At 32.8% G+C, this 60,106-nt stretch overlaps 3 protein-coding genes across 5 annotated transcripts; 1 reads left to right on the forward strand and 2 right to left on the reverse strand.

Moving 5' to 3' along the window:
* Nucleotides 1-1,735: 1,735 nt before the first annotated feature.
* On the reverse strand, nt 1,736-7,674 carry LOC126738974 (ubiquitin-conjugating enzyme E2 variant 1). Its single transcript, XM_050444486.1, has 3 exons — nt 7,434-7,674; nt 6,947-7,215; nt 1,736-2,376 (listed from the first exon to the last, which is right to left on the reverse strand). Exons 1-3 carry the CDS (start codon nt 7,456-7,458, stop codon nt 2,236-2,238), a joined length of 435 nt encoding a protein of 144 aa, XP_050300443.1. The 5' UTR covers nt 7,459-7,674; the 3' UTR covers nt 1,736-2,235.
* Nucleotides 7,675-11,062: 3,388 nt separating this feature from the next.
* On the forward strand, nt 11,063-39,559 carry LOC126738971 (calcium-binding mitochondrial carrier protein Aralar1). Of its 3 annotated transcripts, none has more exons than XM_050444480.1 (12): nt 11,063-11,357; nt 24,103-24,418; nt 26,190-26,476; nt 26,538-26,773; nt 26,949-27,039; nt 27,228-27,303; nt 32,698-32,906; nt 32,966-33,046; nt 33,117-33,334; nt 36,325-36,545; nt 36,604-36,694; nt 39,044-39,559. In XM_050444480.1, exons 1-12 carry the CDS (start codon nt 11,310-11,312, stop codon nt 39,210-39,212), a joined length of 2,043 nt encoding a protein of 680 aa, XP_050300437.1. In that variant the 5' UTR covers nt 11,063-11,309; the 3' UTR covers nt 39,213-39,559. The 3 variants fall into 3 exon arrangements, with proteins under 3 accessions (XP_050300437.1, XP_050300440.1, XP_050300438.1); XM_050444483.1 differs by lacking the exon at nt 11,063-11,357 and adding an exon at nt 15,642-15,803; XM_050444481.1 differs by lacking the exon at nt 11,063-11,357 and adding an exon at nt 15,888-16,113.
* Nucleotides 39,560-48,298: 8,739 nt separating this feature from the next.
* LOC126738871 (zinc finger protein 271-like) lies at nt 48,299-58,929 on the reverse strand. Its single transcript, XM_050444333.1, has 9 exons — nt 58,386-58,929; nt 54,348-54,563; nt 54,131-54,265; nt 52,373-52,580; nt 52,120-52,303; nt 49,322-49,502; nt 49,162-49,266; nt 48,947-49,106; nt 48,299-48,708 (listed from the first exon to the last, which is right to left on the reverse strand). The coding sequence occupies exons 1-9, from the start codon at nt 58,524-58,526 to the stop codon at nt 48,440-48,442; spliced, it is 1,599 nt and encodes a 532-aa protein (XP_050300290.1). The 5' UTR covers nt 58,527-58,929; the 3' UTR covers nt 48,299-48,439.
* Nucleotides 58,930-60,106: the final 1,177 nt, after the last annotated feature.

Consider the following 60,106-nt stretch of genomic DNA (forward strand, 5'->3'; position numbering starts at 1 on the left):
CTCGCAATTTTATTAGGGAATTAAGCAAGATGATTCTACTTGATATATTACGGAAGTATGATGTCTAATAATCTTTGCATCACTTGTAGATTAAGTTAAGATCGTTCTGGAGAAGCAAGCAGTCTTCCCAAATAGTTCCAATGCGAAATAGCTTTAGGTCATCAGCAAACAGAAGTCAATTCCTTAAAATATTAACAGAACATATTAAATTAAATTACGAGACAGTTTTTTTAAACTACTACTTAGTAGTTTTAGTTTAGTTTTAATCTTCTCCCGAAGATGCTGATGCTAACATCGTTAGCGAAACACGTGTCGAGAGTAAAAATACAGAGTTTTGGTTAGTGGTAAAACTGTCTCGTTCCAACCATAGGACTATGTTTTTGTTATGTTTAGTATCGGTGCATACCTACTATGGAATTTTTACGGTATGGGAGTAACTTTTTTTAGATCGGATCGGAAGTAATATTTTGGCAGAAGATAGAGATCCCATACCCAATTGAAAATAATGTTGTCAAGGGGATAACATGAACAAGAGAAAAAATGAGTGACAGTAATCAAAATACAGATTTATCGAATAGTTGCAAGGCGGCGTCCAGTAAGGGATGCTATAGAAGATGAAATTATGGCACATATTTAAACTGAGCCAAGCCATAAACTTCATCCGTTTAAACTGCAAAACGTGCAGCATCTTGTTCCTGGAGACGCTCCTCGTCGTCTTGAGTTCTGCGAATGGTTTCTCCGTCAAACAGAACAAAACACTAATTTTCCAGGTTTAATCCTTACAAATGACGAAAAAATATTTTCGCACGAGGGATCATTTAATCCTCGCAATAACCAGGAGTGAAGCTATCAAAACCCTCACCCTAAACACAGCACAGGATATCAGCAGAAATTTCACATTAATGTTTAGGCAGGTGCTCTTGACGACCACTTAATAGAAGATGCGCCTCTCCAGTTGCGGGGAGAAGGTTCCAGCACGATGGAAGTCCAGCGCACTTTGCTCGTAACTAGAGGTGGTCCAGTCCCTTGGCCAGCAAGGTCACCTGATCTGACACCTAGACTTTTTTTGTCTGAGGCGTCATAGAACAGCTTATCTACGCAACACGTGTAACCAACAGAGAAGACCTAGTTGCTAAAGTTCTGGTGGCTGCGGACTTTCTGAGACTGAAAAACGATTCAGGGGTCGTTGTTCGCATACGGGCATCTTGGATCAACAGGTGCAGAAAATATGTGGAAATGCGAGGACACCGAGCGTTTGCTTTGCATTGTTTTTTTTATTGTTTAATGATATTAAACTTTTCGTTGTAGCAAAAAATTTTTGTAAGATCCTTGTATGGATTTTATTTTTTTGCACCAAAACGGTGCGTCGGAGCGTAAAAATGCAAGGGATGTATTTTATTAAAAATAAAAATATTTCGAAAAAAAAATTCTTTTTCAAAAAAACAGTGGCAATCTTTTTTTTACAAAAAAATTAACATATATGTGTGGCAAGTTTGTCTCTGGAAAAGTCATATCACCTGCAATTGCTCAAGAAATCAAACTTCAAAACCTAAAAATTTCGTTCAATTTTTTAATAGAGGAAAAAAAAATTAAAAAAAAAATTCAACACCCTGTATGTAATGGAGCACTTCCGAACATCGGTGTCCTATTTCAAACTACTTCTACATAGCTCCTGTATAATATACTCTAGCATTTTTGACCATTTGAAAGGGGACTTTAATAAATACACTCCATATTATTCCCTACATGTAAAATTATATTTATTTCAGCAGGCGGTTTACACTTATCAATTAAATTCTTGAAACTTTACATAAAAAGAAAATGTTATTTTATTAATTCGCTAATAGAATCATACAGGGGTGTCGGCTCGCGACACTCCCCTGCAGTTATATTAATATTATCATTAGAGATAATTATCGTGTAAATTTAAAACTTAAACTTACAACCGCGCACGACAATGCTTTAAATACCCCAAGAAATAATAACAATAAATTATAATGTACAGGGCCTTGACGCTGGCAAACACCCTGCAAGGTGAGAACAACATTAACAAATTATTTGAGAAGCAGCAAAAAAAAAACACCAAGGGTGTGCATGTTGGTTTGATCACAACAGGCAACAGGAGGAGGAGGAGGAGGGTTGATGGTAGTGGCAACCGGCACGCGTGGCAGTCGTCGGTTGCTGCAACGTGGCGTTGGCAACGTCGCACTGTCGCGTTAACGTTGTGACGACGGGCTAGAAGCAGCTACCCTCTGGCGGCTGCGCCAGTTTCATGTTTTCTTTTAACGTCATCAAACGACGCAATTCTTGCAGGACCGTTTTGATCGTGTACTCGCGTTGCCACCTGGCCAACACCGGCACCATTCGGTTGTCCACCTGAGAACAAGATGTTGTAATTCAATACCATTATTATATTCTAATACAAATTATTTTGAAAACAATCAACTTTTAAGTCATTGTCAATTTGGATTTAGAAAGTCTCTTTCAACAACGGCCGTGAATGAATTAATAAAACTTTTAAATACAGGTTATAATAATGGTGGTTATAACAGGTAATACGAGGGCGGTGAAGATCTGATGGAGACAAAATATGCTGTAGATGGCGGGCATGTATGTTTTGAAGGTCGTGGCTCAAGTATGTGATAACTGGGTTCCTTAGTGTGTGGCCACACATAAGGCGGACAGCGGCGTTCAATTGCCTTAAATTAAATACGAATGGCCACACATACGGCAGAGCGCATAGCGGAAAGACGCGTACTTGCTAGCTAGTGGCGGAGCGTTCAAATTTGTTTCACATTTTCGCGCGTATTAGGTTTCTTCGTATTAAGTTTAGTAGAAGTACAATTAAAATAAGCTCCCAAACCAGCGAGATGTGTAGCCATATCCGAAGTACTCTCCGCCACTTTCTCCGCTACCAACTTTATGTGTGGCCGCACACTTAGCGTGTGACATAGTTTTCGTCAGAAGCACATGTATCACACGCGCGCTAACGACCATGAGTGAACCTCAAGTGCCGACCGCTGTTGCGCAACGTATTTTCATACGTTTTTGAGTGTGGAAAGGCAAAAAAAAAACAACGGAAAACAAACGGAAAATTAATTTAAAACATGGAATTTTTTTTCGAAATCAGTTCTGTAGTGACTGCCTGAGTAGGGCTAATGTGTTTAAATGGACCACAGCATTCAAGGATGGCAAAACCGTCGAGAGTAAAACTCATGACCGTCAACCGCGAACCATCATCACACCACACTTTCAACAACTTTCTGTGCACCCAACGTTGCATTCTACTTTACTCGTCTGCATGCTAACCATCTGAAAACACCATGTGAAACCTGCTTATTGCTCTTTATTCCAGCACGAAGTGTCATTCTTCTTCAGAACAACGCGCCCTCATACCGCGCGTCTCACGCTCGATACAATATCGAAATTGGGGTGAAACACGCCCTTTACAGTCCGGATTTATCACCTAGTGAGTACCACATGTTTGCACCACTGAAGGAAACCCTCAGAGGTCAAAAATTCAACACCTATGACGAGGTAGAGGAGTTTATGCGCACATGGCTGTCTGAGTTGCCCAAGAAATCCTTCAGTACTGGCATAAAAAACTCTTAAAAAGGTGAACAAAATATGTGAGAGTACCTAGAAAAACTGTTAATTTTCATACATTTTTTCCGATTTCTTCCGATTCAGATTATAGCAAATAAACCTGTCAGAGCAGAACCACCCTCGTACATTGGGGCTCTTTTTTGCAATCTTACAAAGGATTGTATCTCCCTACATATTCTTATTGAAAAACTAAAATTGTACAAGTTTGATAAAACCAGTATTAGCTTAATAGTCTCTTATTAACGCGGCAGGAAACAGCTTACATATTTTAACAATAAAAAATCTGAGTTACTGGAAAATGAGATCGGTGTTCCGCTCAGGGGTCAGTGCTGTGCGTGGTTCCTTATAATTTATATAAACGATCTGATCCAGATCAAAGTTTTGTAATTTTTGTGGTGACACTACAGTATTAAAGAGAGCCTTGTCAAAATACACATTGTGGATGCTATGGAGAAGACACAAATATTAGTTACTAAATGGTTTAGTTGTAACCAAATGACATTAAACGAGTCTAAAACAGAAAAACTTTATTTTTCAATAAGATTTGGAAGGTCTAAATAATTCTGAATATGTTTTTTTTCTTGGAGTGCATATATGTAGAAAGTAGACTAACTTGGACCAGTCACATAGCAAAGCTTTGTGTACAACTGGGCTCATGTGTATGCTCTACATGACCTGGTGGACTTTGTTTCTGACAGTGTCCTTTTAACTGTCTATTATTTATTTATTTATTTATTAATGATGGAATACCCCATTAAAAGTTACCAATATAATAACAGCATTCTACAAGCTAACTTAAAGTTATCCAAGATAAGCATCATAAGTACTAATCCTCTGTCCTATAACATAAACAAATCAAATTATAAAAATATGTAAAATATAAACTTAAAAGGTTCAAACATTAAAACTAAAGAACAGATTTGACCAATTGCTTCTTAAATAAATTCACTGACAGGCCAAATACTTTAATGTTGCAACTATCTATTAGTTTACAGTAACGATCTATGGAAGAATTTTGACCATAGTACAGTAAAATGGGATACAGAAAGATTGAAAGGCACCCCTTCTAATCCTAGCTGATAAATCTAAGTTTACGCACTCCAACAAGCTGCTACAATGTAACCATTAATTAGCTTATGTATGAACCTCATACCCGATATATTCCGCCTACGCTCCAACGTAATCAGATGTAAGCGACTCTCCCCGAAAAAAACCCATCCTAAATGAGCAAAATCTTAAAAATGTATGCTGAACTCTTTCCACTATCAAGTTGTGTACTGCCTGATAAGGTGATCAAATTATGGAGGCATCTTCAAGCTTAGAGCGAACAATGTCCCTCCTTTTAAGGTAATAAAATTTGCTTTAGACAAAAATAAACCTATTTTCACCCTGTGCTGACGACCCACAATAAAACTAGTGATTCAATCAAGAGTAGCCACACCAAAACCTAAATCAAACAACCTACTCAAAAAAACCCATGATCAACTTGATCGAACGCCTTTGAAAAATCTGTATAAATTGAGTCACCTGTTTAAAATCCTCCCTGGCTTTGATTAGCCTATTTTGATATAACAACAAATTTGTGTCTGTCGATTAACCAGAAAAAAAGCCAGGCTGATGCATATTGACTAAATTTCAGCACATCCACCTCAATTGATCACTTACCAAGGTATCAGAGTTTGGTAATAGAAAACTGAATGCTCTGTAGTTTCTGACTTTACTTCTTTCCCCACTTTTTAAAACAGGGATTATAAAACTATACTTCCATCTATCAGGAAATGCAGAAGTTTTCAAGAAGAGAAGCACATTTGGTATGTCATCAGGAAACAAAGTATATTTATTAGACAAGCAACAAATCCTATTGAAAATGTCCTGAACCAAAACTGCTGCAAAGTTTAGATTTTGAGAAAGATTACTTGTTGATGCATTGATATTCATTCCAAAATTCCCATTGCTGCTCCTTACATAGACAGTTTCAAAGTAACTTTTAAACAAGTTAACAATGGATTGTCCATCATCTGCAGGTTCTTCATTATAAAACAAGCAGTGAGGATGATTGTATGTAGATTTTAAGTCTGGAACATATTTCCAAAAATATTTAGGATTATTTTTAAACTGTAAATCAATGTTGAAGATAAATTGGGACCAGTCTCTCTTACACTTGAATCTCAACTCTTTTCTCTTTTTGCAAGACAAGTATCTCAATTCAGAAGATAACTAACATAATTACCATAAATAACATAATTAACACTACTCTGCCCATGCAAAGAAGTTACTTCAATTTTATTTTCATTAAACAAAGAAATAAATGTATCACTAAGGTTAAATCTGCCTGTAAGGTTTCTAATCTTTTTTTAGAATTCTCTTTTTTAATATACCTTAAAATAAACAATTAAACCAACAAACTAGTATACCTTGTAAAATTATACCTTTAATATCCTTAACAATGTAAGTAATCAGATGTTTTAACTATTTTAAAACAACACAAAACAGTAATTAGGGTATGCAATTGCAAAGCTGCCATACAATGGATCATGTAGAATGCACTTTAAAAACCTCCAAATAATTGCAGTTTTTATTTTTGAATGTATTAAAATTACATTTCTATGAAAATTTAGATTTCTATAAACCTAAGGCACATCTTTAGTAATTTTACTTCATAGTTACTTAACAAAACACAGAAAAGTTACAATAACAAAACAAAACAAATAAAAGTTTTTTGATAATCTCCTGTATATGCATATTTAATGTTCAATGTTATGCAACTTTTGTATATTGTGACTTTTTTTAATTGTAGTATAGTTTTATTTTATTTATTTATGACACAATAAGGCTCTGTTAATAACATTTTTTTGTTGAGAACAATAAAGCATATTTGAATTTGAATTATGTATCTGAATAAACTTATTGTAAGGCCTTACAAAAGTTAAAAACAAAATAAATGAATAGTCGAGATATGAGTTTAATTGGAGGTGGAGTATTAAATGTTTTAGTCTAACATTCTAAACATCTAAAGCTTCAAAGTTAATGCTTCCATCAGATGTTCTATCCTAAGCTAGAAACTGATTAAAATTAATATTAATGATTATGGAAATTTTCACTACATTCATTGAAGTAAACAAAAATTGTTAATAAATATCTCTAACTAACTAACCAATTGCATCAATGTGCTTTAAAAAAAAATAAGTGTAATGTGCTATATTAAAACACAATTTATTAATTTCTCTCACTTGCATTATAAGAAAATGATCTATGTAAACTTTCAAAGAACAAATTATAAAAGAAATTTTTTGACGAAAATAAGTTTTAGGTTTACTACTTAGTAAAAACATAAACTTACCACTCCTGTAGTACCATTAATACAATTCATGTTAATCCTAGAGATGAATTTGGCCAAGGGTGCCTCATCTGGGTACCCGGCACCACATTCAATTTTAACAGAATACATCCTATTTTCATAAGGACTCCTGGGGGGCCCAATGATCATGCCCATCCAATGAGTCAGGGTCATGTCATCATCATTTTCCAAGCCCCAACTGATTGTGCCATCTGAGACACCTTTTTGGCCTGCCTCCAGCTCTTCTAGCAGTCGGAAATTTCTCGGTACAACTATAAAAACGTTTTTTTCTTATATTACATTGAAGTATGATGGGAATGTCTGTAATGGTGGGGTGTTTATGGATCAAAGCTTTTGTCTACATGGTGACTTGCCTATATGTAACCACATAATTAAATTATGACCAAAAAGAGATAATAAGCATATTGTCTTAATCCTAGATTAGTTTAATATTTATTAATTTAATTTATACCCAAAAAAGTGTACTCACCCACACCGGCAGATGGAGTGGCCATGTTTGTATTAGCCTTTTTTTGACTTTATAACTTTACTTATGGTAAAATTCAAGTTTTACCATAGAAATTGAATCCCCTGACGCTCCTTAGCTGTAATTGATCTGCTGTTTTTTTAATTATTTTTACGCCCCAATACGAAACAAAACGAAAAATTCAAGAGTTTTCGTCACCCCCAATTATCTCTTCTAAACTCTGCTGTCTTCTCAACGTCAATGTTGTCAATATCAAAGCGTCAACAAACTGTCAAAAATTAAGGTACGTTCAGAAATCCCCAATGTCAGTAACGTCGTAAATACTAGAGCCAAAAAAAGTCTCTGAATTTATTAAGCCTGGTTTTTTGTCAGGTGATTGTAATCATAATTTTCAATAAAATGCTATGCTCAGTCAAGCGGATGTTAGAACATGTGCCTCAAGTGCGCAGTCAAACATGTCGTGATCACCGACATAATAAAATCGATTTCTTAAGGCTGAAACTTTATGAACTTTTGTTTTTTTATATGTACATCAAAATTATAATAGCCAGTCAACGTCCTATGAGGACACAGCGGGTCAGTCAGCTGTGATGAGCGTAGTGAGGGTTATAAGAGTGCAATTTGTTTATTAAGCTTGAATTTTTTTTAGCAACTACTACTGACCATATTATTAATAAATAAAACGGCCAGTCAACCATTCCCTAGAACAACGCCCGTCAGTCAGTGGGTAAGAAATTAAATTTTTTCGCTCTCTATAGACGTTTTCACGCGGCAACTCGTTTTTTTATATATATTATTAAAATTCAGCGCGATTATTTATTTTAACATGGCACTTTTTAAATAACATATTTCTTTATTTCATGAACTATACAAAAATGGAATAATTTAATAATTATTATCATCGAATAATTGCTCATCGGAATCTTCAAACTCATCACTATCGTGCACTGTAAACTGCTTACAGTGCTTAAACTGTAAGCAGTGTAAGCAGTTTACACTTGATAACGGTTGGAGATACTTACCAACCGAAACGTCGTGTTACATTAAATAAATAAGACAATGCAAGTCCGACAAGATGTTTTCATGAAATCTGGGGTCTTAATAAATATCCTATGATGGCATTTCTATGAACAGTAAAGGTAAAGTTTATTAATATTGCCAGATCACGAACAGAGGTACAATTTGGAAGTGTATCTTTGAACAAAGAAATAGACAACTTACATTTCTGAAGGTTTTATAGGAGTTTGTTGTTAACTTTACAATATTTATAAACCTTATCAAGATCTGCTTGTAGCTGCATGTAGTCATGACAATGCTTAAATAGACGAAAATCTTTCAAATCAACAGCAAGTAGTAGAAACTTACTACCAAAACTCGTATAAATGCCATTTTCGGCCATATAGGTAGATGATCTGAACCCAATAAATTCCACAAATTCAAATCTATCCAATAAGTTGCAAAAACTCTAGATAGACTCTCTACTAGATGTTTATGAAAGCCCATGTTATAAAGTTGTTTGGAAAGAATTCCATGATTCAACATTATCGAAGGCCTTACCAAAATCTGTGTAGATAACAAGAACCTTAGAAAAGCTGAATAAAATGGAGATTGGGCGCTAGTTCATCACCATATTTCTTTTTCCTGACATAAAGAGAGGACCAATTGTTTGCAAACCACCAAGAAAAGTGCTTGTGCGTAGTGAATAACTAAAAGTATACACAGAAATTTAGTGAATGCAGAATCACAATCAAGAAGGAGAAAAGAAAGAATACTGTCAAACCCAAAAGTCTCTTTGTTGGTTAGTTTTTTTAAAGATGTTAATACATTCTTATGATTTAATTCATAACTTTGCATATCTTGAGAAACAGATTGTACTTGACTAAAATCGGCAGACAGAGTGCAGTTGTTTATCATGCTACCAAAGAAATGTTTAAATATATTACACAACCTATAAGAAAATAGACCACCAATTGTTATTGTAATTTCAAATATTAGGCATTATAGATGTGTTTGTTTCTTTTTGCGGTATAAATTTTCAAAATTTCTTGGGGTCATAGTGCAAAATAGTTTTCAGTATTTGTTATATACAGCATATGTTATAGTATTTGTTATCTTATGCGCTGCATCAATATGGGACTTTATGGATGCTCACAAGGTTTTATAGGCTTTATAGTCAACTAACGGTTTAGTTCCTTTCCATATACTATGCAACCTTTTAAGCTCTTTTCTTCTATAAGAGCTACCACGATTTTATAATACATTTTGGAGTCAATAAGCAAATAAGTGATTGTTTTTATGTTAATGAGCACTGGCTCAACTCAAAGCAATTTGAGCTACTGAATCTTGAAAGCTATACTATCATTTTTATTTTTTGTAGGAGAGAAAAGATGCATGGTGAGGTTGAAATCTGCCTTCACTCCAACATAGAAGCAGTTCCTTTTAATCTTTACAAGTTCTGCCTTAAGCAGCATCTTTCAGATTTCTAAGTAACTTTGATTTGTACATCTCTTATGGATAATTTTGACCTATTTTTTGTCTTAAACTTAGTTCTTAGCAAGCTCAATTTATCAAAACTAACTCTAATATCAGGGTGTTTTAATATCTCATCAATGAGTTCATTACCTTGTCTAAAAAATCAGAAGCTAAAAAGTGTGAAGACTTTAGAATTTTAAGTCAGATGTGTCGGATATATATAGCATTCAAGTTTTATTTCAGCGATGCAGAGACATAAACTGTACTGTGCACGCATGTTTTTTTGACTGCCAGACTGCTTCTGATAGAGCAAAACGTTGAAAGACGGTAGAAATTTGGAAAAATGTAGGGTTGGTTAGAAAGGGGTATTCAGCTTTTGTCAGAATCAGAAATGAGACTACTGAGCAAATGAAGATCCTGAGGGGTGTAAGGCAAGGTTGCACTCTCTCCATTATTGTTCAATATTTATACTTGCCAAAGTGTTTCCGCACATTGTGAAGAATATCAGGCGTAACTCCTTCGAAATGTCATTCCGTACATCACTTAATTTTATGAATAAAACCTTGAAAGCTTTGCGAGATCACCCGATTTCTTTTTGTAGGAACATCTGAGCTCCTGTAGTTAAGGTGTAATCCATATCGTGCGCTGTGTTCATAGTTGAAAAATGGGTTTTGTAATGAATTAATAGAACGAGTGAGCAGTACTTATCTCGGAATTCTAGTGAACGAGAAATGGAAATATGAAGCAGAATTGGAACGAACAGGACTGCATTCAGTAAGATGAAATCACATAAAATTGCACACCAAGATCAAAAAAAATAAATAGCATTTTTTAAACTTGAGTGTAAATTGTGCCATTTTCACTTTCTTGATTCAGTTTGAATTTAGTTAGAAATTAATTTATAGTTTTTCAAATGGAATGTAAAAACTTGAATAGTGCAACGGAATACGAAAACTAGGTCTAGTTTCCACCAGTGCATCAAATGAAAAACGTTGTGAGATTTATAAGCATGTAAGATATCCAACATCCAACGTAAGAACGCACCCTTAATTAGGGCAGATGCGGACGATGTCGTCCAGGTGCGACGAAATAATTCCGCCTTTTTCATTGGTCCAAAAATAATTGTTATCTCACGTGTCATTCATCTGTCAGTTTCAGGGAGTGAATTCAAATAATTTAAAAGTGAGGTTGTGATTTCAGAGGGCCCCAAAAAGATCGAAAAAAGTTTCTTATTGCATTTATATTGTTATTGTTTATAATTATATACAAACCAGGCCTTTAATCCATTGAATTCTAATTGTGATATCCTGTATTTGACATAACACATTCCAATAAACCAAGAGATCAATAATTACCTAAGTTTAATTTTTGGTAACTAACAGTTTTTCTTATTTGTTTTAATTATTTATGATGATGGCAGGCCTGTTTTTGGGTTCTAAGGCTTCGTGCCAAGAGGTAAGTTGTACATCTTAATTTATTAAGTATTGTTACATTTTCATGCCAAAGGACACAAGCTGCTTGATTATCCAATTAATTAATATGCATTAATTATAGAGAAATATAAAATTTCAATTTTTAAATAATTGAAACTCTATCTAAACTCTGAAATGTTAATTAAAACTCCTATTTTAATTTAAATTAGATTGTTAATACTTTGAAAGTTTCATACTTTTTTATTTACTTATTTATTAGTGATCCTCCTGGTATCAGGGCCTACAAATTGACAATTTTACTGACTTGACAATTTGAAAATCCACATGTTGTTCTTATCAAAATTATTACTAAAATTATTTCAAAGAAAGAATCACAATAAGCTAATGAACATATCTTGATAGTCGAGATTTGGACATGTCTAGCACAACTATATATATTCAATCCTCTTTATGAATATACATACATGTGGGTAATAGACCTATTCTAATATTAATATTATAAATTTTAAAGTTTCGTGGCAAATTATTGTAATATTAAATTACCTAAGTCACAACATATATATGCTCCTAAAAATAAAGCAGTTCTCTATAAACCCACAACAAATCTATCATTATATATCTTGCCTTGAAATGAGGAGCAGACTTTCAATACACGAAAGAAAATATGTTTACTGTAACCAGTCTTTATTCTAATCTGATTAACCTACATATAATATAGTCTACAAAATATTAATTTAGCATTAAATATGCAATATACATAATTTTCCATATTAAATCAAATCAAATATACCTATTACTGATGTTGTTGATGTACCAATGACTGATGTTAAGCTTCTTCAGGAAGACATTGATAATTTTTATGGCTGGTGTCAAGCAAATCATATGGACCTTAACATAAAAAAATGCTATCAAATATCATTTTCAAGAGTAAAAAGTCCTATTTCTTACAATTATTCCATCAACCATACTAACTTAAAGGTTACCGATGAAATGAAGGATCTTGGTGTTGTATTGGACAGCAAATTATCATTTGATATTCATATATCGGGTATTATCTCTCGGGCTCATAGAATGTTAGGTTTCATCATACGGTCTAGTAAGGACTTTTCAATTTTTACGATAAAGAAACTATATCGCTCGCTAGTTAGAAGTGTTCTGGAATATTGCTCACCTATCTGGAACCCTTGTTATGTAACACATGTAACTGCAATTGAATGAGTGCAGAATAAGTTTCTTCGTTATATTGGTTACAGGTGTGGTTATATCAGAGATGATTATTCTTATAGTGAATTAAGATTGCTACTTAAAATTGATACTTTGCAAGGGAGGAGACTAAATCTTGAAATTCATTTATTTCACAAGATTATTAATGGTGTAATTGATTGTCAAGATCTTTTAAATCTAGTATGTCTGAATGTACCTATAAGAAGGAATCGGCATACTAATGTTTTTTATGTTCCTTACCTTTCTACAAATTATGGCAAAAATAACCCTATTACAAGAATGTTAAATAATGCAAACTCTATGCAACAATCTGTAGATTTTTTTGGAACTTCAGAGGCAAGATTTAGAGGATCTTTAAGGCATATATTGTGATATATACTTTCATGTTTTTTTTGTATGGCAATGTATATCTATACTGTATTTAGTAATTAGTTCTATTTATTGTAAAATGGCAAGTCCCTAAATAAATAAATAAATATTACATATAAGTTATAAATTACAATACAATAATACCTCAAAACTTCATAATTATAACTATAACTAATAAGAACAATATTTTGACCAATAATTATAGCTCATTAATTATAGCTCAATTAACATATAGTGAAATAGTTGGTAAAAATTTTTTATTAAGTTTAGCAATCATTCACAGTAGAAATACCCCATTATTAAGATTTATTGTCTGCTAATTTTTAAATATGAATATTTAGATTTTTTGTTGAATTTGCAAAGGCTTCATCATGCCAGCTTTCTTTCCAATATTAGAACAAAATGTTTTTCATGCTTTAAACAAAATCAATAATAATAAATACCCAGTGGTCTTATAATTATCTTAAAAGTTAAAATAATTATAGGACCACTTAAAACTTAATTTCTGTTATCATATCCACAGTGTGTTGTACAAAACAGAATATAGACAAGTAGTCAGCTGATAGTAACGCGATGGATTATACTATATTAGTGATTATTATGTCAGCCGACTTTCACAATGTTCGCGATCACGTTTGATATGTATAGCAGGCTCTCAGGCCAATAATTGAAAAATTATCATTCTTACATTTATAATATTTAGTAGATCTAATTTATCTTAGATAGTGATGATAATATTTGTTCAAGATTAATAAATAAAACTATTATATTCTTTTGTTTGTGCCAATTTTTATAATAATAAAAGGGCAAATATTTTTGAATTATAGTTTATCAAATTTAGGTCAGGACATAGTATAACGGCAATAATATTTACTAAAAAATAATATTAGTTGTTATTATATACCCGAAAAACGAAAAAACCCAAACTTTTAAGGCCGAATTCTCGGCTTCTATGGGAGCTATCGGGAAAATTCCAACGGTTTTCTCTTAGTTTCGTCCGTCTGAATTCAACGAGACGATCCGCAAGGTCGTAGCTTTTACGATCGCCGAGATATGGCATTTTTGATGCCCATTTTTGGCCTCAAGAACGGACGTCGAAAACGACTTTTCAGGATTTTTAAAGTGCTCTCATTCCCCTAGTTCTGCTCGGATCCTGTTATAACCCGGTGTTTTCGTAATCTAGGTGATCCAAATAAGACGCTGGTATACTTAGTTTGATTACGAAAAAAATCAATTTTTAGTGAAAAAATTTGATACGGGGGGGTATAGCAGAAAAATGAAAAATTCCAAAGTTTGAAGGCTGATATGTCGGCTTGTATGGGAGCTATTGGGAAAATTCCAACGGTTTTGTCTTAGTTTTGTTGTTCTGAATCCAACAAGACCATCCGCAAGGTCGTAACTCTTCTAATAGCTGAGATATGGCAATTTTGATGCCCATTTTTGGCCTCAAAAACGGACGTCGAAAACGACTTTTTCAGGATTTTCAAAGTGCTCTCATTCCCTTAGTTCTGCTCGGATCCTGTTATAACTCGGTGTTTTTCTAATCTAGGTGATCCAAATAAGACGCTGGTATACTTAGTTTGATTTCGAAAAATATCAATTTTTGGTGAAAAAATTCAATACGGGGGGTATACCCGAAAAATGAAAAATTCCAAAGTTTGAAGGCCGATATCTCGGCTTGTATAGGAGCTATCGGGAAAATTCCAACGGTTTTGTCTTAGTTTCGTTGTTTTGAATCCAACAAGACCATCCGCAAGGTCGTAACTCTTCTAATAGCTGAGATATGGCAATTTTGATGCCCATTTTTGGCCTCAAAAACGAGGTCGAAAAAATACACGATTTTTTAGTTCTGCTCGGATTCCCTTATAACCCGGTATTTTCGTGATCCACTTGATGAGAACAATCCGCTGGTATAGTTAGTTCGAATTCAAAAAAAATAATTTTTCTGAAAAAAATCCAAACGGGGGGGTATACCCGAAAAATGAAAAAACTCAAACTTTGAAGGCCGATATCTCGGCTTCTATGGGAGCTATCGGGAAAATCCAACGGTTTTGTCTTAGTTTCGTCATTTTGAATTCAACGAGACCATCCTCAAGGTCGTAGCTTTTATAATAGCCGAGATCTGGCATTTTTGATGCCCATTTTTGGCCTCAAAAACGAGGTCGAAAAAATACTCGATTTGTTTTGCTCGGATTCCCTTGTGACCCGGTATTTTCGTGATCTACTTGATGAGAACAATCCGCTGGTATAGTTATTTCGAATTCGAAAAAAATATATTTTTTTGAAAAAAATTGATACGTGGGGGTTTACCCGAAAAACGAAAAAACCGAAACTTTGAAGGCTGATATCTCGGCCTCTATGGGAGCTATCGGAAAAATTCCAACGGTTTTGTCTTAGTTTCGTCGTTTCGGATACGGCGGGGTAGTATGTCAACCACAAGTATTCTATCTATCTAAATTTCACTGCATTATCTCATATATCAGCTAAAACTTGGTAGCCTGTAGAAATTTTCTGGCAAAACTGTTTTATTTTGCAAACCTAATTTCATTTTTAATTAATCACGCAATGAACCATCTAAACAAACGTCATTGGGTAGTTAATCATATTCACAAATCTGACTTATGTTAAAAAATAAGACGCTTTATCAGTTAAATTATTACATCACTTGTAACGTCAATACTACCAAGATAAGTAATGTCAGTGTAACCTTATCAATTTCTTAAAAAAAAATTAAACTGCAGTAAAATTTGAAATGTCTGACTGGTTTTATTAGATTTATTTAAAAAAGTCTGGGGTTAAAAAATCATTGTGCATTGTTTTAGTTAATAACCGAAATTGACTCATTTGGGCGATAATGAGTTCTACTTCAATAACGGTGAGTGAGATGATTATTTATTAAACGAGTTTCTGTAATTTTGTTATAATTTCTGGGCAAGTAGTGACTCTAGTTGACAAAAAAAACAGGTTCAAATTATGAGGTAAAAATATAAGACATTGTATTAAAAAGTGCGCGTGAAACTGAAAAACGCAAACAAATCCGAAAACTATTTTTATCTAGAGTTGAAAAGCCATCACGTAACCTTGCAAATTTCGGATGGTTTGCGGCCGACGATAAATTTTTGTTATTTCGAGGGGTTAATTTGTGACATAATAGGATGGCCAGCAAGTCGGTGGTGATTTTGGAGGTTAGTCTTTTTTCACGTTTATTTATTCCACTAATATGCTTTATAAACACGTCGAACTAACAGCACATTAATATTTTGGTTCTTTTTTTAGTTTCCGCGCGACATCATTATTGTTATTAGTTCACCTATTGACCTTCAGTTTGCTTTCGATGATAAGTTCCAATTGACTGTTTGTTTAAATATCTTGGATGATTTGAACGTTCTATTAATGTTTTTTTATAATCCACAAATTGTAAAAATTTCGTATTAAATATAATTAAATTTGAGTGGGATCTCGTCTGTTTTTTTTTTTAAATAATATTTTACTTGTTTGGAGAGAACAGTACACCTTGATCTCTACCATATATATTTTTTAAATATACAATTTATAATTTATTATTATTTATTAAAAAAAAAACAATAAAAATAAACCCTCCTTGATAGACTTATAAGTTGCATAAGCTAGAAACATTACAATTAAAATTTACCTACTTTTCCAAAAATAAAAAACAATTAATAAGCTGCTAGTTATAGCCTAACTAACAATCTGTTTTATATTGATTAAATATATAGGGTGTTCCAAAAATCAACGAGAAGTCGAAAATGGGCAATAGACCAGGGATTCAAGAAATATATTTAGAAAAATCTATCTTGGGTATTCATAGATAACCGAAAAAAATTGACAACTCCTGTTGATTTTTTTAGTCCTGTGGTTACAAATTTTTGAATTTCTTAACAATTTTTTTTAATGTAACCCTGAATAACCCTTCGATAAATTACAAAATCACTAATTATCAGATTTTTGATATTGTGTCCTTTGACCATCATTTCCCAACTTTAACTAACTGTCCTGGAAAACAAAATTACTTTTCTGTTTGGCAAGTGATCTTAAAAGTTGGCGTATCTAATCTAGAATTCAAAATGGTAAGATACTTGGATTCTCCATAGATGAGATTATAATACGCGCAGTATAATGATCTGGCATGGTTTCATTTACTAACTAAACAATCACACGGTTCTCGATTGTCTCGAGAAGAGCCAAAATCCAAATCAAGTCCAATAAACCAAGCCAAATTATTATAATAATAATCTTTATTTAGCAAAAAGCTACATAGATAAAATAGTACAAAAAAATTAATACATTATATGATAATTGTTAATCGTGCTTCCATTGCATTTCCAAAGAACGACAATGGGTGGTATTAATTGTGTTTCATAATAAGATCGGCTCGTTATGGTGGTTCAAGCAAGTTGCGACACATGTTTCTAGGTCGGGTTTTTATGATGACTCGAACAAACAGGGCATCTCGGTTACTTTTCCTGGGAGACAGGCACCGTCCTGATATCACAGTCTAACAGTTGAAATCTATATACTTTGCTGATATTTCCAATGGACAATCACCGCCTCCCGGTAGTCCAGAAATATCCTACCTATGGAAGCAAGTCGAATAACTGAATACAATAAAGAGAAAAGAAGAAAAGAAAAACAATAAGTTAACAATAGGCCCTTAAATTTACTTAATACATGCGGTCTCAATAGCCTCTTAAGCTGATTAACATTTGTACAAGTTCTTACATCATTTGGTAATTTGTTGAATTTAGTTAGTCCTCTATATAAAACATGATTATGCGTTTCACTGGTACTACATCTATTAACCGAAATAAAATTCTCACAATTTATGGTTTTATAATTGTGGACATCACGAAAAATTGTTAATTTATCACAGATTTATTTAGGTAAAATGCCTCTTTTTAATTTGAATATAAATAATTTAACATTAAAAACTATTTTTGCTGAACGGATAACAAACTTAGAACATCTAACATAGTCTTGATAGGTGTGTAGCGGTTACACTTTAGGATTAACGAAAAAATCCAAAAAAGCCAAAATAAATAAAACACGATATCAACACGAATACAGAAAGATGCGTAGTAAACGGAGGATAGCAAAGTACTGCAGTAGCAAAGCTCTTAATTAATGTCCTAAGTTGCCTCACTACCTGTCTCACTTACCCTGTAGAATTATTTCTGAACAGGGAATACCCGTACAGGTACATAGATTAGCCTGGCGCCATTTCCACCCAACTGACATAAATTATTTAAATTTTCCTACTTTACGGGGAACAATAATTAATAAAAAGTGAGAAATTAAAATTAAGAAAAAGTGTACACTAATGATGGCAAATTTGAACATTAGTTGCGACTTAAGTAAAGTTTTATTTCATTTATTTTGACTGTACAATAATTATTATCTTAGCTTAGAGTAGCGGCGTACATTTGACTATGTACTAAAAAAAATACACCCCTATTGAACCAATAATCCAGCAGGTATCTTACTATTTTGAATTCTACATTAGATACGCCAACTTTTGAAATCACTTTTATTTATTGTTTATTGTTCAGCAGTAAAAACCAATTACAAACAATTTGATTTGACGTTATACATGCAAAATTGTACCAGTTTTTCAATTATCTTTGACAAGGTAGAAAGAAGAGAAATAGGATGAAAGATTGATGGATCACCAAGATTGTCATCCTTATGAATTGGAGTCTCTTTGACTGACTTTAAACAACGCGGAAAAGTGCCCACCATCCATGAGAGATTAGACATGTATAAGCAGACGTGATATCAAAGCACCATGTGATGAGTGATCCCATCCTCACCTGAAGAATTTTTGTTTTTCATAAATTTTAAAACTCTTCTCTAACTTCCAAGTCGGCAGGTTAAAAGATGAACGAATCTTCAACTGTTGGGTTCGTAAGATGGCCAAGAGGCTCAGATAATTCGTTAATTCATTTTGTTGAACGCTGTCTGTCGAAGATTTGAAGCGACCGTTCAGAAAAAGTATTGAGTTCATTAAAATAGTATTAATTTCTGGGTCTGCAGTTTATATTTTTCTGCGGATATTATTTATTATTAACTAAATTTATTGCGATTGTCAATGATACTTGAATCTGAGATGAGTTTTCAAGTTAAAAATGGCCGAACCGCCCATTTCTTGTATCACGTTTCATTTTTCCATAACGACTTTAATCGCCTTTAAATCTTATTTTTTGGATATAGTCAGAACCAATAGAAAGAGAAGCATCAGCTCATTGTGAGATGATATTTTGCTCTAAGGCGGACTTCCACATCAAATAAAATGGGTGAAATGTGCATTTTTATATTGTAATAAACACAAGCCTATATTTAAACAGAAAAATCATTCAAATAATAAAAGTTAAACCTTTACTTTGGTTTCTATAATAAAACTCATAATATACACGTACTTAATAAGTCCACAACTCACTTTAATAGATAAATCCTCAAGAAAAATCAGTTTATCAACAACTTATTTGGATACGTACTGTACGAGCTGTAAGCTGTCAATATAATGATTAAAACTTTTTGAAAATCATAAAGCTACTTCTTACTACTTCTTCTAACCTAAATAGTTTGAAAGTTAATTTGTGACAGAATTGGATTTTCTCAAAGGAAACTGCCTTAAACAACAACTAATTTCCCTTAAAATATTTCAAGGAAAAACAAACAGTAATATAAATACAATTTTATTTAAACAGGCAATAAAGTAAATTATTTTTATGTACATACTTAATAATAAAGTATTTAACAATTTTTTTCCTATAAGATATATGTAGCTGCAATCATAATTTTTATTTACATTCACAAGAAATGTTTATATATAATATATTTCATTATTACCTCATTCTCATCCGCAGTTATCAGCAATATAAAATATTCAGCTGGAAGAACTTACAAGCTGAAGTCATAAATTAATAGCACAAAATACGTTTTTTAAACGCATATTAAAATCTAAATTCAATGAATTTGCCCAACGATAAAAATAAATAGGTAATTATTAAGATGGAGAATTTTTTTACATGTAGCGGTTTATTTTTTAGTACTAGGTCTAGTCCTGGTTTTAGTATCATGCTCATGCACATTGTCATGTGTTAAAGAAATTTTGATTTTCTTTATATATAACAAGTTTTCAAAAATATATAAACATGGTAGTTGTTCGTCTTATTTAGAAGTGTTAGAGTTTGACAATGTACAAAAGCCTCCTTACAATCATCGCGGTCATGAAAATTTTTCTCTGCAGTACCATCTATGCCCCTGCATGCCAAGATCCCATAGAAAGCGCAGAATCTCATGCGATACATCTTTTAACAGCACCCTAACATGTATACCCTTGGTACATATGTATGGAGTACTCCTCAAATGAGTAAATGGCATTTCTAATTAGAAGCGTCTTAATAAGAAATAGGCAGATTCTTAACATTGAAAAATTGGATGCATTAACTTTTATTATGAGGTCCCCATTGTAATTTAGAATCCAAGGCTACACCAAAGATTCTGCATCAGTTGTGCTCCCCCATTCATTCATAAACGTATTGCAAATAGCATCTGCTGAGTTTGGCTTTGATTTAATAGCAGCCGGTTTGTACAGAACCTAAGTTCAGCCTTTGCTTTTGCATCTCGAGACTTGAAACTGCCAGTTCCAGTGTATTCTCGGGTTCAGCTATATTTGTATCATCGGCAAAGAGAGTAAGTCAGAAATTGTTGTTGCTTGCAGGCAAATCATTTATATGTATTAGAAAATTGATTGATTCAATCTACGAGAGTCAAACTAATAAAAACTACAATTACAAGAAAGCAAAAAAAATATAGAATGCAAAATAAAAATTATGCCTAAGCTAAATATTGCCCAACAGTAATGCCCAGTTGCTTAAGAGTACGGAAATGCACATCACACAAATGAAAAATATTATTAAAATTTGTGGTCATTATAAAAACAGGTGATTTTCTAGCGACATTGGTTCTAGAAGCCCTATTATAGAAAGTTGTGGAAAGTCACGAATTCACGCGTGGTATCCCAAAGCTTAACATCGATAATAAATAATCAACTTTGTTATGACGGAGTTTGTAAAGAAAATTAAGAGATATAAGCGACCTTCTGAAGTCTAGTGAATCAATGTTAAACTGTCGTAGCAAAATGGTATTATCAATTTCCCTTTGCGGATAAATACCACTCTCTCTAAATTGCAAAAACTTCAGGAATCTTCTTTGGATTGATTGATTGAATTTCTCACTATGAACCCTAAAACTTTATTTGGCCATGATACAATTGATTGAATGTGTGGAATAAAAGTTAATTGAATATCAAAGGTAACACCTATACTTTTGCAATGCACTAGATTTTCGTGATCAATATCATAATCGTAAAACAGTGGTTCACTCTTTCGAGTAAATGTCACCACTTTACACTTAGAAATATTTAATTCCAGTTTGTTGGTTATACACCATTCATGCAAGATATTTAATTGTTCTTGGAGAAAAACACTATCATTAAGACTGTCAATTTTAGGTCATCAGCAAAAAGCAAATTATTGCATGCCAAAACATGGCAAAGGTCATTAATGAAAAGCAAGAACAATGGTCCTATGTTTGACCCTTGGGGTACTCCAGACGACGCCACATACAGGTTGGATTCAAAGTATTGTATGTCACAATTGTCACAGAACGAAATGATCAGTCCGATCAAAAGCCTTTTAGAAGTCCGTATACACCACATCAATTTGTCCGGCATCATCAATCGTATCACTCAAGAACTGGGTCAGTTAAAACACTTGCCAAGCAGTGAAGTAATTTTTCCAGGATAGTTAGTTAAAGTTGGGAAATGTTGTTCAAAAGGCACAATTTTCAACACAAGCTTAGCAAAAATTTGGTAATTTCTTAAAAATGTTAACGGTTGTGTTTGAATTTACTTTTGTAAATTATCGAAGGGTTAGATTACAAAAATGTTAAGAAATTCAAAAGTTTCTGTCCACAGCACTGAAAAGATCAACTGGGGTTGTCAATTTTTTCAGTTTTTTATGATCGCCTATAATTTTAAAATTACTCAATCGCACCTGATCTATTGCACGTTTTCGGCTTATCGTTGATTTTTAGGACATCCTGTATAAATATAGACCTAAACATTAAAACGACCATCTTAATTTTCATTGCTTTGAGAAATTTTTAAAAACAGAAAATAAATTGATTTAATGATTTTATATAATAAATTATAGGGATATTATTATTATCACTTTTTTCTAATTCGCCCTCGTACCTCCTATAGTTTCGGAAATGTCAATAGTCACACATGGTAAATAAGACATCCTGTATATATAAGTATATATATATATACACACAGAAAAATTATTAACCACAAATAAAAACTATTAAAATAGGCAACCGCAAAAGTATTCGAGTTAGAAGATAATAAAAGGCACAAATGAATATATTGTATAATGATTAAAATTTATTAACCGAATATTATAAGTATACTGTTACAAAGAAATTAAGATGTTATTTCAACCTTATAAACTTACAGACTAAATACGAACGAAAAAGTAAAAACCATATAATCCATACAGTGTTATAAAATTATAAAAGAAGTGCTTATGCTGCGGTATCTCGATAAAAGTCCCCGAACCCATAAATTTGTTCTTAATGGTTATATTTTAAGATCCCGATGCCGCCATGAAGACTGTTTATTTAAGCTAGATAAAAATAATTATTGTTGAATATTAGATTCAAATAAAAAGTCTTTGGTATGACTAAAGAAACCCCTCTATTTAAAATTACTTTTAGGTACCTAAATACCAACCTTTTAGTTTTTTAAAAATACGTTTTATATAAGTTATATAAAAATTAAAAATTTACTGGCTAAAAAGTTGTTTTTAACGGTTAAAAAGTACATTTTTAGAAAATTAATTTTTAGATTGAAGAATTTTATAAATTTTATTAAATAACTCTATAGGAGCCTAGAAATTTCAGACCCGCATATTGGGGACCCGAAGAACCTTATGTTGGTAAAAAGTTGTTATGTTTGAAAATAAACTCGCATTTTCTTTTTTTTTAACAGAATTAGATACTCATTAAATTAATATATTCGTGTCATTTTTCTTTTTGGATGCCGAATGAATAAATGCTTCTTTTATTATGATTAGTATTATTTATTATAATAGTCTTTATACTTAGTCTTTATTACTAGTCTTTATTACTAGGGGCGTCTGTTCATGCATCCTAATCACGTTCATCATGTTTTCAAATATGTATTTGTGGCTTTTCACTTTTTTGTTTAAATTTCATGTTAACTAAATGTTCTCATTAATTAATTATTTTCTACACGTCGATTTTCATATATCAACGATAAACGTAAATCTCAAAAAATTGTTTCCATTATTATCTTATTTGAAAATAAAATAAGTACAAAAATTTAAAAACAAAATGTGTCTTAATGATATTTTGTCAATTGAAGCACATCCTTCTCAGTAAATCAATTTAGGTATCAATTTTTCAACAAAAAAAAATTGTTTTAATTTAGTAATTCAAATTTAAAAACTGAAGTATTAAACATTTCACGGCTTTGAGCTCTCTATTATTGGTCTTCTGAATACCAGCTATTTAATGCTGGTTGGGGTGGCTGTTGCAAAACACTTTTGCAAAAATTGGAAATAATTCAAAAGAGAATCCTAAAAATTATATTTACTTAATACACCTTATTATTATTTAATAGAATTGTTATACCATGCAAAGAAAATACTCACTTTTATCTTCAAAAATAGAAGTAGCTATCACCCCGTGGATCATAGACATAATAAACGAAATAACTTACTAATTAAAACAAATCATCTACAGTTATAGATTAGAAGTATTTTAATCCTAGCGGATCTAGATTTTTAATGGCATTCCAGCAGAAGAGAATGTAATTTACTGAATGTATTTAGAAAAGAAGTTGATAAATAAGTCTTGAAAATGTAGAAATGTTACTTAAAGTTACATATATATTTACTCTGTCTTGTAGGATTTTAAAGTATTTTAAAATTTAATATTTTTTAATGTTAAAGCTGGAATGCATGAAATTTCAATGCAATTTGCAGCCTCTTCTAATTGAAATAGTTCTCCGTTATATACTTGTCCAACGTGACATTTAGTTTAACTTAACTATTTTATTTCTATAGGGTGGTGGATACCTAAAACGTGCCTCCCCATCGCAATTGCAAGAAATCTTCAACAAGTATGCATCCGTGGAAAAGAATGGCGAAAAATTTATGACCCCCAACGATTTCGTCATTAAATATTTGGGCCTTTTGAACGAGAAAGACTACAATGCGGACACCGTCCGACTTTTGGGCGGCATCGTCGACACCAGCAAAGACGGTCTCATATCTTATCCGGAATTTCAGGCTTTCGAGGGGCTGTTATGTTTTCCTGACGCCCTTTACAAAACCGCTTTTCAACTGTTTGACACTAATGGAAACGGAATGGTCAGTTTTCGTAAGTATTTTGAAAAGGTTTAAAGATATATGAAGATATATTCTAATGCAAATCTTTAAATGATCAGTCAGTTTCTACTTACACGGGAAAATGCTGCGTATCTAACAGGGCTACAAGATGATAAATCAGGCAAAAAGCTATTGAGTGGTTTAAGAACCCTTAATATTCAAATCTTGTCAGAAAAGTATAGTTAATAAGTCAGAAAGTTGCTTTGTGAAAATAACCTTTTATTCTAATAAAAAAATTACTAATGCTGTTTTTACCTTTTCTTTGGTAGATTAATGTCCTACTTACTTGCTAGAGAAGATTAAATACTGAACAGACATTCATAATCTCTTATAACTTATATCGATTTTATAATGATATTCCTGCAGATCTAAAAGCTTTATCGGAGGGCTTTTTAAAAAAAAAGGTAAAATTACTGCTTTAGAAGCATGGTGTTTGGATACGTCTTATGTGATGCTTTGATTAAAGTTTATAATATAGATAGTGGTAATGGGCGATTTTTGATTGTTTTTGTAAATAAATTCCTGGCGGCTTATGTTGGAATAATTGGAAATTTGGTAGTGAGGCGGAATTTTTTAATGATGTTATCCCAAAAGCCCCCTTTCAGAAGGTATTTTTACCTTTAATTTTTATTCATATTTATTTAACATGTAAGGTTTTCCGCGAAAAAAACCAATATTTAAAAAAAAATTACGTTTCTTTACAGTAGTAAAATTTATTAATTTAAGAAGTTAAGAGATAGTAATTCTTTCAGTTTAAACAAATTTTGTGCCAGCAGTTGCCGGTACATAAATTAGGCAATAAAAATTATTAAGTGAAAGTTAATTGTAATTGAAATAATTGAAAAAGTTTATAGGAGGATTTTGTAGGTGAAATTTTAGGTCTTTATAGTCTAAATTTTGGTTAATGAAGCTAGGAAAATTCCTTTTAAGACTAGAATTAGATACCCTATTATTGAAAAAGTAAATTTTTAAACTAGGCCATTATTAGATAAGTTCTTTAAAATAAAAAAAAATTGCGGTATTTTAGTCTTTTTAAAGGAACCTGTTCTTTAATTGATAATCCACAATTTGACCAATTTGATTTATTAGTTTTCATATCGTTGTAGCATCGAATATTTCCTAAGAGTCAATATTCTCAATTCTTTGGAGAAAAAATTCAAATCAAGATGTAGCTTATAGTTAAATAGAAATGCGTTACAATAAAACAATGTATACGTAGATAAAATTTTGAAGGCGAATTTAATAGTAATTTTTTAGAAATTTTTAAAATGATTTTGCTCTAAAATATGCACATATTGCCCGTCGCTTTCATTTTAAAATGAAATAAGTCATAACGCAGTAGAGGTACCGAAAGGTGCCTCTAGAAGACAAGCTAAAGCTAAGTAAGACCTAATGCTAAATTACTTAACACGTCAACCAATGCAAGCTGAAGAATATGACTTAAAGGAAAATATTTAAAAAATACTTAGCTACATTAAATTATTGAAAATTAAATTAGGTTCAAAAGTAAAAACGCCATTCACACACACGAGAACAGGACTCTTTTTAGCTTTTGTAATTTCCATTTTTTCTCCAAAAGGTCAAGCTTCCTACCTTTAAGGCATTAATGAAGCATTTCAGCTCCCACCCCTGGAGAAAAATTATGTATAGAGGCCAGCAAATGGTTAGCAAACGCTGATTTGGTATCAGTGACATTGGTATTCTAATATTTTTCAAAAAACGCTACGTGTTTTCCTACGTTTGAGACCTATTCTTTCTTTTAGCGGAATTCGTCGAAGTAATGAAAAAAACCGAGCTACATCAGCGCATTCCGTTCAACATGGAATCCCCGTTTGTTCAATTGTACTTTGGTAAGCAAAAACAACGGTTGGTTACTTACCACGAGTTCAGTCAGTTCCTCCATGATTTCCACGAGGAATACGCCATCGAAGGATTCAAGAGAGCGGACAAAGACGGCTCCGGATTCATTTCGCTACTCGATTTTCAAGACATTATGATTAGTATTAAAAGCCATTTGCTTACCAAGCAAGTACAAGCGCATCTTATCGAAGTAAGTGGATAGAAAAAAATGGAAAAGGTTAAGTAATTTCTAAGCTTTTATTTGTACACAGGCCGTCCAAGGAGAAACCCAAAGCAAACGAGTCAGTTTTCCATACTTTATTGCCTTTAATGCTTTACTAAACAATATGGAATTGGTAAAACGCATTTATTTGAACGTAACTAACGGTCATAGAACTCAGGAAGTCAGTAAGGAGGAATTCATGCATTCCGCCCAGGCCATGTCCCAGATGACTCCCCTCGAAGTAGAGATTTTATTTCACCTTATGGACGTTTTACATCAAACAGGGTAAGTTCGAAAAAAAAGCTTGATATTGATACACTTATTTAATATTCAAATAATTGCTGCATTTCGGATCACTTATTGGGTTAGATTATCGCATAGGGAGGCACTAGTAGAAGGGTTGGTGATACGATAAAGTCATTTTATTAAGTAATTTATGGTTAAATTTAGTGTTTTTTAGGCGCATCGTGTATAATGACCTCTATGCCATAGCTCCTGAACCGTATTTTAAACAAATTACTAGTAGATTAGCGGAAATTCATGCTGTTTCGGTAAGTGTAATAATTTTCCATAAGACTTTGGGTGTATTTAATTATGTTTTATTTGGTATCATCGCATCTATGTCTCACATAATGATTAATATTATCGTCTTCATTGGCATATTCTATCATCATTACATTTGTATATTATTGTTATTCAAATACTAAATTTTGCGTCGTTTCTGTCACGTATATTTTAGAGTCCAGAGGAACGGGGAGTGGTTATACAAATCCTCGAAAGCGTCTATCGTTTTTCTTTAGGTTCAGTGGCCGGAGGTAAGTCGTAGAGATTATTTTTGCACGCGATTCTCAATGTGTATTGTTACTAACCTGGCATAACCTTCCCTACCCCAGCTTACTTTCCCGCAGTAAACTGAATGTGATATCTTACTTATTAATTAGGGATATTTGTTGGCATTATATTTTTAAATTGAAATAGCGAAAACAGCTTTGATGGTATAAGATTTGAAGTCTCTTGTGGTTGTTTAGCAGATTTTTTTATATTTTAAAATAATTACTATTACGTTGTTTTGCTCTTATCAGATTGCTAACTGGGTCGTTAACAAAGGTTTGCACTTGGTTGCAAATCTTTAAAAGGTTTGCACAAAATTGGATACATATATCTATGAGTGGCTTTCTATAATATACAATCTTTGTTTATTGACCAAAGCTTTCAAATACATGAACGTTTTCTACACTAGCCTAATCCTGGAAAATGTATGGTAATCAACAAGTTTCTCCAATTATTTGAAACAGTTTTACATAAAACAATCTATCCATCTCTAAAATTTTCCAATCAGATAGTCCAATAATCTTTTTGAATTTCTCATTATAAATCGCACATAATTTATTTAATGATTAGGTTATTACATGTTTCTTCATACTCTAATATTAACACTAATTTTCGCTCTGTATCTAGAGTGGTAAGGCCTGTAGCCAAGGTTTTACCTTAGTGGAAATATTCTGGTAGGTGATTTGCTTGCTGTATTTATTTATATCCATTTGTTACTTGTCTGGATTTATGCTAGGAAAGATGCTGTTCACTGAAATATTATTTTAGCATAATTATGTGCCTATTATATTTAGTGTGTTGTAATCTTAAGAAGTTAGTTTATGTTTCTAAAAAATATCAGCAATATCTGGTATCCGCCAGGCAGTTTTGGGCCTATCCAATTCTTTTTGACATTTTTTAATATATATAGATATTCCGATATTGTAAATGATTTTAAAATATCAACTTCAATTAATTGATTACCTTAATCTACAATACCAATGGAATTTTTTTCTTGTATTTAGAAAAAAATTAAAAATTTATTGTTGACAGACGTGTAAAAAGCACAATTGATGACAATAAAAAGATGAAAGTTTTGAAATCAAAGTTATATCACAGGATTAGAGAAAAATACACGAAATCAAATAGGAACCCGGCACCCTGGTCAATAACAGAGCAGTAGTCGTATCATATTTTGTATGTTTTCAGAAAAAAGGAATTAAAAACTAAGAATAGAAATGTGAAATCCGTTTTTTTCGATTTTTAGTAGATTAAGTTTTAGAGGCTTTTAAATTAATTTAAATAGCAATTATGAAAACCGCGTATCTTAGAAACAGTTGAATAAAAGTATGGCATGTGATATATCAAAATGTTTATAATTTTGTATAGAATCCAAAAATATAATCACATGCGGGGTATTCCATTTAAAATAAGAAAGTTGGTATTGACCACGGCTACATGAGACACACTGTATATAAATTTTTCGTTGAAAAAAAATACGCAATCAAAAATATTAGTCGACGTGTGCGAGCGTTTTTTCGAACACACCCTCATTTATTTCTTATTGAATTTGTTCCATATTTTTGCCGTTCACTGTATAATATTGTTAATATTACTTAATTACCATCTATATTTTTAGCGGAGCTATGCCATTTTAAGAATTCACATTTTTACTTATACAGGGTCTTTCAGAACTATGGGATCAAACTTCTGGGGGTTGTTCAGTGCAACAGAAGAATCCATTTGAGTATAGCAACCCATGTCTGGAAATGCGTCACTATGCCACTACGGCCCTAAGACGCGTTAAAATTTATAAAAAACATTTATTACCTAAATAGGATCTGTTGCATTTATTTTTACCTTTTGTACATGATACCATAACAACAATTATTGTTTAAAATCAACGCTTATCAATGTCAATTCTCAATGTAATTTTTAAACATTTATTGCTAATGGAAAACTTTACCAATCAAGAATTGGCGGATACGCATTTGGCATACGGAGCAACAAACTGCTATGCACGAGCAGCATCGCGGTTGTATCATGAACGTTATCCCGAACGACAGCATCCTGGATACAAAAAGTTTATTGCGATTCATCGGCGGCTCGCTGAGACAGGCATGTTTAAGACCAAGATGCATGATACTGGTGTTGCTCGAACCGTAAGAACGGTCGAATTTGAAGAAGAGGTGTTTCAGCGAGTTGCCGATGAACCATCAAATAGCACATGTGACGTCGCTAAGAATATGAATACGAGTTGAACGCTTCTGTCTGGCTGGTACCATACAAGCAACAACTCCATCCTTACCACTTCCAGAAAGTTCAAGGTCTGACTGCAGCCGATTATCATCCTAGAGTTCAATTTTGTCGATGGCTTCTGGATCACATCATTGCACAACCAAATTTTTTACGATACGTTTTGTGGACCGATGAAGCCTCTTTCACAAGAGACGGTATTTTTAATATTAGGAATAGCCATGTTTGGGACGAAGAAAATCCTTATGCAATTTTTCCAAAAAAACATCAGAATAGTTGGTCTGTCAACGTATGGGCAGGCATTGTTGATGATTATTTAATTGGGCCATACCTCTACCGGAACGGTTAACAGGACCTATTTATCTGCGTTTCTTGGAGGAAGTTCTCCCAGAACTCCTTGAAAATGTTCCACTAAACGTTCGACGGCAAATGTGGTTTCAGCATGATGGAGCGCCGGCTCACTTTGCTGTACAAGTACGCGAGTATTTGGCTCAGCGGTTTGGATGTTGGCACCGTTGGATTGCCAGAGGTGGAGCAGTTTCTTGGCCTCCTAGGTCACCCGATTTAACGTCGCTCGATTTTTTCTTAAGGAGACATGTAAAGTCTTTAGTCTACGAAACTCCAGTAGAATCAGAGCTAGACTTAATTGGACGAATAACAGCAGCATTTGAAATCATTCAAAACGAGGATCAAATTTTTAGTGTAATCCGCCGAAATCACGTGCGGCGTTTAAATCGGTGTATTGAGATTGGAGGAAGACATTTTAAACAATTGTTGTAATGGTATCATATACAAAAGGTAAAAATAAATGCATCAGATGCTATTTAGGCAATTAATATTTTTTCTAAATTTAAGCGCGCTTAGGGCCGTAGTGACACATTTCCGGACATGGGTTCCTATACTCAAATGGATTCTAACACTGAACAACCCCTAGAAGTTTGATCCGTTAGTTCTGAAACACTCTGTATACAATAATATATAAGCCGACATAATATTAAACCAACTCAAATGTTTAGATTTTGAAACAACATAAATTTTACTAATACTCATTTCTAATTTAAAACAAATGATTCAAAAAACTAATTTAGTTTAATATATGTTTTATTATTTAATTTCAAATCGTCCTTATAACGGGTGGTTCAGAAAGTTGTTCATTTTTTGACGCTTCGTATAAAATTTGGTAGGGGGGCTAGAACCGTGCGCGCGTGCTCAATCGATAGCTTGGTTCAGGGAAATTTAGTCACCATGCAGCGCTATACGGGAGAGCAACGCTCGTTTTGTGTACGAGAGTATTTCCGTAACAACAATTCGGCCACCATTGTGCGCCGTAGATATCGGGCACATTTTGATTTGCATGACATTAACCAGTGCCCAAGCCCACAGCTGATCGTAAAATGGGTACGTAAGTTTAACGACACCGGTTCGACGTTAAATAAACGAAATTTGGGTCGGCCAAGGACAACGAGAGTTCCCGAAACGGTTGCTCGGAGAGCGTCTATACGCCGAGAACCGACCTTGTCTTCCCGCAAGCGCGCAGCGGCATTAAATGTCTCCAGATCGTCGGTGCTGCGAATTCTTCACAAAGATTTAAACATGCATCCTTACAAAATTCAATTAGTGCAGGAATAAAAGGAAAATGACCCTCCTGCAAGACTTTTGTTCGCCAACGAAGTAATGAATCGATTTCAGCGATTCAACAATATTTTTTTCTCCGATGAGGCTCATTTTCACCTAAATGGCCATGTGAACACCCAAAATTGTGCTACTGGTGTGCAACAAACTCGCAGTAATAACATCAAAGGCCCCTGCATAGCCCAAAGGTCACGGTTTGGGCTGCAATGTCGGGATCAGGAATAATCGGTCCCTATTTTTTCGAAGACGCTCGAGGCAATTACCGTAAATTCGCAGCGTTACATAGACATGCTTCAAACATTTTTCGCTCCCGCCCTTCAGGAGTTTGAGGGATACAATCGAAACACTTGGTTTCAGCAGGACGGTGCCACCTGCCACACCTCCAACCTGTCTTTGCCTGTCGTTCAGGCGCTTTTTTCCAATAAATTAATTTCCCGAAGAGGGGACATTCAGTGGCCCGCCCAAAGCCCGGACCTGACCCGATGCGATTTTTTTTTGTGGGGATACCTTAAGAGTAAGGTGTACAGCAACCGACCCGCCACCCTGAATGATCTAAAGGCCAATATCCAGCAAGAAATTGAAGCGATAACTCCAGAAACTTGCCAACGCGTTATTGAAAATTTTAGGGCTCGGCTTGAGGAGTGCCTGGAAAGAAATGGGGCACATTTGGACAACGTAATTTTTAAGACATAAATTTCCCAAGTTTTCTGTAAATTTTAAGAATAAATTTGTTACAACGGGTTTTTTTTTAATTTAATTTTATAAAATTAACAACTTTCTGGATCACCCAGTATCCTACTAATGCTTATGTCCAGATTCCCTAATAATTCCCACAGTGTTTCAGAAATATTTTAGTGCACATGACAGTTTTTATATTATAATTTAATCCCAACTAAAGGTAACTTTTAGTTCCAAGATGCAATAGAGAAAAGATTATTAATTAAGAGTATAATTTAACAAGAAAAAAATCGCATTAAATTAATATGAATGGCACGTAATAATTTACTGGGGCTGTTCTATTTCACTTAACGTTCCCGGAGCATGTAATTCACTAAAAAATTGTCATTCTCCCAGTCTGATTGACTGTACTGGGATAGGAAAATAAATCAGGAGATAAGAAGGAGGACTAGATTCGTTGATATATATAAGAGAGCTGCGGAGTTGCAATGGACCTGGGTCGATCAAGATGAGGAGAGATGGACAAAGAGAGTGATACAGCGGCAGCCTAGAGAAAAAATAGAATAGATAGTCCTAGAATTGCCCAAAACTGACACGAATGGAAACTCACGCAGAGGCCTATATCTAGAAGTAGATTGGAGAAGGCTGATGAAGAAGAAGAAGATGCCAATAGACTTTTGTTTTTGGATTCTGTGCCAACGGCTTATTTTTCTATATTAATAACTTTAAGTTATCTTTTTGTAGAAATTGGCATTTTTTATAAATAAATTGTCACGTGCACAAAACTTGCTCAACAAAGTAATCTTATAATAAATAATCACTTACAATTCTAGCGGTGGGAGCTACGGCCGTCTACCCTATCGATCTGGTTAAAACCAGAATGCAGAACCAACGCACGGGGTCTTTGGTGGGCGAATTGATGTACAGAAACAGCATTGATTGTTTCAAAAAGGTTGTTAGACACGAGGGTGTCTTCGGTTTATATCGAGGATTAGTGCCGCAACTGTTGGGAGTCGCTCCGGAAAAAGCCATCAAGCTCACTGTAAACCACTTACTATCTACCGCTTTTTGAAATCTTCATTTAAAACAGACTTTTTCTAGGTAAACGATTTGGTGAGAGATAAATTAACGGATAAAAACGGTCGCATACCTTTATGGGGTGAAATTCTGTCTGGTGGCTGCGTAAGTAGTTTACCTTTTTTGCCACGCTTTATATGCTGGAAATGTTTTCTACATTAATTGTAACTTTTAGGCAGGCGGTTCCCAAGTGGTATTTACAAATCCGTTGGAAATCGTGAAAATCCGGCTGCAAGTGGCCGGAGAAATCGCCGTGGGATCGAAAGTTCGCGCTTGGACTGTAGTCAAAGAACTGGGATTGTTCGGGCTGTACAAAGGAGCCCGAGCGTGTCTTTTGAGAGACGTGCCTTTTAGCGCCATCTACTTTCCCGCTTACGCACATACCAAAGCAAGGTAAAATATCTCTTAGTCGTACTATCGATCTCCGTCTAATAGTTGGTAAACAAAGAAACAAAAAACAAAGTCACCGTCTCATAAGGAAATTTTATTGGCTTTTAATATAAAAACCATTAAGATGCTACATCAATTCATAAAAATATCCATAATCTACATTATTAACATTATTTTTAAAATTGGAAATACAAAAGATTCTTTACAGGAAGTGGTTGCCCTAATAGCAAAGAATTTGAGAAAAGATAAAAAATGCCTTACAATCTTTCTAGGCTTATTTAAAGACGCATTTGACGTTTCTCTCATATTAAATTATTTAAAATCTTAAAGAACTAGTGGTGTTACAAGTAATGTTCTGAACTTGTTCAAAAATTACCTAAGTAATAGAAACCAATATGCAAAGTTAGTAATGTAAGGATAGTCAATATAGGAGTACCACAGGAAACAGTCTGAGTACCTATTCGGTTAAAATCTATGTTGACTCTTGAAATAGAGGGTGAAGTTGCAGTTCGTGTAGAATTAAGGAAAGGTCTTTTGAAAGTGAAAGAATTCCTGGATTCCAAAGCTAAATATTACAAAGATATAACTTTTTCAATTACTAATGCTAACCGTCCAAATTATAAGAAAATTTTAATTGTAACATTAAGTGAGCCAATGAAAGCCGTTACAAATGTAAAATATCTAGGTGTTGGCGTATGTTCAATACTTAAAAAAAATTGGGCTTTATTACCCAGATGCTATTTACTAAGAGAAATTCTGTCAAGAAAACTACTTATACACTTTTATAAATTAATTATAGATTCTCTACTTAGGCATGTAATTTCAGTTTGGGATAATACACAATTGGCATATCAATATACCGTAAGAAACATTACAATAGGAAAGAAATATGTACAAGAAGTAAATAAATTTGTTGTAGAAAAGTATTTATTGTTATGCTAGGTTTTTTCTGTTTTGTTTTTCTTTAATTAAGTTGCACATTTGATTGGACTTGGTGTGTCACATTATATATAGATAGGTGCTTTAAAAATTTAAATATACAACATTGCATTTTGGTATGAGAAATTAAAACACAATAAGAAATACAATAAACTCAACTAACATTAAACATAAATTTCATTCTTATACACCTTCACAGGTCACCTTAACGGAGGTGAGGTTTGAGATGAACAATATGTCTTATAATAATTGGTTAACTTACAGAGTGAAGATTTTACAATATTTTTGCGTGACATAAATACAAATATTTTGAACCACGATTTGGCTATTACAAATAACTTCTTCACTGCAATTATCTATTAGTCAATATACCGGGTGGTGCGTCGCCGAGCGGAACATAGGAAATCCCATGTAAATTTTAAGGGGGTCAATTATTGGCTTCCCTGTACATTTTACAGAAAGAACGTAAGATAACTTTTTGAAGAGACCAATCTGGCAAACCCTCGTGCAAAGTTTAAAAAACTTTTAATAAGCGAATGTTGAATTATTCAATTTAATGTAATTGCAAAATTACCAAATTTTCGGTTCAGGTAAAATCAAATAAAAGATAATAAGCCTTATTAGTAATTTTGCCAATTTTTTTGAGAAATGTCTTAGAGACTATATAATTTTTTTATTAACTTTTAAATAATAATCAGTTTGAGCTCCAAAGGGAGGTTCATAAGTTGTGAGCACAAATCACGCTATACTTAGACTTGTTGACTCTATCAAATCTTACCTGGACTGGAACAAAAAATGACTCGGTGTTTTTTACACCCTGTAAAGGCTTTTAACACGGTGCCTCATAAAAAACTGCTAGAAATGCTTAAGCACTACGCAGTGAAGGACACTGTGTGGGACCTCTTTTGAGGCTATTTTAAAGACAGAACACAACAGGTTAGAATAAATACAAGGCCTATTTATATCATGTGCAGGCGACATAGCTTTGGTATTTACCGATGATAGTTGAAAAGGAGTCAAAACTAAAGCAGGACTGGGTATTGCAATGGTAAAGGACTGGCTAGACTTTAACAAACTAACCCCTAATATAAATACATCCATTTTCTTTTAATAAAGCCAACAGACATAATTTGAACTCTTTGCAGCTGCCAGGAACAGGACTTAAAATAAATAAAGCTAAAGGCATTAAATATTCAGGTGTCATAGTTAATAACAACTTGAATAGTCTGATTATATTGGTAGTTTGGTTATCAAGGTGAGAAGGTTAGTCTTCAAGTTTTATGAGGTGCCTAAGTTTATGAACCAAAAACTACTTATACAAAGCTGTAGTTGAGCCTCTATATGCTATATATGACAATATGCTATTATTGTGCTACTGATCTATACATAAACCCGCTCGAACGTCTGAATGTGGTATAAAATTATACTTTCAGAAAGAAAAACTTTATCCTACTGAACGGCTTGTCAACGATAATATACATCAATTCGAAATCTTATCTTTTTATGCCATTTATCTTTTTCTATACAATAACAAGGACTTACAAACAAAAGTTGAGCATGCATAACAAACTAGATAGGTATCCAACTAGAATTTGACTATTCTTTTTTATATTTGGCTGTTTTTATTTTGTATATATATAATTAGCAAGGAATTTTATATATCCTAACATATGTAATTCAAGTATAAACAGTATAAAATACGAAACACATCTTAAACCAATGTATCCAATTCTGCCATATAGAATAAGGTTTCATTAACCTTAATATCTGTTTATTAAATACATGCAGGTTGTAAAAGAAATTATTTTAGTCCATTATGTTATAGAAACTAATTTAACCTCCTTCACATACAGATTGCTTCTAATCTAGGTGCAATAATTTGTTTAAATGGCTCAAATTGTACGGTGTTATTTGAAAAATTAAATAAATAAATTAATCTATGTATGATATGTTTTGATTTTTGTTTACTTTGCCTCCTATAACAACTAAGCTGCATTGTACTACCCTAGGTCTATACACTTTATTTTTCCACTATAATACGCTGATTATTTCAGTTTGGCGGACGAGAATGGCTATAACCACCCGATGACGTTACTGCTAGCCGGTGCAATCGCGGGTATTCCTGCGGCTTCATTGGTCACCCCAGCTGATGTCATCAAGACCCGCCTCCAGGTGGTCGCCAGGGCTGGACAAACGACGTACAGTGGCGTATTGGATGCCACCAGGAAAATTTACAAAGAAGAAGGATTCAGAGCATTCTGGAAAGGATCTATCGGTAAGTTATTTTAAGTATTTTTTTCGAATTTTCTCAAGGATTTTTTAAAAATTTGCAGCTCGTGTATGCAGATCGTCACCTCAATTTGGTGTGACTTTAGTTACATATGAACTGTTACAGAGGTTGTTATATGTTGATTTCGGAGGAAGGTAAGACGAAGATATTTTTATAAATTTGATTCTTATGATACTCAAAGCAGGCAAGTTACCGGCAAATTTCAGTATTATCTCATGATCTAGTAGTTTCATCGAATTTGTGTATTTTGACGCTATTGGGGAAAACACTACAAACGGTTCACATTTCTTTTTTAATTTTTTCTTAAATTTTTTTCCATTATGGCGTTGCAAGATTCCAAATTTGAAGTGGATTGCGACGCTTGTGGATTAAGTTACCAACCAAGTTATGTGTGGTAGGCAAAAATAGTTATTAGTGAAAATAAAATATTAGGTTGCAAAAAAATGGGATAAGAAGTAAGAGAAAGTGGTACACCTAATGAGAGCCCTGTATAAAGAATATCTGGACCCTTTTAGGAAAACAATACAAGCAAGAGATGCAAGATATTAAAAAATCTATGCAGATTATATCGGACGAATTTGATGGATACAATGTTTAAACTTAAGACGTCTTCGGTGATATGAGGAAGGTAAAAATGAGGCTTTAAGAAGGATGAAAATGAGGCTTTAAGAAAATGAGTTGATGCCCTGGAATTCAAGCTAAACATATAGGAACAGATGGAGAAGCGGAAAAGCCTAGTCGTAGTTGGAGTACCAAAACAGCAGGTCGCTGATATTTTACCGGACTCTGGACCAATTGTATTAAAATTTAAAAGTGAAGAAATTAAAATTTTGATGTGCATCAGGTTGAATAAACGCATCAAAATAGATGAATCTGTAAATAATATATACTTTAATGAGGATTTAACAAACTATAATCAATGACAAAAAATACTTGAGGGATAATGATACTGATCCACCTTTGAAAATCAAATACTTTGAGCCACTATACTACAGGAATAATAAGAGGCAATTAATTGGACAAAATATATTGAAAATACTTGAGGAACTACTCTTCAATAATTTAAATCTATTATACATTAACACACGAAGCCCAAGAAATAAACTGGACAATTAAATGAAATATTGGTACAACAGGCATAAAAAAATTAAAAATCTATCAAAATGAAACACAGTTTTATAGTTGCGAGAGGAGGGGGTAGTAGTATCTATGTAAGGAATAATATCAACTTTACGATAAAAGACATGTCCACTATTAACCCAGAAGACTGCAATTTTCTAGTTATAACTTAAGAAAAAACCTAAATGCACTATTAACAGTATATACAGACTACCAAGTAGTTACTTTCCTACATTCCTTAAAGAAATAGACAAAGCAAAGGAAAAGGAGAAAAATTCATGTGTTCATTGGTAATAATCAATATAATCTTACTTCTAGATTCGCTTATAGTTAATGAGTATAAACATATTATATTCGTGAATGATTTTCAAATAAATAAGGTACATGCTACACGAACAACACACAAGTAAAACAATATTAGATCATGTTATTGCAAATAAAATGTACAGTGCCTAATAAAATTGGGTGAACACATGGTTTCTGAACACATTATTACAAAAAACTAAACTAGATGAATATAGAATAGAAGAAGGGCCCATCGCCATTCAAGACCTATTACAATCACGTTTTTAATAATATCAGTCGGAGTAAATCAGACTCATGTTTTAAGTATGCAAAAACTGATATCGAAAAATAAAAGAAAAATCTAAATGTGCGCTATTGAAACTATTAAAAAAAATAGCAAATGGCCACCCCAATTTTATAGCAGTTGTGTCCTTTTGATATTGCTCACTCTGAATATTTTTAGTGTTACCAACAAAAGATATATTAAAATGAAGTTGGCGACGCTGACGTTTGACATGTGATCTGTCATGAACTTATCTAAAAAGTCGTGATTCCTACAATGTCGTGATCGTTCTTCACTCTTAAATAATGAAATCCTTAATTAATCCTAATGCCCTAAATTTATATCCTTAAAATATGATTGTTCAAGAGGATATTGTCCATGTTCTGGAAAGCTTTCCTCTAAGGATTATAGTAGGTCACGAAATTAGTTGCCAGTAAATAGATATTTTTAAATATCTATACCAATAAATTAAAATTCTATTCTATATACGAAAATCTATTCTATATACGAAAATCTAAAAAAGTTTATCACGTATCACGTATGGTCTAATGACGTTAACGTTGCATTAAAAATTAAAATTCTGTTGCTAACAGTTTGCTGAAACCGGACATAAAACTTAACTTTTTACTCTCATGTCATTTATCAACTCTGTTTTTAGAACTTAGTTGTAAGATTACATGTAAAGTAATCTTACAACTAGATACAAGTAATCTTAAAATACATTTTTATGTTGAAATTGCATTAAAACCGTATTTACTACTTTTTTTTTTAACCGTAAAACTGTTTTATTTTTTAGTCGTCCCTCGGGATCGGAACTAAAAGTGGCCTCCTTAGCCGGTGATAAACCAAGTACAAATCCGGACCATATCGGTGGTTATTCCGTTTCCGTGCCTATTTTCTCAGGAATCGAATCAAAGTTCGGCTTATGTTTGCCGAAATTTTCTTATCCGACGATAAAACAATAATTTCACCTTATCTTAGAAACATTTTGTTATACTATATATTGTGAGATTAGTATAAAAATGATGAAGAACGACAACAAACGTAATAGGAGATTTTTTGACCGAATTAACTTTATTAAAGGCAGGCACTGTGATAATATTCATAAATATATTATTGTAATTCTATACGTAAACTTTATATTTCTTTATTGGAAACATTTTCTTTTGCATTTTTTTTTGTCAGGGGTTCCACCTTCGTACATTCTACTACGTAATTTTACATTTTTTTCTTCAAAGTTTGCTATGTCGGACCTTTATTGTTATGATATTGAGCGATTGTAATTAAATATTAGTTATTGTTTTACCAAAAAGTGTTTTTTTTTAAACCCAGATATTAAAAGTTTAATACAAGATTAATTTTTTTTTAGATGGGATGGCTTGGGTTTAGTCAGGCCATTTTCTTGAAAGAAAATCCCACACCTTATTTAAGGATGCAGCTTATTTGACTTTAAAAAGCCCAAAATCCAGGATATTACAAATGAGCAATATAAATTCCCTAAACTTATATTACACAAGAAGTTTAACAATTAACTAACTCATATTAATGTTTAATATTTCTGCAAACTTTGGATGCAGACTATATCTTTAGTACTTTTAAATCTTTTGAATTTGCATTTTGTTTAAATTTCCCATATTAAACATATGGTGTTGTATAAAAAAAGCAGTTATTTAAAAAACAAAGATGATGGGAGGGCGTTCAGTTGTTTTTGAAATAACCGGCTTTTACTTCTAACGGTTTGGCCTATTTTAACAAATTTAGTATCATTGAAAAGAGCATTCAATAAAATTTGATAAGTATAATAAAGTAAATTGATTAAGTAAATCAATAAGAATCAACGAAAATATGATTTATCCGATATTTATAAAAAATATCGGATATTATTTTTTATAAATATCGGATATTAATTTCTATATACCGGATATACATAAAAAAATAGATTTATAACTTGTTTGATATTTTCAAACTTTTCTTAATAACACTGTTAAAAGTTAATTTTAACAATTTATTTTATTTTATGATTTTATGGAATCGAAGTTTATGGTTGTCAAACGAATAATACCTTTTTTCTCAAGTAAATAATTTTTGCCTGAACTTTCTCCCAAATCCCAACATGTGTTTTTACCTACTTTTTAAGAAATGCCTTTGTTACCAGTTTAGCTTAAGTGCACTTAAAAATCCATTTTTCTCCTCAAGTTCACTTAAGTGTTGGCCCCATGACACACGTGCATCCCACATTTTTACCCAACATTTCACCCCGAGTCCCACGAGAAAAAATCAGTATTCACTCCGTCGCCGCAAAAAGAAGTACCTACTCTCGCGCCCCCGAAACACAAGGTTTCTTTCACCAGTGAAGGAATTCACAAAGCTTAAAGTACCGAGAAAATAAGTTAGTCAAGAGCAAGTTGGCGCAAGCAATTCCTCTCTCTCTCACTCTCTTCCGTTTAAGTATTTGTCTAAAGTTCATATATGTATACCTAATTGTTACGATAAAGTAGTTTAAGTTATGTAAAAAGGTCTATAGTGAATAAGTGTGCGTAAAGGTGGAAAACTGAACTGAAAGTGAGTGCAACGTTGTGAGTGCAACAGTGGTTGTCAATAGCTGCACAAACCAAGGTGACGTTAGTGCTAATGCCGTTCCTGGTTCCTGCTAAGTTCCTGCTATTGGTCTTGTGATTCTGGAAGGCTGGTAACGTCAACTAATATTGTAAACCCTGGTAAATAACTTCAACATTGTAAATCGTTCATTAGTCTATACCTGTTAATTATTACTAACCAAAAGGTACAATAAACCTTTATGTAATCGTAAATCACAACTGTGTAATTTATTGAACTGGACCTATGTCATCGAAGGGCTCGTCAATGCAGTAGCCGTTGCTCGAGCAGGTATAGGTAGGTTTTTAAGAAACCCTAATCTATATTCAAACACGATACTAATTTCTAAAATATAATATTTTAAATTACATGAAGAATAAAAATACGCATTAATAGAGCAAAACCACAACATTTTAATTATACCATCTTGAATATACGTGGTAAAACTAAAATTAACCCACATAAATAAAAAAAAAACAACTAGTTAAATTAACTATACTAGTTATATTAAAAGTTAAATTACTTGGTACCCAAAACAAACAAAACTTTTATTTAGAGTATTGAAATAATGTAGCCAGGGGCACATTTATCTTCCTTTTCAGGATCTGTTTCTCCAAACTGACCACTTTATCTTTGGTATTTTGGTTAAAGTATCTAAACAAAAACGTTAGTTGCCTAGCTTTTTGATTCCCTAATTTATTTCTTAGCTTGCTGTGAGCAGTCCAAAGGTTGAAAATATTCGTTGAAATATTCATAGTGCACATATTAGGAATTTTTCTTGCAGCTTGACCCAATCAAAGTACCTTTAAGGATCAATTAGAGTTATAGATTTCCACCATATCATTGGAGGAGTCGTTTTAAAATTATTTTCAAACATATAGGATGGAAAAGGCTTTGACCCCGTGGTTAAAGCTATTACTATTAGAATAAACTTGTCATCTATCTTCTGCAAATATTCAAACGCTATTTGCTATTCTTTGGTTAATTGATTTCCTCAAGGTCTGTGGTCCAAGAAATTTTCTAAATGTGCGGCTGTCCAAAACATTTCCTTTCCTTTTTTAAATTCCTTTAAAGCATTTGAGGGCTGTACCTTAAGATCCTCACTTAACTTCCTCCATATTTCAACTGCCACTGCTATGGTTGAACCATCTCGCTGAATTCTATCCAGTGCTATGGCAACAGGTTTCATTCAAAGCAAGAAATATGTTGCATTATTTGTAATTTTTATATAGGTACACATATAAGTATCGACCCGAATCAAATAAATCCAGGATTAAATATTAAGAATCAAAATTACAATATATAAGACACCAGCCCTAATCTCTCTCCACTTTTAGTTTTGGGGTTATATAAAGCATGAAGTGTATAAAAAAAACAGAACCGTTGGGTCAATAGATAAAAACAATCAATCTCAAAAAACGCTATCAGAACCGTGCAGTGCAGTTTTGACGGGACTATTTATTTTACAAGGACAATATGCTCAAATAATAGCCAGAACATGTAGAAAATTTAACACCATGTATCTAGATGTTATACCAATGGATAAAAAAAGCTTATTTATACTACAAGATACTTCGTTAGCTATATGTAAAAGTAACAAGAAAAAGTATCATTATCGTAAATTTTCGAAATGACTACCATTACTCTCTAAACATTTATAAAATTGTTTTCTGGTGGACATATTGGTCGTTTTTATATGTAGCTCTCCAAAACAGGTAATAACTTGCTGACATAGATAGCTCTTCTTTACTGTTTATTAGCGTACACCCTTCCTCTTTTCTCCTTTTTATTATCCCACAGATAAAAATCAAGGGGTGTCAGATCTGGCGATCTCGCCGGCCAATCCCATGGTTTAAATTTTTCTTGAAAACCGATTTCTTTTGTCGCGATTTAAATCAGCCTAAAGGTGTGATTTCCTATCGACGTCCAGGGTTCGCCCGCCGCGACGTTCAGCAGTAACGACTGGTCGCGGGGATTTTGGGATTTGCTTGAAGCGTGTGGCGTCCGCGTTTCTGTAGTAGTGAGAGCACACCCGCCATAGCAAATAGTACAGTTGACTGCAAATCAAAAGTTGCAGGTCGTCAACATGAATAAAATAAGAATAAGGTTATTACAAGATCCTTATACAAAATCACCTAAATGACGACGATGAAAAGTTTTGCAGGTTCTTCAGGCTTAATAAGGATCAATTTAATTTTCTGTTAAGCCTAGTTTAAAATGAATTAAAGAAGAAACCCACAAACAGAGTAAAAACTCCTATTTCTCAGAAGAAAAATTGGCTCTGACACTAAGGTAAGACACATTTTTTGAAAAATTTTAAATGAGAACAAAAACTATTTATTATGACCAAGAAAACTCAAACAATACAATTCTGTATTTAAAAAAAAAATATTCTTCATAGTTGGAAATATTTGTTTTTCGTTGTGTAGTTGTCCTGTGGGTTCACTGAAGATGTTGATGGTTGAGGAGTGTTAACTGATTCATTTGGAATATCTTCTAGTTGACCTGGCATTTGAAAATATACCACTTGTTGAGGACTTGAAGTCATTTGCACTGGTGAACAGGGATTTTGTGGCTGCTCTGGATTAGTCATTGATGCCTGGAGATTTGTTATTATGGTGAACATTTTTAATTTTGCTTCATTAATTAAATTAGGAGGTAATTTCTTTAACATTAGAGCCATGCTCCTCATAAACAAATCAACTTCGTCTTCATTCTGATTATCTACGAGTTTCGAATACATTTCCATGCGCTCTTTTGACCTTTCTTCTAAAATTTGCAGTAGTTTTGATTTTGCTGTTGTGGATTTAATAAATCTTCCTGATAGTGATGGAGTGTTTGATTTACTGCTGGGACTTGTGCCCATATTTGATTTTGATTTGCAGGTATATTCAAATCGATAGATTCCGGTGACGCGACGTCATATATTTCGTTATCTATCTGTAATTCTGAATAATACGACCGTTATCATCAAAAGTTTGTGACTGTAAATTATTGTCAATTTGACTCTCATCAAAGTTTTGAAGTCACCTACAATTAGTTTAAAAATAAAATTTATCCATACACAAAAAAGTATCATACCTTCGTTCAGTCTTCACCAATTCTAAAAATTTCAAATGTTCCAACAGTGTCCACTTGGTAGGTCGGGATGATGCCGCCGAACCAGGTCCTAACTTTTGCTTTCTTTTATTTTTAAAATAATTATCGCGAATATTTTTCCAGCGAATTTTGCATTCTTCGGCTAAAAAAAAATATTTAAAATCTCAAATATCTTTATATAAGTAGGAACTAGAAACCTAGAGTTTATGAGATATTTTTTATTTTTTAGATCCTTGGCTACTGGAGAGACATTTAGATCCCTGTCATTTGCCTTCCGCATTTCATTCAGCTACATATCAGTTATTATTCGAGAAACACTGAAAGTTTTATGTTCAACATTGGTACCGATTTTCTTGCGACCATGTAGTAGTGAATACTTAAAGGAAAAAGCGTTGGAATTTTGGAAAAAATGGCATTTTCCCAACTGTATTGCAGGAATCGATGGAAAACACATTTGAATTTTTTGCCCCAACAATAGTGGCTCCCTATTTTACAATTACAAAGATTATTTTTCAATAGTTCTGTTAGCAATGGTCGATGCAAACTGCAAATTTCTGTTTGTTGATGTTGGTGCTTACCATAAAGAGGGAGACAGTTCCATTTTTTTTAATTCACATGCAATCAGGTGTGTTTAGGAAATTTATTTCCAAATGATGAATTTCTACCTAATACAAACAGGAAGCTACCTTATGTAGTAATCGGAGATGAAGCGTTTAGGTTACATCGACATTTAATGAAACCATACAGCAAGTTATCGGCTAGAGGCGATAAAAGAAAAACTATTTACAACTACCGACTGTGTAGGGCCAGACGTGTCACTGAAAATGCAGAAGTATGCGATAAGTTGATTATGGTGACTTGTTGTGTTCATAATCTATTAAGAGCTGGATTTTTGGAAAAAAACAATAAATCTTATTACGGATATGATTCAAATATTCCATTGCCAAAGAACATTACTCCATTAACAGGATTTTCTGATGCAACTGGTTTGGAAATCAGATAAATGTTCGCAAATTTCTTTAGCGAAGAAGGAGCAACAGAGTGGCAAAATGACAGAGTCTTTAGAATTTGTAGTTAATAGGTGTGTCCATATTTTTGTATTTTAATCTGACACACAATCTGATAATTATTGAGCCAATGAAAAATATACATACTTATAATAAAAGATGTTTATAGATAAAAACAGTTTTGTGTTTTACTGTCAATACTAACAATTATATAGTGTCCACCATAATGTTCGCTACATATGGGAAATTCGAGCATTTGATCAAGCATTATACATTTTTCCATATCCTACAAGTAAAAAAAATTCCCATATGTAGCGAACATTATGGTGGACACTGTATAAAATACCAATTGAAACATTGGGAAAAATTGATCGACCTACTTGACCTAATGCAACCCTACTATTCACAAAACTGGATTTATCTATATGGAGCGGAAAACAATGAATTTATTCTTAAATACTTACGATTCTTGGATAAAATTGCAGCAATTTCTTTCCATACATTTTCCTGAATTTGGTAATCTTTAAAGTCTTTATTTTCATGGTCATAAATACAAGGATATTCCCGTACTTGATAAATCAATATTTCATCTTCAGCATCTGTGAATTTTTTCGACATTTTGTGTTAATATCTTCAGCTAAACTCTGCTTATATCAAACTGATGTATAGATGGCTAGGGTCTACGTTCGCGTCTCGACATGTTTTTGAGCAGTCGAGACGCAGCCGTTGACGGCCGGACGTTGCGACTTCGAGTCACGACGCTTCAAGGAAAACGACCGCGAACGCTGGACGTCGCTAGGAAATCACACCTTAAAAATTATTATTTCTTCTATTGAAAATTGCCTCCCTGGAAAACTTTGCTTCGTCGGTCCAAATTATTTTTCTTAAAAGCGTTTTTCAATATATCTAAACAGCGTCTTCATGAAATATAGATCAAAATGTTTTTACCGAATTCTACCCTTCTGTTATAGCCCTGTGGTTTCAAAGCCTTTGATGAATTTATATGGATGTACCTACTTTGATATTTTTTGAATTGAATAATAATGCAAGTCTAAATCACCCTTAGCACTTCTAATAGAAGCTTATGGATATGTAAATATGCAAATACAAGTAAAATATGCCAATACATTCATAATATTATCTTTATTGGTAACTGGCTTTGTTTTATATAATATTCAGGTTCTAATTTAAAGCCTTGAAACCTTCAAACTTTCGCCGATTCATTGATGGTAGATCTGGATACATTTCGTTAAATTCTACATGTTCTTGCTATTGTATTTGATCACATTGTTCATGGAAAATAAATAGCCTCACTAAAACCTCATTTGAGTACTTCATTCCATTTTTGACATTTTAATTAAGTTGATCATTATACATAGTGTTAATATTCCACTGTATATGTCACCCAACTAGCAATTTTAGTTACGGCTACAACATTGTTTGACTATATTACTTTATTCAAGTAATAAATCGGTAACTGTTACCAAAAAAATACCTCATAAGTTTAAATAACTGCCAAGTAAAAAATAGTAGTAAGAAATACGTAATATTAAAATAATACTTGACTATATAGTAATTATTACTTTGCGGTAACTCTGATGGTAGATAATACCGCTTAGCGACCTGACCTAATTACCTTTACAACGTCGTTACTATAAAGTAGAAAATATGGGTCGGTGGGACGATTAAATGGGAACTTTTAAGTAAGCGCGATTACAAAGTTAAATTTCAAGTTCTTGCGACTACATAGGAACATCAAAATATTACCACGCAGTAATACACTTTGAAGTAATATTATCAGTAACAAGCCCGAAATAGTTACCCTTATTTCTTCTTTAAAGTAATATTTACCACCTTGGCTATTAAAGCAAATTACCCTAAAGTAATTATTTCTACTATGCAGTAAAATATACTTTATAGTAGCATTTTTTTGAAATAATTTACTTATTCCTAAGTCATTTTTACTTTGAAGTAACAAAAGAAACTTCTTGGTAACTCTAACAACAATTCGCCATATTTTTTTAATTATTTGACTCCATTTTGTGAAAAGGTATTGCACGATTTTATGAGCTTGCTAAAATCGGAATACTTTTACATTTTATGCAATTTTTATTAAATTATAGACTTCTTATATTTATAGGAGTAAAGAGGAGTGAAAAAAATTATCTACCTTCTTTAAAAAATTAAATTTAAATATTTAGACTTGGCATATTTTTTTGTTAAAAGTCATTATTTTAATGAGGCGTTCTTTATTTTTGTCCTATATTGCCTATGTTTAACAGTAAAATTTGCTTCGTTTACATTTTTCAGCTATACAATATCAGCTATATTAAATATGAAGTAGATTAACCCCGATACAACACCATCACTTAGAATAAAGACGGACATATAAAATTATTTGTGTTGACAAAGAAAGAGAATCAAAATGTTTGCATAATATTGTCTCAGTAACTTCTTAGTAACCAGCACTGCACAATTACTACTTTATGACATCCTGAAAGCCACTATGGGACGTTAAAAAGAAGTTCCCGGGACGATAAATTTACGTATTTGCGACAGCAAAATCATTCCCAATTTTGGTAAAAAAGTGGTAACAGAACGGTGCCTAAACGGTTCCCGCAACTAGTAGCCACAACTTTAAAGTATTCTTTATAGTCGCGATTACGTAGCTGTTGCCAAAAATGCTAGTTGGGCACTGTTATTTGGACATTGTGACATTTTCAAGGCTAACTAAGTAATTTACAGAACAAAATTGATTAAAATTATCAAATTTCATGAAAATAAGTATTTATTTCTGAAACGTGGCTTCTTAGATATAGGAATACGTTATATTAAATTAAAGGTATTTTAACTTTCCATTAGAAGATTAAATAGTGTTCAATTTAAAAAAAAATACTTTTTGCCATTTTCGTAAATGAAACATAATTTAATTTCGGAAGACCCTGTATAATGCTGATTAAATCAGGCTGTGGGAAGTTAATCAAGATGGTCTTTTAAAGTTCTGTTTAAAATTTGAGCTTTTTATAAACTTAAATCGCTGAGAAATAAACAAATAGTTATTTCTTGGTTTTTAACAAAACAGTACGCAAAATATTTTTTTTTGAAAAACGATAGAAATAGGTATAGGAAAGTAGGATTAAAAAAGACTCGCACGAATAAATCAATTTAAATATCTAATTTCTTGGTCATTTTTTCTATCACATTCACCACAGTTTTCGCGTAAAAAATTAAATACCACATTAATTTTTAGTTAATCTCTCTAATAAATCTCTAAACTTCCTGAATTTGAACCAATCTAAATCTTTTATTCCCCCAACTTCAGATAAAATTTAGACAAAAAAAAACTAATATCATAAATAAACCATTTATTACAATAAAATTCAATGATCATTACAAATAATAGATAACATGCTAATTAAAAACAATGAGCAGTAAAAAACGTAACTACAAACTAAACGGATTTCATTTATATTCAAAAACAGAAAACTCATTTACGTATTCGTTTCAAGATTTTTCTGTTGTTGTTGCTGTTGTAAAAAGATCGGCTTTCTGATGAACAACTTCTCGGAGGGAGTTGTGTCGCCAGCTCTTCGGTCATGAATGCGTGCGTGTCGCACCAATTTGTCTTTTCTACCAAAACTTTTCGGACATTTCATGCATTTGAATGGCCTCAATCCAGTATGGGTGACCACGTGACGATCCAATTCGCGTTTGCGGATGAAGGATTTCGTGCAGATGTGGCAACAAAACGGTCGGATTCCTTCAAAAGAAAATCAATTCATGATTATTCAAATTAATAATAATAATAATAAGGCAGGGTAGGTAATAATTAATAAATACTAAGGTCTTTTGTTGACTATAAATATTTAAAAAAATATCTATAAAATAATCAATTGGCCGAGGTTCAGGTCATACTGTTGCTGTCCCTCATGCAAATGACAAAATATGTGTACTAATTAAGTTTGGAATGAGAACAAGAATTTGTTTCGGTCTCTTACCTGAATGTCTAGAGATGTGGTACTTTAAATTATCCGGAGTAGAAAAGCTTCTCGAACAAATTTTACATTTATGGGGTTTATTTGCCTCAGGACTTCTACTGCTACTCAAACTATCATCTGTGGTATGGTTTTCACTGAATTTACTTGGTGAATCTTCATTCTACGAAATAAAGTTTTCTTTATTATCATAAATATTATTTCTTAAATATTCTTACATTCACTCTATCTATACCGTCGTAATCATTCTTCTGAGGTGACCGATTCAAACTACTTTCGCTGTGATTAAATTCACTATGGTTAAAAGGGTCCAAATTTATGACCTAAAAAATAAAAATGTTTAAATTCGAAAACAAAAGCCACTTTTCTTTTACTTACCATATTTTCTTCTGACTTTTCCTGGTCTTTGACCACGTCGTTATTAAATTCAGGCAAACCAATTCCGTCTCGACTTATTTGCAAGTCTTTTGACTTATCTTTCATATTTTGTGGCCAGTGACGTTTCTCGTGCCTGAATAATTTGTCTTTTCTTCCGAATGACATATTACAAAAATTACACCTAAAAAATTAGTATTTTGATATTATGCAAGAATAGGTTAATAATTTTATACTAAAAAAAACCAAGAATTAAGGACTATTATAGGTATACAACGTTCTATTTAGTATTTACGGTATTGATAATTTAAAGATATTTACAATAAGATACATAGCGTATATACAGGGTGTAATAGGGTATATATAGAATTTATATACCTTAAATATTACTTTAATCTAATCTTTATTGACAGATATTAACTAGAAGCTATATCAGTAATAATTTTTAAAATTAAAAAAAGAATAGTTTTTAGTTAACATATGTTAATGAATATGAGTGGTTAAGCAGAGTAGAGTTCTGAAGTTTGCTAGTTTAAAATAAGACTCTTGTTTCTAATATACAATGCTAATATGTGTACCAATTTTATCTGGAAACGAAGATGTCCTTTTTCTTCACTTGTAACGATTTTTGACACTTGTTGCTGAATTAATTATTAACATCTGCATATAATTCGAATTTTACCATAATTCTCATTACTGCTGTATGGTATATATTTTTCCCTGGATGTCTGTTGTTAAATATATCAGCTATTTCACGTTAAGTTTAATAATTATCACCAACGATTAACACAATTTCTATTTTTTCTTCCATACTAAACTTCACCGGCATGTTAGCAAATTTTATTTCACGTTCACTGTCAACCAATTCTTGCTATCAAGAAATCATTTGTTTATCAGTGCATCCTATATTTCACGTAACTACAGTTATATTTGTATTATTATTGCAGTTAAAAAAGAGAAAGATTTTTTTCGATACATTTCGATGTAATCGCATATTTAAACGTAGTTTTTAGTTCTTATCAACTTTTCTAAACTGAACAATTTTCGATATTGACAAAAATAAGGAATTTTATTCTCCAGCAAAATTCATGTTTTCTGATGGTTGAATTCTAGGTGTTGGACCAAGCAGAACTTTTTATAAAGATTTTTTTCTTTAAATTAAAATTAAAAAAGTTTGCCATATGGTGCGAACTTAAGTGGACACACTGTTTTTTAATAGCCTTTAACATATTTGAGAAAAAATCAACTACCGGATATTTAATGTTGAATACCTATATAATGTATATAAGTGGATTTGCGGACCCATGTTAGTTAAAACTTTTTTCAAATTTTTAATGAGAGAAGAGCTCATAAAATTAGGCCCTGGATTTTTCGACCACCCTGCATACGTATCTATAAGTTTAAATGAGTCTATTAAGGTAACAATCAAAACAACTAATCGTTTTAGTGATAATATTCAGTGTTAGAATTTTACTGCGATATGAATATAAACAATATTACACTTCAATTTGGTAGCATCAAATTATGCTATATTATCATTGCAGTGATTGAAAGTGAATAACTATGTTGATCTATTAAAGCACGTCAATTTCAAGACATAAAAATAAACTTAATTCTATAAATTGGCAAATGAAAGCAACATGGTATATTATATACTCTAATGTTATTCATGTATTAAGAATAATAATTTCCTATGTAAAAGAAAAAAATCCAATAAAATAAAATTGTATGCATTTTTTTTGCGTAAAAAAACATCTTTAGGTTTAGCATTAATCAAAAATTGACTAGACTATCAAACTTACATTAAATGTTGACAAAATCAACCACATAGCTTTCTCCCTAACAAATACCAATCGTCCTAATTTTAATAGCATCCAGGTAAATGGATTTGAGAATGAAATAAGGGATGTACAATACACTAAATATTTAGGAGTAATCATTGACCAGACAGTGGAAACATGTGTTAAGATTAACTAATAACCTTAAAAAAATTATTTCGGAAATTTTATATGATTAGGGAAATTCTAAACGAACAACTTTTGATATGTGTTTACAAAGCTCTTGTAGAGTCTTTAATTAGATATGCTATAATTAGTATGGGGAAGTTCTTACGAACATGCATTAAAACCTTTAAAGCCAATCCAAAGTTACATTCTTAAAATCATTTTTAGAAAGCATAAAGTGTTACCAACATACCTACTTTACAGTGAAAGAATTCTGGCGATTCGATCTTTATATATTTTAAATGTTTTATATACGAAAACCCTGAAATAGGTGTACATGTTAGTCATTCTTACTCTACCAGGCTTAATGTTGAAGGAAACTTACATATTCCCACTAGTACTACCAACCTAAACCTTAGGTCATTTCACTAACATAGTGAAAGAATATACTACATTTTGCCGCTAACAGTAAGAATGACAGGGAACAGAAAAGCTTTTAATAACAAATGTATCACTTTTATAGCTCATGATTTTGAAAAGTTTTAAACATTATTGTAAATCGTTTTTCTTGATTCAAACTAATAAAACTTTTTTTTTTAAATTCAATTATCAAGCTAATTAAGTTTTGCTATAAGTTTCAGCTAATGGTGCACACTATATCTTATTTTAATACTTATCCAGTTAGTTTTTATTGTTAAACTCTTAGTATTATGGTTATTATGGTACATACAGAAATTAGGTTTTCTAGGTACCATATATACAATAGTGAACATAAAAATTTTTGTATAATATAAACATGTATGTAACAATTTAATTTTGGTAATATATGACTATGAGTATGAGTATTTCTATAAATACCTGAACGGCTTTTGTCCCGTATGCACCATGGCATGCCTATTCAAATCCCCCCTGGATGTAAACGTCCTAGGACACTTCGGACATACAAAAGGTTTCGTCCCCGAGTGGATTCGCATGTGCTTCGATAAATTCGTGTTTCTAGAGAAGGATTTTAAGCAGACGCTGCAAGTATACGGCTTTACACCTGAAACCAAAGTAAAAAACGCCCGTTTAATATTAAAAAAAAAAACACTTTCGAATTTCGTTTTCTTACCTGTATGCACAATAGTGTGTTTCCTCAAGTCAGACCTCCTGGCAAAAGTGCGGTCGCACTGCGGACAATTATACGGTTTATCATTTTTATGTACGTTTTTCATGTGAGCGGAATAAACGAGGCGATCGCCGAAACTCATCACGCAAATCGAACAATTGTACGGTCTATCCGAGTTGTGAGAATTTGACTCGTGCTCCGTACATTCTGCCTAGAACATTAATAACATCAGTTTATTTCGGTTAGTAATTATAGGGTTAACCGTCAAGACTTGAGTCAAAAAAATTGTATGAACTATTAACCAATCGTGACTACAAAAAAGACCACTTTCACTTTGGTCATGAAATTCTAAACTTAAAAAGTTAGGTTTGTTTGTTGGCAGTAATCGTTTTAGGCATTATAACATTGATGTTGTATAAAAAAAACTTAGTATTTTCTTTTAAATAAAACTTTAATCCCCTGTATTTTAAAAAGCATCTTAGGGCTACGGTTTATGTGAACTGTTTGACATAAAATCAAACCACGAATGTCACATTGCCACATTGAGCAATTCTGTAGAATATATGTGTTTTGAGACATTCTGTGGCAAAATAAGAATTGTGAGCAGCTTGAGGCAAATAATCGGACGGATTTATGTAAGATAAAAAGATGGTGTGACGCTAATAAGCTGTTCTTTAATATTTCTAAAACAAATCTTTTAAATTTCAAATGTGCATTTAATAATGTCTTTTTAAGTAATAATATATTGTCTGCTAATGTGAGCAAATTTCTTGGGTTGTATATTGATTCTGGGTTAAAATTTGAAAATCATATAAGCACATTATGTAATAAAATTTCCTCTGGCTGTTATGCTCTTCATGTCATTGTGAATAATTTAAACAGCTCAGTGGCTAGAGCTTCATATTTTTCTTTAATTGAATCCCATCTTCGTTATGGTCTTTGTTTTTGGGGATCCTGCTCTCAGTATGTCTTTAATAAGATATTTATGTTGCGAAAGAGGGCTATTAGATGTTTATTTAGGGTCGGTCCTCGAGCGACTTGTCGTCTCTTATTTGTTAAACGCAAAATTCTGACCTTGTACTGTATTTTTATTTTGGAAACAGTCTGATTTTTAAAAAACATAATGGTGAACTCTCGGGTAAACTAAATGTGGAGAATATAGTTTATAATACCCGGCATGCCTCTTATATCAGATTGCCAATCCGCCGGTCTGAACAAGTAAAAAAAACAGTGGTGTATAATGGAAAGAAAATGTTCAATCATCTACCCTTATCCATGCGCCAAAGTAACAACAGCTTGGAATTTAGGCGCCCTACCAAAGCTTTTTTGTTAAAAAAAGGGCTACTGTAGCCTCATAGAATACCTTTCTGAAGTATTTTAATACAAATTATTAAATAGGTTTGCCATTCACATCTTTCAAATTTAATTTTATTATCTTTATTTCAACGTATTCATGTAATATTTTTTTAGTAAAACATTCTAATTTTATTGTTTTATGGAACTAAAATTATTAAGTATGTATATTTTATGACCCTTCACTCTGGTGATGGTTTTACCTGTGTGTGTTTTCTTTTACGACTGGCTATTTTTAACCTGATTTTTTGTTGTATATATTACCTGGAACAATTTTTGTAACATCTTTATTTTATTTTAGTTATAACTGTATTTCTTAGGCTTTGTTAACAACAATGCATGTTTTGTTTTGACATTAAAGCATATTTTGATTTGATTTGATATAAGAATTCCCATGAGACAACTTACTTTGTCGGTAAAGGCGTGATCACAAAAGCGACACATCGATACATTTTTCCCTTCCAATTCATTGGGATCCACATCGCTATGCCTCGTGTCTGACTCATATTCTGATTCGTAGTCCATCGAGTTCGGATCTACCACCTAAAACAACGCTCAAATTATACATTTACCTCTTTAAAGTAAAGGAAACTTTGTAATCCAAGAATTTCGATTATTCTCTCACCATAACAATATTTTCGTCATCTCCATTGACCATTTGATCATATAAAGTCATTTGATTCTGTTCCTTGTCATTGATGCAAGTGGCCTTGGCTAAGCCGCTTAATTGCCGCAAAGTGGCATCTGATATGAAACACATTTGACGAAATTCCAGACAAAATTCGATCTTGAACAGGCACCTGTGGCATACGACGTTTGGGAGGCCGTCACCTTGACAGACCTACATACAAACAAATAATTTGTAAGTTAAATATTTAATAATTTGTAAAATGAAAATTCTGTTTGGGAATAAAAATTTTGTTTATGGACTTTCTCTTGACTTTTTTTAATTAAAAAATCACAACAGTCAATAGCCAAGTAGGCTGGTGCTTGTACAATAAATAAACACACAAAACTAAAATTGGTAGCTAGGGTGCCAATTTATCTTGCTTTTAAATAAGTAGAGAATGCTAGGCCATTAAGAAAATAAGTCTCGTCTAAAAGATCCCACAGTCTCACTCCTTTAACCACTGGAGAATAAACTCCAACATTTGTCCTAAATCTTGGAGGATCAATTTTAAAGTGACAGTTGTTCCTATCTATATAGGGAGGTGGCTACAAACCCTCTTTAGGTCCAGTAAGCAAGGAAAGTCAGTTTTGTTGAATGATTCAACAGAAAACTAATGACACAGCAAATGAAAATACTGTCAATAGAACCAGAGCAATATTATTGTGTCTATAAAGATAGAGTATATAGACAGAATATCAAAAACAGGTGATAATAGTAGTGAAATTAAATTCTTACAGCAGGAACTCAATGACTAGTAATGTTGAAAATAAATTTATTTTTTACAGACCATTAAAATTGCTAGGAAATTACTTAAAAGGCAAGAAAAATTAAGTATCTAAGTTAAATTTAAAAAATTGTAATTGATTGGGTGAAAATCATTTGTGATGTTAAAAGTTATGCTATACATAATGTATCAAGGTTGATAGTAAGTTTGGCGTACCTAGAATCTATCCTTTGGCATAAACTGGAGTTAGGATTTTCTTAAAATATTGTCACAGTGGTAACAAATCTTGTTCTATTACCCTAAAATATTAAGATCATTGCAATATTGCTGGTTTAATGAAAACTGGCAACACATTTCACTTTTTTAATAGAAGACTCCACATTCTAATTTGTATCATTGCAAGGACCTGTTATTATGATTACCAAATTTTAAAGAAATCTTCCAGCTTTCTAGATATGCCTACTCCACCTCTGACAGAGATAACTTCTGTAAAATGGCACATTATGCAAAATAAATTTTTAAAATTATTTGAAAAATAATTATAAAAAAAACTTTAGAGTTATATTTTTTCTAATATTAGCTTTATGTTATCTGCAAACCTATAGAATCAGTAACTGATTTATGGATAACATTCTGTGAGATAATATGTGTTCAAATATTGAAAAATGTATTTAACATTATTTCAAATTAGAACACCCTTAAATGATCATATCTGTTTTTGTAATATATTAAAAACAAAAGGATGTACCACATTATACTACCTTCCATTATTTGGGAGATATTGGCAGTAAATGGGTATCCTTGGCACTCTTAACATTACATCCTTGGCATTGCCAATAGAATTCATGAGAATTTATTGGCAGCTACTGAAACTCATTGACAGTCAGGAATTCAATTGTATTTTTTCACACTCATTAGAATTCAAATCAGTAAATATGGTTTTGGAATTAAATGTACAGTTTTTGACCGAATGACACACCCTTTGTATATTGCTTACTGTAGTATTTTTAGCAAGATAACTAGAAGAGGAGACAATTTATGTAACAACTTGTATTTCATGAATTGAAGTGCAGTTGTATTATATGATATATCAGCTGTATATTTTTCTAATTAAAGGAAGGCTCTAGTATCTACTAGATAGAGTGAGAATATAAATTTAATTAAAAGATTTGAAATTGAAGACTAGCTTACACCTCATCAATGATCAACATTTGCATGTTTAAATTTTCTAGGACCTGTTTCATTAAAATTAACAAATATACTTAAGAACTTATATATGCTTCAGATCTTTCCTTGATTTAAGAACCATCTTTAGCAGGTTAAAGGATAATGTTCCTAACTTCTATAAAAGCAAAGTCTACAACCTTAAATGCAATGACTGTGAGGCTACTGATAGCAGCAAAACCGGTCATAATTTTAAATCATACCCAAACATCTTAACCCTCCAACCAAGTGACAATGGGTCAACCTTTGTGGTACATTTTAAAACAAGAAAACCTCAATTTTGACGTTAATACAAATTCTAATGTTACATTGTGCCCTAAAAAATTAGATGCCTTTCAGTTGATCGATATTACCAAGGAAGCTGACTTTAAATGGACTGATATAAGACAGGCATATTATGTATTAATATAATTATGTTATGGTATATTTTTTTGAGGCTCTTGCACTAAACTGCCAATGCATACAGTATTTATCAATCAAAAAAGAGGTATTAGATACATGAGTAAAAGCAAAACCACAAGACTCAGTTAAACCACTTTTTATTGGAAACAAATTCTAACACTGGCATCTTGATTTATATTGAAGAATGGGTCCTTCATGAAAAGTATAGGAATATTTACAGTAGTAGTAATAGTCAAAATTCATCTATATATACCCTCAGAAAAACCTATAAGCTATTATTACTAATTCCTAGGTGCTTGACTCTTTTGTTTACAATAGACGAAAACTTTTTAACCATTTACCAAGTAAAATCAGAAATATGTATGAGAAAAAGAATTTAAGAGGGAAGTCAAATGGTTATTTGCTGCGAGAGCCTATTATGTCATTCAGGAATATTATAATGACCAATTTTAATAGTAATACCCTTGTCATCTGCAAATAAAAACACTCAGTGTGGAATAACAATTTGATTTAAAGCCACTGAATTCCACAAACAGGGAATGATCTTTCAACTCTCACGAGATGTGTAAGGCTATGATGGAAACCCATAGATACTATTTTTTCAATGATAAGACCAACCTATCAAAGGCCTTTGAAAAATCTAAATACACGACATCTAATTGTCTTCTATGTCCCACAGATTTGTATGCTTTTTGTAAAAAACAATTAAGATTTGTGACCGCGGACCTTCTACTAAAAAAACCATGTTGTCTTAAAGAAATATGATATTATAGTTGATAAAATAAACTGTCATAGGTACACAATTCAAAGGCCTTCGAGAAGTTGGACAGAATGGAGACGAGTCTATAGTTTTCAATATTGACTGTTTCACCTCTCTCATGTATTAGCATATGCATAGAAGATTGAGTATTCACAATTTTTAAACAAAAATAACCTGTACAGGGTACTCCAAACTTGAAGTAAGAATACAATTAGGAGCAAGTAGAATATTAAGTAGGTAAACTGTGGCAAACTTGCATCTTCAGATATAGCATCCTGACATAACATCCTGTTTCTCTTTTTTTTTCCTGCTGTAAGAGAATTTCTTCAAGTGGCCATATGTTTTTTGTTTTCGTTTTAACTTTAAATACTCCTAATCTTGAAATTCTAATCATCATTACCTTAGTATTTTAATATGTGTGTTATGTAGATGTCAGATTTGACTTAGTTGGTACATTTACTTTAGTTTTTAGTTATTTTTTTCCTATTAACTTAGTATACTTATTACTTAGTATTTTTGTTGGTATATGTAAGTAGCTGTTGATACTGTGATTAATAAATAAATAAATATCTTATGTACGAGTACCTAAAACTGTTGATAGTAAATTTTGAGTAAAGCCAATTGCTCGAAAAAAAAGTATTCACTTCTTCCAGTAACCTAATAATTAAAACTCTTTAAAGATGCCTGCCAAAAACATAAACATGTGTCTAATTATGTATAATAATTTATTGTCAAGATGTGCTGACAAAAATGGCTTTGTTTCCCACTGAAGACCAAGCTGTCTCCCCATTGAATTTAATTAAGTTGAACAGATGGATGCCAAATGAATGGCTAATATATAAAATTTTATCAAGCAACTAAACAAAAATTATTCAATTCTTACCGACAGGGCCGTACAATCGACGATCTTTTTGGAAATGCTCTTATCTTTCCCTTGCACATTATTATAAATACCCAGCATGAATCCATCTTTTTGCATGCATAATCGGCAAACGGTCGCGTAGCTTCTCCACGAGTCTTCCATCTTCAATAGTTATTGTTAATATTATTATAATTTCACAGCGAATGAATGCGTCATTAACGCCGAAAATGGGGCAACCTTACTTTTCAAGCCAACAATTAACTTTAAATCTTTTAGGAATCGAGAAAGAGGAAGCGGAGGTCACCGAAGTCACAAGCAAACGAACGTACAACGTACAATTTACAAAATGTCGCTTTCGACAGCCAGGGCGGATTCCTAGACCTGCGCGTGGGGCCCCGTTCAGAGGCACCCCAGCTTTCATTTCCCTTTCGCTTCATTCTCGAAGCCTTATCGTTTATGCTTAAAAACATGAATAATTCGAGAATTTTCATTTTTCCTAATAATTTATAAATCGTCAATAATTTTATTCTATTTCAGTCTTTTTTTTCTGAGCGAAGTCCCGTTTGTTTCTGTAGGTTTCCAAATATTGCCGCCATGTTATTTATTTACTACTAGGAGTGTTCGAATAATAAATGCCGGTTGCGATGAAAGTGACAGCTGACAAATAATTGACAGTTTACGTGTCAGGTTTAACCGTTACCAATCGAACGTGCCTAGTTGAGGTTCGCAGTAAAGAGGATTTCTCAGGAAATCCAAATTCTGTAAGTGCGTGACGGACTGAAGGAACAAATCCGTAACAGACTTAAATTTATAGCGTAATCTTTGGGGTAAAAATGTAGCACGAGTGCGGAACCCAGGGCAAAATTTAGAAACCATTGGTGTGATTAGTGCAGGTTTGTGTAATCCATTGGGGAACCAATGGTGGCACTTTTTGCCTTGAGCGCACCCAGTTCCGCACGGGCCCACAATCCCCACAAGCTGTGGGAGGTCGTGCGGCTCTAGTTCATATACCGTAAGTAGAAAATATGGCGGCAATTTGATAAATAATTGCATATAAGCAAAACTAAATTTTAAGTAAAGGTAACGTAATGCATAACCTCAACTAACAACAGCCAATTTTTGGATTTTCCCCTCAAGGCTAAATCCAAAAAACCATCGGCAATGCAATAGTGCGGTTTTTTACCTGAACCGAACCAGTGTCGGTGTCGCCCTAGTGCCACAATTTTTTTTACAATGGATGTCGCTATTTGAGTTTTTTTTAAGAAGTTTTGTAAACATTATCAATGTAGCATGTAGTTTAACTCTTTGAGTTAAACTACACGCTAGGGACACGCTGGGATCCGCGAATGTGCCGATGGGGCCGGAACCAATAGTTGGTATCGCCAAATGCGTTGCGGTCGCGTCAATGAAGGGTCTGCTGGACAAGTGGACCCATCGAAGATGGACTGAGTTCCCTGGTATGAGACAGGCCGAAGCGCACATAGGTGGGCCCTCTGCCTGTCTCACCAAAAATCTACTACGCCTAAAAAGACGCGAAATTCGGCTAGTGACAGGTCTTTTAACCCGTCACTGGCACTTAAGAAGCCATCTCCATACTATCGGTATTGCGGACAACCCGGAATGCCAATGGTGCTGTGAGGAGGATGAAACCGTTGAACATGTAGTCGGGGAGTGCTCAGCACTCACGCGCGCCAGGTTCAAATACTTGGGTAACACCTTCAGTGTACCGAGCGACTTTAAGT

The sequence above is a fragment of the Anthonomus grandis genome, chromosome 7 (assembly GCF_022605725.1).
Source record: "Anthonomus grandis grandis chromosome 7, icAntGran1.3, whole genome shotgun sequence".
Taxonomy (NCBI): Eukaryota; Metazoa; Arthropoda; class Insecta; order Coleoptera; family Curculionidae; genus Anthonomus; species Anthonomus grandis.

Coding starts and splice junctions, on each gene's coding strand:
- LOC126738974 (XM_050444486.1), bottom strand. CDS start 7,458: ATGGCCACTCCATCTGCCGGTGTGG. Junction 7,216..7,433: donor CACTCCATCTGCCGGTGTGG/GTGAGTACACTT, acceptor ACGTTTTTATAG/TTGTACCGAGAAATTTCCGA. Junction 2,377..6,946: donor TTAATGGTACTACAGGAGTG/GTAAGTTTATGT, acceptor TCTTGTTCTCAG/GTGGACAACCGAATGGTGCC.
- LOC126738971 (XM_050444480.1), top strand. CDS start 11,310: ATGATGATGGCAGGCCTGTTTTTGGGTTCTAAGGCTTCGTGCCAAGAG. Junction 24,419..26,189: donor AAACGGAATGGTCAGTTTTC/GTAAGTATTTTG, acceptor TCTTTCTTTTAG/CGGAATTCGTCGAAGTAATG. Junction 26,774..26,948: donor GACGTTTTACATCAAACAGG/GTAAGTTCGAAA, acceptor AGTGTTTTTTAG/GCGCATCGTGTATAATGACC.
- LOC126738871 (XM_050444333.1), bottom strand. CDS start 58,526: ATGGAAGACTCGTGGAGAAGCTACGCGACCGTTTGCCGATTATGCATG. Junction 54,564..58,385: donor TCGATTGTACGGCCCTGTCG/GTAAGAATTGAA, acceptor GTTTGTATGTAG/GTCTGTCAAGGTGACGGCCT. Junction 49,107..49,161: donor ACGGTATAGATAGAGTGAAT/GTAAGAATATTT, acceptor TTTATTTCGTAG/AATGAAGATTCACCAAGTAA.